Source organism: Phocoena phocoena, chromosome 3, assembly GCF_963924675.1.
Source record: "Phocoena phocoena chromosome 3, mPhoPho1.1, whole genome shotgun sequence".
In the NCBI taxonomy this organism is placed as follows: domain Eukaryota; kingdom Metazoa; phylum Chordata; class Mammalia; order Artiodactyla; family Phocoenidae; genus Phocoena; species Phocoena phocoena.
The window spans coordinates 113,779,036-113,850,175 of record NC_089221.1 but is presented as its reverse complement, the minus strand read 5'-3'; the positions used below and the strand labels follow the sequence as shown (position 1 = coordinate 113,850,175).

The window sequence follows — 71,140 nt, the reverse complement described above, 5'->3', positions numbered from 1 at the left end:
TTCTTGATAAAATAGGTGAGTAATTAATTTCTGAGCTTGGTGTATTTCCTTTGTAAGAGATCATTTGCATACGTACATACATTTTGATACTGAAAGAAATCCTAGAAGCTAAACTTCAAAAGTTGTAGACTTTGCGTAGATAAACATCTGCTGTTTAATGGTGTTTTGAATTGCAGAGCTACCATTTAAGTACTTTTAATTCTTTTCTTTTTTATAAATGAGTGGGTGGGGAGATGGGAAAGAATTGTTAAGAATAGTCACCTCTCTTTCTCTCTATCTGTTTCATCCTTTACAGAGCAGGAGTTCCCACACCTACATGCCTTCCTCATGTAGTTCAATGAGAATTGAAAAGAAGAAGAGATTAAAAAGTACTTCAAATTTCTCAAGGGACTACAGAACAGGAAGGTTTATTTTGTTCATTGCTGAATCACTTTCCTGGCTCAGGTTTTTAAAATGTTATATTTGCTCTTTTTTTGTTACTAGTCCACGGAGAGTATGTATTGGTCATTTTGTAAATAATATAAACTTAATAAGCTTTTACAAGATTAAATGTATTCATCATTCATTCATTTAACCAGTAATTCCTAAATACTTAATATAGACTGCACCCTGAGAATACAAATGAACAAGAGTCAGTCATCGTATTGGCTCTCATGGAACTTACAGCCCACAAGGAGGAATAGACCTTAAGACAGAATCATGCAGATTGCAAAGACTACTATGGTCATGGAGGGCTTCGTGGAGGAGGTGGCTTTTGAGTTGAAACCTGAAGGATGAGAACGGGCCATACATGGAAGAGCTGAGGAAGAATATTCCAGGCAGAGCTCAGCAAGAGCAACGGCCTGGAGGCTGGATATAGAAAGAAACCAACATGACTGGAGGGTGGTAGGTGAGGGGAGAGTAGAGACTGGATCAGACCAGACCAAATTTCCAAACGGAAACGTGGCTCATTCCTGAAGAAGTATTCCAAATGGAACACTCCTATCCCTCCGTGAGGTAGGCCTAGGTGATCTGCCCCAGATTCCTGTGTGGGTGAGTGTTGATGGTACACTGATGCTTGGAAAGGCTAGATAACCTGCCCAAGTAGCACCAATGTCCACTGATCACCTATCCCCAGCACCAGCTCTTAGCAGGTAGGTAGGAGGGTGGGTGACTCAAGGCTAGCTGGTCAGGCCAGGATTTGGCCCAGGAAGAAAAGGATGTTAGTTCACCCACTTTTCTTCTGACTTCAATATGCAAAACTGTTCCCAGTAAACCAGGGCCAACTTTAGATACCACTGATGGTGGGTCATGGCTACACCAAAAGAAGATGTTTTGGTCGTGGGATCATCGAGCTCATTCCACAGACAGCTGCAGGAAATGATGGGCCTCCAGCACTGCAGAGAATCAGGCAGCCGAAGACTCCAGGGCCCCCACTCCCTTCCCCTCTGTATGGAGGGCTGACCTGAATAAGAGAAGGACAGTGGGAGAAGAGACACGTGAGCCACCAGCTCCTAGCTGTGCCCTTCCCAGGAGTGGGAGATAACAGATTGTATCTTCTGAAAATGAGGAATGTGGTATGTGAACTACCCTTTTTGGTAAAGGGTCAGATAGTCAATATTTTAGACGTCACAGGGTATATATGGTCTCTGGAACACATTCTTCTTTGTTTTTAACTGTTAATTAATTTTTAATAACACTTCAAAAGGATTAAAAACCATTCTTAGCTTTCAGGGTTTACACTGAATCTGGCCAAGTAGGTTACAGTTTGTTGAGTCCTAAGCTAGACTACATTGCCCTGTCAAATTTCAAACTGAGGCTACGTAATCTGCATGACATGCTGCATAAACATTTCTTTTAATCTTTACAAGAATTCTCTGAGATAGGCCTTATATGACAACCTTATCCCCATTTTCCACACTCATCGGTGTTTTACGGTCAGGAGATGGAAGCTTGGAGAGGTCAAGACATCCACCCAAGGCCATGTGTCTAACAAACGATAGAAGCAAGGTCTGAACCCAGGCAGTCTGTTCTCAGGCTTCCTGGTCTTAATCACAACACTATACTATCCCCCACCATTAACTAGAGATACGGCTTTGGACAAATCCATTCGTCTTTCTGGGTACAGCCCCCATCTGTGCAGTAAGAGGGGTCTTCCTCAGTGTGAGAGGCACACCTGATGCTGTGTGGAATGATTTCCATGGTTCATACACACGGCATTAAATAATGTTGATTCCCACAGTGAGATGACTGTCCTTTCAAGTCTCTTAAATCTTCCAATGATGTCAGGGAAAAAGGTTCAGTATGACCCTCGCATATCTTTTAACATCTCTCCAGCACATGGTATTTTCCATTTCTATAACAGCTTTCCATTTTTACTGAGTTTCAAGGCTCAGCGTCTTCAGTAGGTGGTGATATCTAGCTAGAATTTAGTATCACTCTTCTATTCTTATTGTTACTTTCTGGTGTTGCTTTCATGGTTTTATTGTTATTGTTTTGTATGATTAATTTCTATTTATGGAAAGTGTTAGTGCTGCTATTGCTGCAATTCTCTTTTCCATTCCTTCATGGCTATAAGATTGCTGCTGAAGCTCCTGCCATCACATCCATGCCCAAACTGGAACAAGGGGTAAGGGCAGGTTTCAGCTACTTTTATCTCCTACTACCAAGAAAGCAAAAGAATTATACAGACATTGCATTGATCAGAACATGTCACATGGTCACCTATAGCAGCAAGAGAGGTTGAAAAAGTGAATGTTTGGCTGGACACATTGCCACCCTGAACTAATCAGGGTTCTACCATCAAGGAAAGGGCATAGATACTGGACTCAGTAATAAAAGTGTTTGCCATAGGCTGGGAAGCCTTTGAACCTTCTTCTTAGTGCCTGCAGAGGACAGGCCTGGAAGTTAGAGATGCGGGAGGATTTGGGGAATTAAGCAGAAAGCCAATTTCTTTTTACCTTGTTTGCCACCAAGATAGTGTGGCCACATAGAGCCGCCAAACACCAATGATCCGTCGTCGCTCGTAAGGAACAACGTGCAACGAGAAAAGCAATAATGTCACACACTCTTACAGTAGTAAGAGTAGTGGTGAGAAATCTTACGGGTTTGTCCCCGTTGGCCACTACGGCACAAAGTGCCAAGTGGCACAAAATTGCCTTTTCAGTCTCTATTATATAGAAGATATATTTTCTTAAGCACACACACCTCCAAATATGTACCCTAGAAACTAGGTCTGAAGTCTTATAAAATCTGTTTATGTGCACATTTCTTACTATTTCAAAAACTTTTCACATTTATGATTTGACCCAACAAGGATTTAGTGATGGCCCACTGTTCCCCAGGCACCTTCCCAAGTGCTAAGGATACAGGGGTGAAGTAGACCCACAAGAGGTATATATCCTGATGAAAGAGGCATACAAAAAACATAGAGAAGCAGGAAAGCCAGAATATTAAGGACTGAACCTGGGAATCAGACTTCTGGGTTTGAATACAAATTTTGTTGCTTTCTGGCTGTGTGGCTTTGGGCAAATTGTTTGCCTCTCTGTGCCTCAGTTTCCACAGCTATAAAATAAAATAATGAGGATAATTATACTACTTCCTTCATAGGGCTACAGTGAGACTGCTTCCTGGCTCATAGGGATTATTAGAACGACTTCTCCAAAGAACCAAGAAGCTAAGGGGCAGACAGCGTTTTAAAAGGTAAAAAAATGGGGATGACAAATTAGTACAGACCTCATTTGATGACTGTACACATTACATGGTTTAATTCCCATAAAGTGCTTAGAATTGTGACTGGTATGTAATAAGTACTCAATAAATGTTAACTATTATCTTATTTTGAGCATGGAGTTTTTACTGGCTGTTGCACAGTGATATGTAAATTCCCTAAAGACACTAAGGAATCCTCCAGGCCAGTTTTAACAGGCACTGTTGCTGCATTCTTGTGCTTAAGTTGAAGACTTCTTCCTTCAGTCACTTGTTCCAGGATGCATTTGTGTGAGGTAGGGAATCTGGCCCCAAGCATGGAAGACAAGTTTAAGATTTGGAAATAAAGTATAGTAAGATTGAAGTAGCAATGACGAGACTGAGCTTGCAAAAACCCTGATGACAGAACCGCTCTCCTGCACTATTTCTCATCCTCCACGCCCGCCTTCGTCAGAACACCAGTGACTGGTTATTATATCAGCATTTATCAGTAAAAAGGGGAAAATACAGACCTGGGCCTTCATGGAAAGTATTTTCACTCTCACAACCAGAATCTCCTGCCTTCAAAAAAATTATTGTTTTAAGATCTTTAACTTTTCCTGCAGCATCTTGATACCCAACTGTTTGAAAAGCATCTTTTCTGAGGAATGGTATTTCGTGGGACAATGTAACATAGTCTTTGCCAAGTGACTCAGTTTGAGATACATACACACACAAATATTTTTTCGATGTCAAGTGGCCCAAATTTACAGAGAAAAAGTGGGCATTGGTATCAGTTTGATGTCAGGGATTTTCCATGTTTGCAGGGCAGCTTTAAATACAGCTTGATTTGAAGGCATTTGAAGGCCAAGCTCCAGCCCCTTGTCAAGATGCTCCTGGCTGTGGTCCTTGCCTCTGCCCTACTCCTCTGCTCTGCGGCCAGCCAGAGGTGTTTGACCTTGACAGGGATCAAGGATGTCGAGTACCTCATCAACAACCTGCAGGTAAGCTGCAGACGGGGGCGCCAGCGGGAAAGGCAATTATTGAACATTTAAGTGAAATATAAGAGGATGAAAAATGCACCACCCACCATGGGTTCTTGTTTCTCCACTTACTTTTTTAGAAACATCCATCTTCAAAATGCAACTGCAGCACCAATGTGAGTAAATGCTCTTCTAAGATCTTTCCAAACTAATTTTAGTTTTCACATCTGGAATCTTCATTCTGAAATTTCTCTTTCGCAGGTGACTGATTGTTTGTGTCTGCCCATTCCTTCTGTAAGTATAGTAAAAGAAAATAATCTTGATCATGTTTTTTTAAAGGCTTTAAGTCAAAATTAATTGTTCTATTTGATATCTGAAATAAGAAACTGTTACTTAGTTACAATTGTTACAGATTAGTAACAATTTTAAAAAGCTTTCAAAACCTTGAAATTCTATGCTATTGATATATACATTTCTTTGCATTTAGTCTCCTTGAGAAGTCTGAACACTTTTCGATATTTAAAAAAGAATCTTGAATGTGTTTTTAGATTAGTGGCCATGTGCACAATTAAATCAAACTGGGACTGAGAATATAACAAATGATATAGTTCATATCACAGTTTTCTAATCCATTTGCTGGTATCTCTAGGGTTGCAAAACAATGTAAATAAAATGACGTCCTTTTGTCCTTCCACTGGCCTAAACTCTCTACATACTTTGCCTTCTCCCTCCCTCCCTCCCTCCCTATCCTTCTGCTTAGCTGATTTAGAGTGGCTATTGCAAGGTTTGAAGCCTGCCTTCCAGGAGGATAGGGTGTCTGAGATTGTTCGTGGAGGGAAAGTGAAAAGGGTTTCCAGGGAGTCATTCCCCACTTTGGCGGAGAGAAAGCGTGGCAGGAATTTCCTGGTTAAGGTGAGGAAGCAGCACCTACCCAAGGAGCTGTTGTGCTTGACTCTCTCACAAGCCAGGCCTGGGAGAACCTGAGCTTTTCACCACAGCTGAGGTCAGGTGTCACTCCCTATCACAGTCCATCTATTATGCCTTCTGAGGAGGAACCACACATTTATGGCCCAGCCCATTCCCTCAGTTTTTAATCCATGGTTTTAGCTACTGCTGAAACAATGGCAGTATTCAACTGGCACACCCCATCAGGCTGGTGTGATAAGGCTTTTCCTTTCTCTGTACTTTCAAACTCACTATGACAAGACTTGGAACAAGGAAGCATCCTCTGAAAAGTAGACTCAGCACTGGCTGTTTCCTGGGGTCCACAGGCCTCATGTTCCCTGGGGCACAACATACTGGAAATCTTCAGGGAGTGTCACTGTGGGAAAAGAGCCTTACCTTGAAATATTGAAGATCATTTCCTAGCCTGGCAAGGGACCTGTCTAAAAAACAATGCAAGTTTAGATTACATTGGTTAAGTTAAAATAGCCTCTAAAAGTGTTCTCTTTGTGATTCCTGCTCAAAGCTGTCCTCTGAGTGTTTCTTTTCCTAAATCCTTGTTATTTACTAGGACACCTGCACCTCAGCATGCTTCCAGGAGGGTCTGTCGCAGATGACCAACACCACAGTGAAAACAAGTTTCCTGCTGATTTTCAATCGGGTGAAGAAAACAGTTGAGGCCCTCCAGAACAACAAGTGTGGAGTGAGTGTGCTTTTATCTGTGAGGTGCTCTGGTTAGTTATTTTTGTGTGAATGTCAATGCCAACTCCATCTGAATGAGAAAGGGTGATAAAGTTGGAACTGGTAGTTCAAGGTTGATTAGGGACATATAAGAAATTTAATCAGAGCAAGAGAATTAAAGTGAGATCTGCCCGGATGGCTCATTGTTCCCTCTCCCTTTAAAAAACACTCACCCCTGTGTTGGCTTTTCCTTCTCTCCATCTCTTGAATAATGAAAGAATCTAGCCTGGTTGTAATTAGAAGCTAAAATCTAGAGAATCAGGGCTGTAGGCCATACAGTTCTACATAATCTTAGAGATTCAGTTTGCCGAGCGGATATTCTGGCCTGTAAGTTAAAGATTTCTTTCCATTGGCCAAGGAGGTGTTTAAGGGAAGACACATCCACATCCACGTGGAAGCTTGTCATCTGCCCTAAATGTCCACCAGCGCATCCTCTTCTTGAGCATACACCCTGGTCGCTGGAGGAGAGGGGAGGGAGTGAACTTTTTTCATTACCGTCACCCTGTGAGGGCCCCTCCTCACTCAGCTACTGAACTGCGGGGGTTTCTGCCATCGACAGCATGCAGTTCTAAATGCTTAATATATACCGTTTCATTGAATACCTACCTTAATGACAATTGTCAGATTTACCACCCTCACATTGTAGAGGCGGAAACTGAGGCTCAGTGAGGTTAACTGATTTGCCCAAGGCTGCATATTTAATAAGTGGCAGTGCTGAGATTTGAACTCTGGTCTATGGGACTCCTAAATCCCGCTCTTAGTCATTGTGCTATAAAATGACCTTGGAAGGACAGCCAAAAAGGACAAAAACAAAATTTTAAGCCTCAAAGCATCCCAAGAAGGTTTCCTCTAATGAGGAGATTTAGAGATTTAGGGCCACTTGATGTGTGTGTGTCTGTGTGTGTGTGTGGCAAGCAGACCCCTGAAATCCTACTTCAAAGTCAACCACCTATGCCGCCTACACAAAATGTTAGCAACTCCCCATCCATTTGCTCCATGCCTCAAGCCCCCCACTGCCAGCACACCCCCACCCCCACTGACCATCCCCCGCCCCCGTCCACTCACCAGGCTCTGGGCAGGGTGGTTCCTGGGGCTGCTGGGTTCCATACTGTTTTAGTCACTCTGCCTTTGTCAACTTTTATCCCAACAGTCTTTTTCCTGTGAACAGCCATGCAACCAAACCACAGCAGGCAATATGCTGACATTTCTGAAGACTCTCCTGGAAAGTTTCCAGAAAGAAGGGATGAGAGGCAGAGTGTGAAGCTGAAATGTTATTTATTCTATTTATTGAATTTAGAAAGCCTCCTCTTTAAGTTGTGGCAATTAAAAAATCAAATAAGCCATGCTTGCTAAGTCAAAATCAGTTTTAATAGTTTGTTTAAAATTTTATATCTTTATTTTGGAATAAACAGATCTTGGAAAAAAACTCAAGTCTGGTCTCCAGGTGCTTATTTGTTCCTTGATGCTCAGAACAAAGAAAGCTATAAGTCTGTCAATGGGCTGATGGGTCAAATACTCCTGTAATAACAGTAAGACTCGTTATCCTCAACACAGGCTTGAAGCCTCGTGAACCGTGTCTGGGCTGTTAGGAACAGGGCCGCTCAGCAGGAAGAGAGTGGCAAGCGAGCAAAGCTTCATCTGTCGCTCCCCATCGCTCCCCATGGCTCACATTACTGCCTGAACCATCCCCCAGCCCCCCCCCACACCCCCATCTGTGGGGAAACTGTCTACCATGAAACTGGTCCCTGGTGCCGAAAAGGCTGGGGGCCGCTGGTTTAGAGGAATCTACTAAGGGCAGTATTTTTCTAGGTACTGGTAAAATTAAAATTGCTTCTCCCTATGGGGCTAGACCATCCTTTGGTACTTTTGGTGTCAATAATACATACAGTTCAGAGCACCCAGAGCCAGGATTCCTCAAAGGGATTTCTGTCGGTTACAATGTCAAGAAATATCCATGTGACCCGCACAGCAAACAGGCCTTGGCCAGAGGTGAGGTTCTCTGATGATATGGGCAGTGTGGTCCCTGTAGCTGTGCAGCTCCATTAGTGACGGGGGTGGCATGAAATTCGCCCTCCACCTGCAGCCACGCCCCTCCCGCATAGGGGAAGTGGAGGAGTTTTAGCAAAGGGGGCCCAGGTCAGGGGAGTGTTTTATTATTTGGTGCAGAAATGGTGGGTCCATGGGTACATCCAATCATAATTATTTTAGTCTTAGTTTTGACAGAAAGAGCCAAGTTTCTCAGTGATTAACTGACGGTGACATGTCTATCAAAGGGCAACAAGCTGGATCTCTAAGTCCAGAGGCTTTCTGCTCACTGGTTTAAACTCTGTCTTCCCTCAGTGCTGAAGGCCATCAGGCATGTTGCAGGGGACACAGACCTCCATACAGACAGACAACAGTCATAGTCTGTTGACCCATCAGCTTCCCGAGAAAAGGGAGAACATCACGTGGCAGGGGGGTGGGAGTGGGGTATAGGTTCTGTCGAGGACGTTTCCTCGGGACCTCTCATAGCATGAGAATTCGTGCTCCAGCTATTACTGTTTTAATGAGTATCTCCCAGCATCTCCTATATTATTTCCTCCCCGAGACTCACAGTCTGACCCCTAAGTGTCCTCAGTGCCCTTCCTCTTGGCACCCAGCTCCCAGCAACGGAGGCCTGCCCTGCAGGGTGAGTCGAATGCGGGGTCCGGCTGTGGCTGCTGTGCCGGCTCCCTAGCTGGCCTGTGGATTCCCATGGACAAAGCGCTGAGAAAATGGTCTATCAAATAACATAGTTACTGTTATTTATTAATATTAATCATGTAATGATTAAGCCCTTACTCTATATGTACTAAGCATGCATTACCTCATTTAATCTCCTAATAAACCGTAGGAGGTAGGTATTATTATTTCTGTCTTACAGATGAGGAAATTAAGGCTCAGAAACGTTAAGTGACCTTCCCGAGGTCCCACGGGTGGTAAGAGTTAGAGTAGAGATCCAACCCCAGCTACCTCTGATTCCAAACTCTTTGCTCTCTCCATTCTGCTCTTTTCTTACTCTATATATCGTGTCTGTGTTGTGTTCCCTCTGACTACAGCCTGACAGTAAAAAAAGATTCATAATAATATGGGTCCACATTCCATTTTCCAAAAACCTGGGGACCAGAGAGCTTTCAGAATTCAAACTGATTACCTGTTTAGAAAGAGAATACACAGTTCACACTTCTTACATTACACAACATCCATAGCAGGGCCTGGGGCAGGATCCTGTAATTAAACACATTAATATTCTGCAAAAAACAGAGGAGCAATCGCATGAGGTAGTCAGCTTTGGCAACCAAATGAATCTCAACAAATCTTGGGCTTTCAGAGCTGCTTGGATTTCAACATTATGATGAGGCATTTGTGGGCATTTCTTTAGCTCTGGCCCCACTTACAGAAAGGGGGGGCCCTCTCTTTGCACTGGGCACCTCCAGGAGGGACGGAGGCCTCTGTGGCTCCCTGGACAGCCTGCTGTGGCATCCAGGTTGTGGCAGCAGGGCCTTCTCCTCTCCTCTCCTCTCCTCTCCTCCATCTGGGTTTTCTGAATGACTGGCCCCAGACGCAGAGCTGTGCCACGTTATACAACATGGTTTACAGCCTGCAGCCTTGGAAGCCGCCCCCTCAGCAATGCTCACCCCACACGGGCATCACAACAAGGACAGACGCTAGTGGTTGGTGATGGTTTCACAACACAACCTGGGGATGCAATCAGCTGCCGGAGAAGATGGGCAGAGAGATAGGCTGCAACCCACTGTCACAGCTTAGTCACCAGCAGAGCTTGGCGGTTTCCCTTGGCTTTTCTGCAAAGGTGGAGTTACCCACCGGATGCACCCCTGCAGCCAGTTCAAAGCAGGATTCTCAGGGCCTGTCTGTGACGAGGTGCCCTGTCATTGCTCTCCTTCCTGTGCCAGAGGAGTTGAGATTTATCTAGAAGTCACCTTGGAGAAAGGAGAAAAAGAAGGACTAACATTTATTGTTTGCTGTGTACCAGGCACTCGGTTAATGATGTTTTGTTCAATATCTAGTTGGATCTTTACAACAAGCCCATGAGGTCGGTGTAGAATTATTGTCTGCAATTATGCCTAGTGCACAGATGAGGAAACCGAGGCCCAGAAAGTTTACCTGGTTACATAACTTGCCAGGGGCAAACTGCTCACAAGTGGAAAAGCCAAGATTCCAGCTCAGGTAACTGACTCTAGAGCTACATTCTTAAATCTGACCCACAGGAGGGTGTCGGCTCTCAACACAGTCAGTCTCAACAACCTGGCTGCCTTGTCCAGGTTGCCAGGCCCCCAGCAGAGCTGTGCCCAGGAGATTCCAGATCAGGGCACATTGTCACTGGCCAAAGCCAAGCCCAGATGCTTCTGGCCTGAAAGCTGACCAGTCCACATCCGTCTGTCTGTCTCTCCCTCTCTGCCCATCCATCCCATTTGAGGCAGGAGGATACCCTGCAGTCTCAGCCCTGCAATTCCTTTCCTACCCTGCTCCCCTCCTCATTCACCCCAGACCAACACCTTTCTTTCTCTGCAAAGGGAGCGCTCAGCAGAAATGCAAAGACCATTCACCCATTGAAAGTGTACAACTCAGTGGATTTGAGTATATTCACAGGGCTGTGCAACCATCACCACAATCTGATTTCAGAACATTTTCGTCACCCGCAAAAGAAACCCTGTACACATTAGCAGCCATTCCCCATCCTCCCTTCCCCCAGCCTAATCAACTAATAATCTACTTTCTGTCTCTACTGTATAAATTTACCTCTTCTGGATTTTTCCTATAATTGGAATATGACGTGTTCTTCTGGGACTGGCATCTTTGACTTACCATGATGCTTTCAAGGTTCATTATGTTGTAGCACGTATCAGTACTTCATTTCTTTTTATTTTTTTAATTTTAATTTTATTATGATTATTATTTTGGCCACGCCGTGCTGCATGTGAGATCTTAGTTCCCCCACCAGGGATAGAACCCACGTCCCATGCAGTGGAAGTATAGAGTCTTAACCACTGACCACCAGGGAAGTTCCACTTCATTTGTTTTTATAGCCAAATAATATTTCTTTGCATGGATATATGGCATTTTATTTATCCATTCATCAGTTGATAGACATTTGTGTTGATTCCACTCTTTGGCTATTATGAATAATGCTGCTATGAACATTCATTTAAAGGTTTTTTGTGTGAACATGTTTTCATTTCTCTTGGGTATATACCTATGAGTAGAATTGCTAGGTCATAAGGTAATGCTATATTTAACTTCTGAGGAACTGCCAAGCTGTTTTCAAAAGTGGCTGCACCATTTTACATTTCTACCCAGCAATGTATGAGGGTTCCAATTTCTCCACTTCTTTGTCATCATTTGTTATTATCTGTCCTTTTGATTATAGCCGTCCTAGTGGGTATAAGGTGGTCTCCCGTGGTAGCTTTGATTTGCTTTTCCCTTATAACTAGTGATGCATCTTTTCATGTGCTCATTGGCCACTTGTACAGAAATATCTATTCAAATCCTTTGCCCATTCTTTTTAAATTTTTTAATTTAATTTTATTTTTTTATACAGCAGCTTATTAGTCATCCATTTTATACGCATCAGTGTATACATGTCAAACCCAATCGCCCAATTCAGCACACCACCATCCCCCACCCCCGCTGCTTTCCCCGCTTGGTGTCCATACATTTGTTCTCTACATCTGTGTCTCAACTTCTGCCCTGCAAACCGGTTCATCTGTATCATTTTTCTAGGTTCCACATATATGCGTTAATATACGATATTTGTTTTTCTCCTTCTGACTTACTTCACTCTGTATGACAGTCTCTAGCTCCATCCACGTCTCAACAAATGACCCAATCTCGTTCCTTTTTATGGCTGAGTAATATTCCATTGTATATATGTACCACAACTTTTTTATCCATTCATCTGTGGATGTGCATTTAGGTTGCTTCCATGACCTGGCTATTGTAAATGGTGCTGCAATGAACATTGGGGTGCAGGTGTCTTTTTGAATTATGCTTTTCTGTGGGTATATGCCCAGTAGTAGGATTGCTGAGTCATATGGTAATTCTATTTTTAGTTTTTTAAGGAACCTCCATACTGTTCTCCATTGTGGCTGTATCAATTTACATTCCCACCAACAATGCAAGAGGGTTCCCTTTTCTCCACACCCTCTCCAGCATTTGTTGTTTGTAGATTTTCTGATAATGCCCATTCTAACTGGTGTGAGGTGGTACCTCACGGTAGTTTTGATTTGCATTTCTCTAATAATTAGTGATGTTGAGCAGCTTTTTATGTGTTTCTTGGCCATCTGTGTGTCTTCTTTGGAGAAATGTCTATTTAGGTCTTCTGCCCATTTTTGGATTGGGTTGTTTGTTTTCGTAATATTGAGCTGCATGAACTGTTTTTATATTTTGGAGATTAATCCTTTGTCCATTGATTCATTTGCAAATATTTTCTCCCATTCTGAGGGTTGTCTTTTCATCTTCTTTATTGTTTCCTTTGCTGTGCAAAGCTTTGAAGTTTCATTAGGTCCCATTTGTTTATTTTTGTTTTTATTTCCATTACTCTAGGGGGTGAATCAAAAAAGATCTTGCTGTGATTTATGTCAAAGAGTGTTCTTCCTATGTTTTCCTCTGAGAGTTTGATAGTGTCCAGTCTTACATTTAGGTCTCGAATCCATTCTGAGTTTATTTTTGTGTATGGTGTTAGGCAGTGTTCTAATTTCATTCTTTTACATGTAGCTGTCCAGTTTTCCCAGCACCACTTATTGAAGAGGCTGTCTTTTCTCCATTGTATAACCTTGCCTATTTTGTCATAGATTAGTTGACCATAGGTGCGTGGGTTTATCTCTGGGTTTTCTATCTTGTTCCATTGAGCTATGTTTCTGTTTTTGTGCCAGTACCATATTGTCTTGATTACTGTACCTTTATAGTATAGTCTGAAGTCAGGGAGTCTGATTCCTCCAGCTCCGTTTTTTCCCCTCAAGACTGCTTTTGCTATTAGGGGTCTTTTTTGTCTCCATACAAATTTTAAGATTTTTTGTTCTAGTTCTGTAAAAAATGCCATTGGTGATTTGATAGGGATTGCATTGAATCTGTAGATTGCTGTGGGTAGTATCATCATTTTCACAATATTGATTTTTCCAATCCAGGAACATGGCATATCTCTCCATCTGTTGGTATCATCTTTAATTTCTCTCATCAGTGTTTTATAGCTTTCTGCATACAGGTCTTTTGTCTCCCTACGTAGGTTTATTCCTAGTTATTTTATTCTTTTTGCTGCAATGGTAAATGGGAGTGTTTCCTTAATTTCTCTTTCAGATTTTTCATCATTAGTGTATAGGAATGCAAGAGATTTCTATGCATTAATTTTGTATCCTGCAACTTTGCCAAATTCATTGATTAGCTCTAGTAGTTTTCTGGTGGCATCTTTAGGATTCTCCCTGTATAGTATCATGTCATCTGCAAACAGTGACAGTTTTATTTCTTCTTTGCCAATTTGTATTCCTTTTATTTCCTTTTCTTCTCTGATTGCCATGGCTAGGACTTCCAAAACTATGTTGAATAATAGTGGTGAGAGTGGACATCCTTATCTTGTTCCTGATCTTAGAGGAAATGCTTTCAGTTTTTTACCATTGAGAATGATGTTTGCTGTGGGATTGTCGTATATGGCCTTTATTATGTTGAGGTAGGTTCCTTCTATGCCCACTTTCTGCAGGGTTTTATCACAAATGGGTGTTGAATTTTGTTGACAGCTTTCTCTGCATCTATTGAGATGATCATATGGTTTTTCTCCTTCAACTTGTTAATATGGTATATCACATTGATTGACTTGCGTTTATTGAAGAGTCCTTGCATCCCTGGGATAAATCCCACTTGATCATGGTGTATGATCCTTTTAATGTGTTGTTGGATTCTGTTTGCTAGTATTTTGCTGAGGATTTTTGCATCTGTATTCATCTGTGATATTGGTCTGTAATTTTCTTTGTTTGTAGTATCTTTGTATGGTTTTGGTATCAGCATGATGGTGGCCTCACAGAATGACTTTGGGAGTGTTCCTTCCTCTGCAATGCTTTGGAAGAGTTTGAGAAGGATAGGTGTTAGCTCTTCTCTAAATTTTGATAGAATTCACCTGTGAAGCCATCTGGTCCTGGACTTTTGTTTGTTGGAAGATCTTTAATCACAGTTTCAATTTCATTACTTGTGACTGGTCTGTTCATATTTTCTATTTCTTCCTGGTTCAGTCTTGGAAGGTTATACCTTTCTAAGAATTTCTCCATTTCTTCCAGGTTGTCCATTTTATTGGCATAGAGTCGCTTGTAGCAGTCTCTTAGGATGCTTTGTATTTCTGCGGTGTCTGTTGTAACTTCTCCTTTTTCATTTCTAATTTTACTGATTTGAATCCTCTCCCTCTTTTTCTTGATGAGTCTGGCTAATTATTTATCAATTTTGTTTATCTTCTCAAAGACCCAGCTTTTAGCTTTATTGATCTTTGCTATTGTTTTCTTTGTTGCTATTTCATTTATTTCTGCTCTGATCTTTATGATTTCTTTCCTTCTGCTAACTTTGAGTTTTCTTTGTTCTTCTTTCTCTAGTTCCTTTAGGTGTAAGGTTAGATTGTTTATTTGAGACTTTTCTTGTTTCTTGAGGTAGGCTTGTATAGCTATAAACTTCCCTCTTAGAACTGCTTTTGCTGCATCCCATAGGTTTTGGATTGTCGTGTTTTCATTGTCATTTGTCTCTAGGTATTTTTTGATTTCCTCTTTGATTTCTTCAGTGATCTCTTGGTTATTTAGTAACGTACTGATTAGCCTCCATATGTTTGTGTTTTTTATGTTTTTTTCCCTGTAATTCACTTCTAATCTCACAGTGTTGTGGTCAGAAAAGATACCTGATATGATTTCAATTTTCTTAAATTTACTGAGGCTTGATTTGTGACCCAAGATATGCTCTATCCTGGAGAATATTCCATGCGCACTTGAGAAGAAAGTGTAATCTGCTGTTTTGGGATGGAATGTCCTATAAATATCAATTAAATCTATCTGGTCTATTGTGTCATTTAAAGCTTCTGTTTCCTTATTTTTTTTCATTTTGGATGATCTGTCCTTTGGTGTAAGTGAGGTGTGAAAGTCCCCCACTATTATTGTGTTACTGTCGATTTCCTCTTTTATAGCTGTTAGCAGTTGCCTTATGTATTGAGGTGTTCCTATATTGGGTGCATATATATTTATAATTGTTATATCTTCTTCTTGGATTGATCCCTTGATCATTATGTAGTGTCCTTCCTTGTCTCTTGTAACATTCTTTATTTTAAAGTCTATTTTATCTGATATGAGTATTGCTACTCCAGCTTTCTTTCAATTTCCATTTTCATGGAATATCTTTTTCTATCCCCTCACTTTCAGTCTGTATGTGTCCCTAGGTCTGAAGTGGGTCTCTTGTAGACACCATATATATGGGTCTTGTTTTTGTATCCATTCAGCAAGCCTGTGTCTTTTGGTTGGAGCATTTAATCCATTCACATTTAAGGTAATTATCTATATGTATGTTCCTATGACCATTTTCTTAATCGTTTTGGGTTTGTTTTTGTAGGACCTTTTCTTCTCTTGTGTTTCCCACTTAGAGAAGTTCCTTTAGCATTTGTTGTAGAGCTGGTTTGGTGGTGCTGAATTCTCTTAGCTTTTGCTTTTCTGTAAAGCTTTTGATTTCTCCATCGAATCTGAATGAGATCCTTGCCAGGTAGAGTAATCTTGGTTGTAGGCTCTTCCCTTTCATCACTTTAAGTATATCATGCCACTCCCTTCTGGCTTGTAGAGTTTCTGTTGAGAAATCAGCTGTTAACCTTATGGGAGTTCCTTTGTATGTTATTTGTCGTTTTTCCCTTGCTACTTTTAATAATTTTTCTTTAATTTTTGCCAATTTGATTACTATGTGTCTCGGTATGTTTCTCCTTGGGGTAATCCTGTATGGGAGTCTCTGTGCTTCCTGGACTTTGGTGGCTATTTCCTTTCCCATGTTAGGGAAGTTTTCGACTATAATCTCTTCAAATATTTTCTTGGGTCCTTTCTCTCTCTGTTCTCCTTCTGGGACCCCTATAATGCGAATGTTGCTGCATTTAATGTTGTCCCAGAGGTCTCTTAGGCTGTCTTCATTTCTTTTCATTCTTTTTTCTTTATTCTGTACTGCAGCAGTGAATTCCACCATTCTGTCTTCCAGGTCACTTATCCGTTCTTCTGCCTCAGTTATTCTGCTATTGATTCCTTCTAGTGCAGTTTTCATTTCAGTTATTGTATTGTTCATCTCCGTTTGTTTGTTCTTTTTATTTTATTTTTCTTGCGGTATGTGGGCCTCTCACTGCTGTGGCCTTTCCCACCGCGGAGCACAGGCTCAGACGTGCAGGCCCAGAGGCCATGGCTCACGGGCCCAGCCACTCCATGGCATGCGGGATCCTCCCGGACCGGGGCATGGACCCACGTCCCCCGTGTCGGCAGGTGGACTCCTAACCACTGTGCCACCAGGGAAGCCCTGTTTGTTTGTTCTTTAATTCTTCTAGGTCTTTGTTAAACATTTCTTGCATCTTCTCGATCTTTGCCTCCATTATTTTTCCAAGGTCCTGGATCATCTTCACTATCATTATTCTGAATTCTTTTTCTGGAAGGTTGCCTATCTCCACTTCATTTAGTTGTTTTTCTGGGGTTTTATCTTGTTCCTTCATCTGGTACATAGCCCTCTGCCTTTTCATCTTGTCTCTCTTTCTGTGAATGTGGTTTTTGTTCAACAGGCTACAGGATTGTAGTTCTTCTTGCTTCTGCTGTCTGTCCTGCCTTTGTCCATTTTTAAATTCAGTTATTTGTCTTTTTATAGTTGAGTTGTAAGAGTTCTTTGTACTTCTGGATAAAAGCCCCTTATTTGCTATAAGATTTGTAAATATTTTCTCCCATTTTGTGGGTTGTCTTTTTCCTTTTCTTCATGATATTGGTAGCACAGAAGTTTTAAGTTATCATCCAATTTGTCTATTTTCTATTTTGTCACTTACACTTTTGGTATTTTAAGAAATCTTTGCCTAACCCAAGGTCACAAGATTTATTTGTTTGTTTTCTTCTATGAGTTTCATAGTTTTACCTCTTACATCTAGGTCTATGATCCATCTTGGGTTAATTTTCATATATGGTGTGAGATAAGGTTCCAACTTCACTCTTCTGGCATGTGGATACTCAGTTGTCCCAACACCATTTGTTGAAAAGGCTATTCTTTCTCCATTGAATTATCTTGGCACCCACATCAAAAACCAATTGACCATGAATATAAGGGTTTATTTCTGGACTCTCAATTTTATCCCGTTGCTGTACGAGTCTATCCTTATGCCAGCACCACACTATCTTGATCACTGCAACCTTGTCATAGGCAAGAGTGAGTCCTCCAACTTGACTCTTCCATATCATAATTGTTTTGGCTACTCTGGGTCCTTTGCATTTCCATATGAGTTTTAAGATTAGCGTTTCAGTTTTGCTTGTTTGTTTTTTTTTTAAAGCTATCTGGGATTTTGAGAGAGATTGCATTAAATCTGTATGTCAATTTGGGAAGTACTGCTATCTTAACAATATTTAGTTTTCTGATCCATGACATAGAGTATCTTTCTATTTATTTAGATCTTTTAAAATTTGTTTCAGTAAGGTTTTGTAGTTTTTAGTGAAAAAACCCTGTACTTTTATTAAAATGTGCCTAAAGATTTCATTATTCAAATACTATTGTAAACAGAATTGTTTTCTTAATTTCATTTCTGGTATGTTCATTGCTAAGATATAGAAATACAATTGATTTTTGTAGGTTGATCTTATATCCTGAAACCTTGCTGAACTTGTTTATTTGTTCTAATAGGTTTTAGTGGATTCCTTAGGATTTTCTATATACCAGATCATATCATCTGTAAATAGAAGTAGCTTAACTCTCCTTTCCAATGTGGATGCCTTATATTTCATTTTCTTGCCTAATTACCTTGGCTACAACATCCAGTGCAATGTTGGATAGAAGTGGTCAGAGTCTTGTTCCTGATCTTAGTAGGAAAGCACCTGTCCTTTCACTATAAGTTTGATGTTGGCTGTGGACTTTTTGTAGATGCCCTGTATCAGGCTGAGGAAGCTCTCTTCTGTTCTCAGTTCATTGAGTGTTTTTATCATGAACAAGTACTGGAGTTTGTCAAATGCTTTTTCTGCATCGACTGAGGTGACTGTCCTTTACTTATTAATATAGATGTTAATTCTTGGCTTTTGAATTTCCAAAGGTAGAGCTCCTAGCTCTAGGGGGAGGAAGTAATATTGTATGGACCGTGGAAGAGAAGTTAGAGAAGATGATAGCAGACACTGGTGAGTGCTTCTCCCCCAGCCGAGCTTGGAGTGGTGGTGGCAGAACTCCAGGGAGGCTTGAGGACCTGAGAAGGGAGGGCTCCTGAGCCACATGTCCTGTGTACCCTGGGAGATGACAATCGGAAAAGAAATTGTCTCCTGCCTCCCATTACATGGTGTGGCATAGGGAGCCCCAGGAAGGTGGGCTTGATGCAGGCCCTTGAGTAGTTCCAGTGTGGAAGGCAAGGCTTTTCCCATAGGACAGAGAGGGGCATGGATGTGTCATGGAGCATGGTAAGGCCAGAGGGGCCTCGGGGTTGGCAGATATGGCAGGCAGGAACCATATGGCCAGGACCAGATGGGAATGAAGATGCTTCCACAGAAGCCACCATGGAGGGAAGGCCATGCCCCAGGACTAGACAGGAAGAATGCTAGCATAGGATGGAGCATCTCTCAAGAGCAAGAAGCCTCTCCCTGTACCCCAAACCCTGAGAATCTAAAGTCACCCCAGGAGAGGGAGAAGAAGGAGAAAATCCTGAACTGGCTGTATTTAACTTGGAATTTCTGAGTTTTACATCTGAAATGGCAAAATTACTTTTTCTGCCACCAGGTAGAATGGAAGCTTGAGAAAAACTAAATTAAAAAAAAAAAAAAGCAAGCTTCTTTTATTTTTTGTACACCTGAGGATGTGGCCAAGTCAATCAACAAACACCAGTAAAGCACGCAAGGAGTGCCAGGTGCTGGGCTTGCCACAGCGGTGAGTAAGACACAGTGGTGTCTTCATAATCTACAGGTGTGGAGGGGAGCGACACCTGGCACAAGGCAGTTAGGGGTGGGTGCTGTGACTGGTGAGGGTGACTGGGCCCAGAGCACGCTGGCTTCTCCCCACTCTCCACCAGCAGCCGGAAAAAGCAGACATTCTCTGGATGGTTTTTCTGGCTCCCAGGTGCTCACGGGTTGGACTTCTCTGCTTGACCAAATGTTTCCTGGAAACTTCATTGATATCAGCCTGTCAGAGAGAGGCACTGGGAGTCAGAACCCTGGAGGACTTGAATCAATGGCTCGACAGATATCCTGGGCATCAGAAAGGTCACATCAGCATCTGTATCCACCCGCCCCCAAGCATGCATATCGGAGGTCTACTTGGGGGTCCAGAGGCCCAGGAGCCAAGCATCTGTAGAAGTCAGAGTTTTAGAGGCAGAGACAAGGCTCAGGGACCACTGATGCAGCCACTTTGTGTCACCCCATGAAAAATGCCAACAACCCAGACTCAGAGAGAGGAAGACAGCCTGAAACTGAAACAGGAAAAATCACAGAGTACCCAACCTCCACCACGTTCCTCTGACCCCTATGTTTAGCACTTCACAGTTTAGAAAACCACTTTAGCAATAGAGTCTTACTGAATCCCTGGAAGATAGGTAAGGGAGGTCCACCCAGTGTGGCCACTTTACAGATGAGGAAACTGAGGTCCAGGAGGGCCAAATCTTGCCAAGTTCATGCAGGTAGCTGATTACAGACCCGGAGCTGGAATCCAAGGCAAGATCTCCCTGGTCTGAAGTTAGTTCCACCACAGAGAAGTAAAAGAACAATGACAACAACGAAGATGATGAGACCCAAAAAAACAGGAAGAGAAGTGTCATGGGGCCCAGATGCTCTAACCACTGAAACCAATGTCACTAGGTAACAGAAGCCCCGACCTGCGGTGCATTTAGTTGACCTCTGCTGCCACCTAGTGGCTATTCTACAGTTCATCAGCCGAGAGCGCTTTTGGGTGACTGGTTTTGTTTTGTAGAGCAGGAGTTCTCAAAGGGAGACCCGTGCTCAAAACTATTTTCATATGACACCAAGACATTATCTGCCTTTTTTACCCTCACATTATTACAAGCTAACAATGGAGTTTTCAGAAAACTACATGGCAAGGGATATCGCAGCCGACCGAAAGCAGAAGCAAATATGGGAATCCAACTGTCCTCTGCTTAAGCCAGACATTAGGAGATTTGCAAAACTGTAAAACAGTGCAACTTTTCTCATTATTTATTTTTGTTTGGAAAGAATAACTGTTTTCATTAAAATATGTGTGCTAAAATGTAATGGGCTTATTATACTTTAAAAATTCTCAGTTTTTACAGATGGCTAAAAGAGGCTCAACATCACTAATTATCAGAGAAATGCAAATCAAAACTACAATGAGGTATCACCTCACACCAGTCAGAGTGGCCATCATCAAAAAGTCTACAAACAATAAATGCTGGAGAGGGTGTGGAGAAAAGGGGACCCTCCTGCATCGTTGGTGGGAATGTAAATTGGTACAACCACTATGGAGAACAGCATGGAGGTTCCTTAAAAAACTAAAAATAGAGCTACCATATGATCCAGTAATCCCATTTCTGGGAATATATCTGGAAAAAAAACATGGTTTAAAAGGATACATGCATCCCAACTGCAGTGCTGTTTACAGTAGCCAAGACATGGAAGCAATCTAAATGTCCATTGACAGAGGAGTGCATAAAGAAGATGTGGTACATACATACACTGGAATATTACTCAGCCACAAAAAAGAACGAAATAATGCCATCTGCAGCAACATGGATGGACTTAGAGATTGTCATACTGAGTGAAGTACTGATAAGTCAGACAGAGAAAGACAAATATCATAAGATATCACTTATATGTGGAATCTAAAAAAATAGTACAAATGAACTTATTTACAAAAGAGAAATAGAGTTACAGATGTAGAAAACAAACTTATGGTTACCGGGGGGAAGGGGGGGGAGGAATAAATTGGGAGATAGGGATTGACATCTACACACTACTATATATAAAATTGATAACTAATAAGGACCTACTGTATAGCACAGGGACCTCAATACTCTGTAATGATCTATATGGAAAAAGAATCGAAAAGAGTAGATATATGTGTTCGTATAACTGATTCACTTTGCTGTACACCTGAAACTAACACAACATTGTAAAAATTCTGTTTTAATTTCTGTAAATGTTATAATCTACATAAACAAAAATTCCTTGCAGCCCTCCGTAATTTTACAGAGTGAAAGGACTGCTGTGGAGAGCCTCTGCTATAGAATAATGGTTATTGGTATTCTTTTTGCCATCCCCAGAAAGGCAAAAGGGCAAGTCTGAAGTTCTTCAAGACCAGGATACAGGCACCAAACCTGGTGCTTAGCGTGAAATTCTGTTCTGTCTTCAGCCTCTCTGAAAAATGGAATTCTGGGACTTCCCTGGCTGTCCAGTGGTTAAGACTCTGCAGTCCCAACGCAGGGGGCACAGGTTCGATTCCTGGTCGGGGAACTAAGATCCCACATGCCGCAGGACTCAGCCAAAAAAAAAAGGAAAAAAATGGAATTCCATTTGTAAACATATTCCTGAAGATGACACAGATCAGCCTGTACTAAGGTTCCCGAGGGCAGGATCCCTGCCATGGTCACCCAGCATGCCTAGCACAAGGTACAGAGTCAGATGCAACACACATCTTCTGGGTTGAGTGTATGACGTGTGGACTAAGGAAAACCCCCAAACTGTTGGTCCCAATGATTCCACAAGATTACCTCCTCCAGGAGAATCTAACAGGAAGTGGGGCCATTGCTGGTTGACCCCTCCCAGTACTGGCTACACATGAGGTTTGTCTGGGTTGGGGTCGAGTGCCTTCATTAAGGTTGAGGCCCATCCTTTTGCTGTACAGGTGGTGTTGTGTGTGTGTGTGTGTGTGTGTGTGTGTGTGTGTGCAGAAAGTATGCTGCAGGCTGTGTATAACTGGCACGGGGGTGGGCAGGGCAGGCAGAGGAAGGGCTGTTACTTAGAGCCTGAAGTTGGCCTGTGCAGATGAGCCAGCGGGAACCCGAGAAATAAGCGCCCAGCATGGAACCCAGCTCTGCAAATAGATGTGGCTTTATTTTTAAAAATTATAAAATCAATATATGCTCACTATAAAAGATTGAAACACTATAGTGGTGCACAGAGAAATCACCATCATCATCAAAGTAGAAATTCAAAGCCTTCCCCCAATTCCATATCCCCAAAATAGCCACTATTAAGTTTGGTGTGTATCCTTCCAGATTCTTTTCAATATCTATATAATTATGCATAATTAGAATATATTTATATAACATATATATATTTTAAAAATTAATTTATTTTTATTTTTGGCTGTGTTGTGTTGCTGTGCGCGGGCTTTCTTTAGTTGTGGCAAGAGGGGGCTACACTTCGTTGCAGTGTGTGGGCTTCACGGTGCCTTCTCTTGTTGCAGAGCATGGGCTCTAGGCATGCGGGCTTCAGTAGTTGTGGCTCACGGGCTCAGTAGTTGTGGCACGCAGGCTCAGTAGTTGTGGCGCACAGGTTTAGTTGCTCCGCAGCATGTGGGGTCTTCCCGGGCCAGGGCTCGAACCCGTGTCCCCTGCATTGGCAGGCAGATTCTTAACCACTGTGCCACCAGGGAAGCCCCAACATGTATATTTTTAAAGGAGTAACATCACACATTTTACCCTTCCACTTCATTTTTGCACTTAATATACGGCCAGCATCATATTTCCATGTTAACTTACCTCCTTAAATCACGCAGAGGAGCCAAGATGATCAAAAGAAACTGGGACAGGTTCTGACACCTGCAGAAGGTTGTTGTGGATCTCAGCTCATCAGGAGCACCCAGCAGAAGACCCCACCTGGCCTCGTGAACACAACACTCTTCTGAACAAACTGGCCACCAGCAGCAGCGCCAGGAAATGGTCTAGCTGAGGAGGACTTAAGAAACATGTTCTGGGTTGTGCTATACAAAACATCTCAGGTTCCCCCGGGAATGAACCAGATGCTAGTCAGCCTCTCTTCACCAGCATCCATAGTGCCCGCCGGGCCCAGCGATGCATGCAGACCCATCTCTCATGTAAACAGAACCGTCTCTAATACGCCAGAATGGAAGTACCACAGGGGCCCTTCACGGCTGTCCCCAACATCAAGGACAGCGTCTGCATGTAGTAAATGCTCAAAAATGTTTGATGACCGAAGGAATGAGCAAACATCCTGCTGCTAGCGGGGTGAAGAGTTTAAACCACAGCCTACAGAGCTGCCCGGGGACCACGCAGTGCCAGGGATAGTAAAGGAGAAAAATCAAGGAGACCATATTGAGGGTTTTATTTCAAGCAGGGAACCCTTTGCTACAGTAACAGCATAAGCTGAGGAGACTGAACACTTTCAACTCGGTGCCAGAGCCATGCTTTGTGTTGGTGCTGGGTCCGCTGGGAGAGGGGATTTTCAGAGACATTCTCCAAATCACTCAAGGGGGATGGGAGACAGTGGAAAAATCAAGGAAGACCCTTTCAAGGGGGAAAAAAGAGGTAGTGGTGGGGGAATCTAAGGATATTTTCCCCACCAGGATTTAAGCCAGGAATAGATGCATCATGCTGGCTGGTGGCGGCTTCCCAGGACGCTGTGTTGAGAAGGATTCGGGAGCTGCATTCAGCTCACGAGGAAGGGGCTGTATGACTGATTAGGGACGCTCTTGGGGGCGTGGAAGTGGCAGTGACATCATGGACACATAACAGCAAAAGAGCAGCGGCCTCCCCACGTGGTCCCAGGGAGAAGTAAAATTTAGATTAATGACATCATAATGGAAATCAGACTGTAGACAAAGAGTTCATTTTGTTCTGTTTTGTCCTCCATGTGAAAATAAGGCCCAGAGAACGCCCACCCGACCTGCGCTCAATGCCACCATCCCGGAGATGTTGCAGCCGCGCATGTCACTGTCCGGGGAAGAGAAACCTGCTACAAGGCTTCCCTGCCGCCCTGCCCACCTGAGGCAGCTGGGGAAAAAGAAGCGAGCTCGCCATCTGAGTTCCTCTCCTCACCTGTGTCGAGCGGGCTCCTCTCTGGGCCGGTGACATCCACAGGGGTCTAAGCAGAGGGAAGAATGAGGGTGGTCAGTCTCCTGGAAGCCAGGCGGAAGCATCTGATACAGAAATGTTTTTATTTGGGAGCTTCGAGACAACTCCAGCTCCTCTGTGAATTCCCAGTGAGTTTACAGCAGTCTTGGGGGCAGGGTCTATTTGATCCTGCTTGATATCAGGTGCCAGTGAGGATCTGCAATAGATGGTCATGAATCAAAGGTCCTTCCAAGCCAGCAGCTCAGCGGCCCCAGCCCAGAGGTGAGGAAGAGTGCTTGCAACTGGGAAAGCAGGGATTCCGGAGGTGAGATCGGTGGTTGGCTGAGGGTCGGCGGGGAGGCGTTCTTTCTCTTCAGTAAATTCGCTGCCGCAGGTTCTAGAGATGCCGCCATCAGTATCAGCTGTAGCAGAATGAGGCCCTGGTCAGGTGATGCTGGCTCTGGGAAGAAAGTGGAAAGGTAAGACTTTCATCTAACTGGGGTTATCAGTCAGCGAGATCCAGGAGTCAATCCATCTGAAAACTGTTTTAGCGAAGCAACACTGGGCAAAGTATCGCCATGAGAACAGACTGGGGAAAGGCTATGAGGTTGTCCGGGGTTATCTGTAAAAGTTCGATAAAAGATATTGTAGGGAAACATGTATCTTCCTGCCTTGAAAAATGAATTTTCCTGAAGTTGAAAGTGGGCCAATAAAGTTTGAATATCACAGCAGAGGGCGGACCAGCATCATTCCAGGAAAGTTCTGGGGGCAGGGGATGCTGGCGGGCCGGTAGGGATGGTGCAGTTGGATTCACAGGCCTCGGACCTGAGAATTCAGGTCAGTGCTTGGATTCACAAGCGCTGACCACTGAGCAGTGGTTGGGACCCCACTTCTACCACCAAAGGTCATCTTCCTCGTACAGTCTGATACTGATTTCTCCATGTGAACAGACAAAACTAACCACATCACAAAACCACCACCTTGTGCGGTATTTACTGGGTTTCAAATGATCCTTGGGTCACTCATATGTGTGATCTGGGAGCGAGATAACTGAGTGGATGAGTAAGAGGGAAGTGCTCTTCCTTCCCAGGACTTCGTGGGAGCCGGGGGCGGGGGGGGGGCGGGGGGAGGGCTCTGTATACGGTAGTTGGAAGGGGGCTGGAGCTGTTTGGGGCTTGACTCTATTCCCTGTAGGCACCTGGAAACAATTCCACGTCGTTCCCACCACCTGTGCCCAGGAATCGAGATAGACAGCGTCCCACCACTTTTTAGGCTCCCTAATTCTCTAACTACCTCATCCCACTCTGTCCTCAGTCTAGGTTACGAGGCGGACACTGGCTGCCTTGTCTTCAAAGAGTGGGTTTTACTGCTGCCTGGGGCATGACCTGCCCGAGACCTCAGCGTGACTTGATAAATTCAGATCCAGGACTCATTAAAGGGCTTTGGTGTTCTTGGATTAGAGGAGGAAGTTGAACTCCTTGGGTGAGGCTCGTTCAAGACAAGGCTCCGGAAGAGTCACTGGGAACGCCCTCCTCCACCTGAGTGGCACCAGCCCCCTTGCCACCCCAGCAAAGAAAAGGCACACAGACAACTGTGCCCCTTGTCCTATCAGAGCGCTTTCGGAAGGAACAGCTTCCAGTTGGGGCACTGCTCTGAAAGGTCAAATCCAGGACAGTCAGGATGGGGCTTGCTAGCAACGCCTTCTTCCCTCCTGAAGCAGCCAATCACCAGGGTGGCCACAAGTGGCAGGGTGCCATGGCTCAGGCAAGCGTCCAGTGACTCTGGGATCTGTGAAGCCTTGGCATTAAACCCGCTTTGCGGCTGAAGATTTAATGACATGGAAAAATGGTCCTGAACTAGCAAATGGGAGGAGTGAGTTATAAAATACTGAGTAAAGTTGGATCCCACTTGGGGGATAAAAAATGTTGGAAGAATATTAACAAGGTCATGAGATTACAGGTATTTTTATTTTGTTCTTTCTGTTTATTTGTATTTTCTATTTTTTCCTACAGTAAAAATGCATTGATTTTATGATAGGATTGTTTTAAAGTCACTTTCATCTGTTAAAAGGGGGATGTGGCCAGTATCTGAGCACAGCTTTAAGAACCAGACTTCTCTTCCCTGTCTTGGACATAACCCAAGTTCAGTGACTCTTTACCCAGGATATTTAATTATGCAAAATGTGTTGCTGCCCTTTTCCTTTAGTAAGAGAAGGCAAAACGCCAGAAAGCTGTGGCTATAGGTGCTTTAGTGAAAAGCTCAAGCATGTGATTTAAAGCCAGCGTCCAGGGCTGGGCCTGGGCTCATTCTCATGAGCCTGATCCATCCTGCCCTTCCCTTGGCTCTAGGGTCTGGTCCCATCCATGCATCCTAGCCAGACTCTGATGCCCCAGGGTAGTCAACAGGGAGGTTGGCTAGACCTTCCTAATGAAGACAATCCTTTCTGAGAGAATTTGCAGTCACCACGACTGAAGCAAAATGGTCTCTTGTCTTCTAGAAAATTCAGTGACTCATCCCACTTTGTCTTCTGAGCTCCGCACACAACTAGTTTGGGGCTAGAGAAGGAGAAACAGGGGAGGAAAAGAAGGGGAGGAATTGAGGGGATATTGGAAGTTGATCATCCGTCTACTCAACGGTGTTTCTGAGTGGCCATTTGTGTGCCAGGCTTCGTGAGAAGCACTAGTGATACAGAGGTGAAAACACAGTTACAGCTCTCCTGGGACCTTCGTGCTGGCTGGGGAGTGAGGAAAGTTGGCAGGCAGTTATAATGCAAGGGCATGTGGTAGGGACACAGCAGAGCCTACAGCAGGCACACATCCTCCTGGCTGAGACATCAGGGCAGGCTTCCTGGAGGAGGAGACCTCTACACCAAGGCTTGGACAACGAAGAGGAGTTGGTGAGGCCAAAAACAAGAGGAAGGCCTGAGAAGAGGGTGTCAGGCAAGGGCGGCATGCACAAAGACCCGGAGGCGAGAGTGGGGATGGTATGTTTAAGATGCTGGTGAGAACAAGGCTGTTGAGGACCGAAACATAACCTAGAGGGCAATGGGAAGCCACTGAGGACACTGGAGCAAGGGAGTCACTTGTTCAGATTTCTGTTTTTAGATCCCTTTGGCTGCAGTGACCTTTCTACAATGAGAACAGGAAAAGGAGAGGGTGAGGGAGGCAGGGATGGTATAGCAGAGGCTGTCCTCTAGAGCTCTGGGAGCCTGTCCTCAGACCTAGACTGAGTTCAGTAGGGAGGTGGGGAGATGCTGCCTGTGTAACAGGCTGTGGGTACCCTGGTTCCAGTCCTCAGTCTTGAGCCTGGGTTATTTAAATTGTGCAGTGAAGCTAAACACGCGTCTCTTCAAGGGCTGTTGAAGCTACTGAATGGGAAACAAGAGAGGTGAGCTCACTATAAACAGGTAAGTTCTGTGTCGACCTCAGTTACTGAGCGTCCAGCTCACCATCAGCCACAGGTGGGCATTTCAGAAGGGCTTTTTGATGACAAGAAGGGTGGCAATTCTAGCCCAGAATTAACACAGATTAAACAGGAAACAAATGACAGAGGGATATTTCAGAAGGCCACACCATTTTCACCTCAAAGAACAAAGTTTTAAGCTCCAGGAGGGCACAAGTGGCTGGGAAGGAGGTGCACTGACCTTGCGCTCAGGGGCTGGTCGCCACGTGGTCCCCGCGGATCGCCTGCAGCGAGAGCTCGTACCCAAGGAACATGGCCGCGCTCATGGGGAAGCCCCGCACGGCATTGACCGTGATGCCCCTGAAAAACACCTTTGGCAGGAGGCGGCGTTATCACAGGGCACTGACCTGCACCTTCCGCAGGGCTGCCACCGAGGGCAGAGCCAGGGCCGGCGCTGCTGCCCACCCACGCAGCCCCCTGTCCCAGGCTGGACCCTACAGAGCCCAAAGGACGGGAAAGGCGGAGACCCTCCCCGCTCAGCACACACACACCCCAGCCCCGCCTCCGCCCTCAGCCACGTGACTTCTGAAGGCGCGTTCCTTCGCAGGCCCGGTACGCATGCGCTACATACTGTGCGCCAACAGGTGAGCCCCGCGAACACCACATACACTCTGCTTAATTGTTGCGCTCTCTCGTGAGCATGCGCACACACGCTCGGTTCTTGGGACTCTGCAAGTCAGAGCTCCACACGCTTTGCAGTGGTAGAGCACCCGGCCATGACCAACAACTGTGACAGGGGCTTCACGGGACGTCCCCAAAGGGGCCGGGTAGGGGGAACTCAGGCCCTGCTCAAGGTGACACACCTGGAGTCCAGGTACAGTTTGCCAGTTAGTAGCTGTGTTACTTGGGAAAATAGCAAAGTCTCTAGAAGTCAATTTTCCCAACTGTCAAATGGGGGTAATAATACCATTGACCTCCTACAGTTTTTGAGGGAATAGATGAGACGTTGCTTTTAAAGGCATTTTCACAGTGCCTGTCCAGCAGTAAAGCACTCCTTAACTGTTGACAATCACACCACCATCCTTATTATCAGTAGTCACCACTTCATACAGAGTAAGCACTCCACTTTGCTCATTATATGAGCGCTGAGGAGTATTAGTACCAGTGGCCTAAACCCGGCCTTTAATACAAGAAGACTGTATTTGTCTTCACCCCTAGGGAATATGGTAAGATGCTTTCCTTCCACCCTGAATCTTCCTGCCTGGTGCTGGGTAGACACTGATCTCTGTGATGTGGCTCCAGCCCTTGGGAAGTTGATAACCTACTAGGGAAGATAAGCCCCATTCAGGAGTAACTACAGCATAACCTAGAACATGATGAGAATAAATAAAGGCCTTGGTGAGGGGTGGAATGGGGAGGAGCTGTCATTAAATGTCTTCTCTGGGAAGAGAGCACGTGTCTGAAGGCAAATCACTACCCACGTGTGAATGACCTGAGAACTGTCAGGTGCACGATGTAAACTTGTTTATTGATGCCCGTATAATTTACTGTTTACGGACTAGACCTGGTACTATAATTTTCAGAAGGTAGAAATCCCTTACATGTCCCCAATTTTCTTAGTTGTTGGACACTGTGATGTCAGGGTAGGTGCAGGCCACTGTCATGGGCCAGGACATCAGGTGACAGACATCCCTTCAGGAGAGGTGCCTGCACCATGGCACTCGTGGCAGCCTGGGACATGCAGCTTTGTCAGGAAGGAGAGAGAAGGGCCTCAGTGTACCTTGGGGGGTGAGAGAGCCTTGGCCCCAGGGAAGGGAGCTTAAGATCCCCAGAGGTGAGCAAGTCGCCCAGCCTAACCCTGGAGCAATTCAGGTAGGGGGCAGGAAGCCTCCTTGTGACATTAGGACTCCTCTCTAATGTCTAACCTTTATGGAATTCCACAGGCTCAGCCAGGGTGACTGAATAGCAGCAAGGAACTGGGTCAGCCTCTGAGAGGAAAATTCCATGCCGGGTGCACAGAGAGGCTCCCGTGTGCACCGGGGTTTGGCCCTGCAAGGCGAGGCAAGCCAGGCAGGACGCAGCTTGGAATGTGACCCTCCTCTCCCATAGCACTGGGCCGTGCAGGAGCCGTGGGCCACTTCAGGCAGCCAGAGTTCATGAACGCATGAACGAACGAACTCCTCGATGTGAAAAAAGAATGGTCTCTGGGGCTGAAAGCATCCTGGTGGTGGTTGTGGTAGTGGGGGATTCCTGGAGTGGAGGGAGGCCTTCAGATCCCCCGAGTGGCAGAACCAAAGAGTAACCAACACTGGTGCCTACTTACCCCTAGCTATGGCCTGCTCTGCTGTGAGGCCCAAAGATGGCAAAAATAGTGCAGAGCTACTGGCTATCACCTTGGCTTTTGGAACACAAAAACAGTAGACAGAGTCTTTCCTCATGAATCCTCAATGGCTCCCCACTTCCCAAGGTCAAGTCCATACCCTTCCCTGGCCTGCCAGGACCCACATGCTCTCTCCTTGCACTGCTCTGAGCTGCCTCTTACAGTTGACACTGTGGGCAGTATATTGGCCTGCCATTCATTCCTCCTAACAGGCCAGCTCTCTCTCACCACTGAGCCTCTTCTAGTCCCCTCTGCTGGAATCCTCCCCAGACTCGGCTATACCCTCTGGTAGCCCTGCCATGACCACCCTAAGTAGGATTATGGCCCGCTGTCTTCTGTGCCCTCAGTACCTCTGCCATCACAGCACTTCTCACACCATCCTCCAATCACCTATGACTTGTCTATCCCTTCATTAATAGTCCCAGTCAGAACTTCCCTGGTGGCGCAGTGGTCGAGAGCCCGCCTGCCAAGGCAGGGGATGCGGGTTCGCGGAGCGGCTGGGCCCGTGAGCCATGGCCGATGAGCCTGCGCGTCCAGAGCCTGTGCTCCACAACGGGAGAGGCCACAACAGTGAGAGGCCCGCGTACCGGAAAAAAAAAAAAAAAAAAGTCCCAGTCAGAGTAGTGACAACAGGGCTGTGTGTGTGGCTCACATCTGAATCCCCAGCATCTGCACGGTGCTTGGCCTAGAGGATCCTCTATAAATCTTATTAAATGAATCAGTGGATGGATGGACAGGCAGATGAATGAAGGAGTGAATGAATGAATGAATGCATGAACGAACAAACTCCTTGATGTGAAAAAAAAATGGTCTCTGGGCTGAAAGCATCCTGGTGGTAGTGGGGGATTCCTGGAGTAGAGGGAGGCCTTCAGATCCCCCAAGTGGCAGAACCAAAGAGTAACCAACACTGGTGCCTACTTACAAATGGTCCCCTCCATCTCTCCTTAGAGTCATCCAGTCTCATCCCACTGTCACAAATCCCCTCACAACAGTCACCTCTGTGGAGCTAGAGGACATCAAGTCACTCCTCCAGCCTCCTTATTGCAGATGACAGCTCTCCAAGTGTGAGCCATGGCTCATGTGGTTTAGGACGATCCTCGCAGCAGGCAGAGAATGGATCCAAAACTACCCCACCTTTCTTCCGTTCTGACTTGGGAATGCCCCAGAAGTCCATGGACTTACTAGTTCCCCTACCATAAAGACTGCTTTACTGGTAATCACTGAGTTACAAGGGGCTACTAAACTTGGGTACCATTGCCATTATTTCACTCCTTTCCAGTTCTTTACTATCACTGAGTTCTTCTTCCATAGGGAAGTGAGAATAGGTTGCAGCCTCAGTGAGCTGCAGTAAAACTGTTTGAGAATGCGTACTCCACAAAGCCAGCACTCAAGCTCACTAGGATTGGAGCCATCCCTCGGCCTTGGGAAAAGATGCTCCACCTGCCGCAGCTGGGGATCTGACTGTGAGACCACCCAACTTTCCAGGGCTGTATAAGATTATTTTTTTAATCATGTTACTATGTATGTTTATATGCAAGCACATATACAAACATACATAAATATACATACACACATATATGCTTGCGCTGTGAATATTTTGAAAATATATCACAAGAAACTTATAACAGTGATTGCCTTTGAGAGAAGACTGGCAGGGGGTCACAGGAGGGACATGTCGACAGTATATCCTCTTATACATTTTGAAGCTTCCTATGTTCACATACTACAATTTTTTTTTTTTTTTTTTTTTGCGGTACGCGGGCCTCTCACTGTGTGGCCTCTCCCGTTGCAAAGCACAGGCTCCGGACACGCAGGCTCAGCGGCCATGGCTCACGGGCCCAGCTGCTCCACGGCATGTGGGATCTTCCCGGACCGGGGCACGAACCCACGTCCCCTGCATTGGCAGGCAGACTCTCAACCACTGCGCCACCAGGGAAGCCCTACATACTACACATTTTTTAAGCAACTAATAAAAAATAATTTCAGTCAATGATGTGGTTAATCAAGTTGAATATTGCTATCTCTGCTTAAAACCTGTCTCTGACTATAAACTTTGGGTCAGACACTTTTGAGGTTAAGAAATCAATCATCTGACCTCAGTTGTTTTCTAGGACTTTGCTTTTAACAGAAGACAGTAAATTTTTGGAGGAAATAATATCAGCAATATATTTTGCTTCTACAGGACTTTTTGGAAAAATGATACATTAATATTTGGGGAAATAGAAAAAAAATCTCAAATAAAACCTGAGCATCTCTTTTGAATCTCTCTTATGTGTCACTCTGTATTTGTTGGTTGAATCACAAACTGTGCTTCTGCTAAAAAAATACAAAAAACAATTGATTCAACATCTATTTATGATAAAAGTAATAAAGGCCATATATGACAAGCCCTCAGCTAACTTCTTAATCAATGGTGAAAAGCTGAAAGCATTTCCTCTAAGATCAGAAAGCATTTCCTCTAAGAAGATCCACTCTTGCCACTTTTATTTAGCATAGTATTGGGAGCCCTAGGCACAGCAATCAGAGAAGAAAAAGAAATAAAAGGAATCTGAATTAGAAAAGAAGAAGAAAAACTGTCACTGTTTGCAGATGACATGATACTATACATAGAAAATCCTAAAGATGCCCCCAAAAAACTACCAGAACTCTTCAATGAATTTAGTAAAGTTTCAGGATACAAAATTAATATACAGAAATTTGTTGCTAACGATGAACTATCAGAAAGAGAAATTAAGAAAACAGTCCAAGAGTCATGGACATATACACACTAACAAACGTAGTAAGGTAGATAGCTAGGGGGAAGCAGCCGCAAGGCACAGGGATATTAGCTCGGGGCTTTGTGACAGCATGGAGGGGTGGGATGGGGAGAGTGGGAGGGAGGGAGACGCAAGAGGGAAGACATATGGGAACATATGTATATGTATAGCTGATTCACTTTGTTATAAAGCAGAAACTAAAACACCATTGTAAAGCAATTATACCCCAATAAAGATGTTTAAAAAAAAAAAAAGAAAAGAAAACAGTCCCATTTACAACTGCATAAAAAATACCTAGGAATAAATCTAACTAAGGAGGTAAAAGGTACTTGGTAAACTATAAGACACTGAAGATGACACAAACAGTTGGAAAGATATACCATGCTCATGGATTGGAAGAATTAATATTATTAAAAAGACCATACTCCCCAAGGCAATCAACAGATGAAATGCAACCTCTATCAAAGTATCAATGGCATTTTTCATGGAACTAGAACAAATAATTCTAAAATTTGGATGGAAAAACAAAAGACCTTGAATAGCCAAAACAATCTTAAGAACAAAGAACAAAGCTAGAGGTACCATGCTCCCTGATTCCAAACTATACTACAAAGCTACAGTAATCAAAACAGTATGATACTGGCACAAAAACAGACACATAGATCAATGGAACAGAATAGACGACCCAGAGATGAACCCATGCTTATATGGGCAATTGATCTATGACAAAGGAGGCAAGAATATACAATGGGGAAAATAAAGCCTCTTCAATAATGGTGTTGGAAAAACTGGACTACTTTCTCACACCCTATATAAATGCCAAGTGGATTAAAGACTTAAACTAAGACCTGAAACCATAAAACTTCTAGAAGAAAACATAGGCTATACATTCTTTGACATCAATCTTAGCAATATTTTTTGAGATCGGTCTCCTCAGGTAAGGGAAACAAAAACAAAAATAAACAAGTGGGACTATATCAAACTAAAAAGGTTTTTCACAGTGAAGGAAACTACCAGCAAAATGAAAACGCTGCCTACTGAATGACAGAAGATATTTGCAAATGATATATCTGATAAGGGGTTAATATCCAAAATATACAAAGAACTCATATAACTCAACATGAAACAACCAAACAACCCAATTAAAAACTGGGCAGAGGACCTGCAAAGACATTTTTCCAAAGAAGACACACAGATGGCCAACATAAACATGAAAAGATGCTGAAAGTCACTAATCATCAGGGAAATGCAAATCAAAACCACAATGAGATAGCACCTCACCCCAGTCAGAATGGCTATTATCAAAAAGACAAGAAATAACATGTGTTGGTGAGGATGTGGAGAAAAGGGAACACTCGCACACTGTTGGTGGGAATGTAAATTGGTGCAGCACTATGGAAAATAGTACGGAGGTTCCTCAAAAAAAATTAAAAATAGAACTACCATACAATCCAGCAATTCCACTCCTGGGTATTTACCTAAAGAAAATAAAAACACTAATTAGAAAAGATACATGCACTCCTATGTTCATTGCAGCATTATTTACAATAGCCGAGACTGAATTAAATATTGACATTTGTGAAAACATGGATGGACCTAGAAGGTATTATGCTAAGTGAAATAAGTCAGAGAAAGACAAATACTGTATGATTTCACTTATATGTGGAGTCTAAAAAACAAAACAAATGAACAAACATAACTAACCAGAAACAGAGTCATAGATACAGAGAACAAACAGGTTGTTGCCAAAGGGGAAGGATGTTGAAGAGGAGAGAAATAGGTGAGGGAAATTAACAGGTACAAACTTGCAGTTACAAACTAAATGAGTAATGGGTATGAAATGTACTGTGTGAGGAATATAGTCAATAATTATGTAATATCTTTGTATGGTGACAGACGGTAATTAGACTTATCATGGTGATCATTTTGAAATTCATAGGAACATCAAATCACTATGTTGTGTACCAGGAACTAACAAAGTGTTGTAGGTCAATTATACTTCTAAAACAAACAAATAGAGAAAAAGAGATCAGATTTGTGGTTACCAGAAGTGAGGGGTGGTGGGAGGGCATGTACAACATGTAATGTACAACATGATAAATATAATGAACACTGCTGTACATTATGTATGAAAGTGGTTAAGAGAGTAGATCCTGAGTTCTCATCACAAGGAAAAAAGTATTTTTCTATTTCTTTAAGTTGTATCTATATGAGGTGATAGATGTTCACTAAATTTATTGTGGTCATCATTTCATGATATATGTAAGTCAAATCATTATGCTGTACACCTTAAACATCTACAGTGCTGTATGTCCATTATATCTCAATAAAACTGGAAAAGAAAAAAAAACAACTGAGGTGAGAATTCTAGGAACATGGCAGAGTAGAAAATACCAGGACTCTGTCTCCTCACCTAGATAACTATTACACAGACAGAATTTGTCTGATGTAACTACTTTAGAACTCTGGAGTTTACTGAAGGCTTCCAACTTCCAGGAGAGGGTTTGGGCAGTGGTTAATTTCAGTCAATGTCAGCATTTAGCACAGTAGCAGCTACCCATCCCCCATCCCAAGCCCTTTGGCAGGCATCTATGCACATGTTCCTGGAGTAACCTGCACACAGCTTGTGGGAACCAGGGTGGGCAATGAGAACCTTGTCCTCCAAATACTGGACATCTGTGTTCTGGTCACTGATTGCTCTTTCTGATCATGAGGTGCAAAGAGGAGGGCAGTCATTCTTGTTTAACCTCCCCCTCCATCTTGCAAGCCCCTTGTTCACTGGCTGAAATTCACTTCCAGGGAATTTAAAGGGATGGTGCCCCTTTCCCTTCCCTTCATTTCTCTCTTTTTCCTCTTTTGGGAGTCAGACATTAAAGACTAGGACATTCAAAAGTGACTGCATGTATGAGGAAAATTAGAAAGTGACTGCGCATGCCCAGGGAAAGGCACAGGCTCAGAAAAACACTGAGAAAACCTTAAGTTTACACCTCAGATTGATCATTGGCACAGAGATAGTCTACAGCAATCAAAAATAATAACAAAACCCACCATACCCTGGGGAAGAGGGAGAATTGGATTTCTAGAGTTACCACATTATTAGATTCAAGTGTCTAGTTTTCAATAAAAAATCACAAGGCATATAAGAAACAGGAAAGTGTGGTCCACTCAAAGAAAAAAAATCAAAATAAAATGTCCCTGAAAAAGACCTGATAGCATATCTACTTGACAAAGACTTTAAAATATCCTTCTTGAAGATGCTTGAAGAACTAAAGAAAGATGTGAAGAGAGTCAAGAAAATGATATGTGAACAAAATAGAAATATCAATAAAGAAATAGAAAACCCAGAGAGAAAGCAAACAAATTCTGGAGCTGAAAAGCACTGAATGAATGAATGAATAACTGAAATGAAAAATTTACTAGAATGATTCAAAGGTTTATTTGAACAGACAGAGGAAAGAATCAGCAAACTTAAAGATAGGACAAGAAAAATTATTGGGTCTGAGAGACAGAAAGAAATAACATTGAAGAAAAGTAAACAGAGTCTAAGGGACTTGTGGGAAACTATCAAACAGAGCAACATATTCATTGTGGGAGTCCAAGGAGAAGAGAGAGAGAGAGAGAGAGACAGAGACAGAGAAACAGAGAGAGAGAGACAGAGAGAGAGACAGAGAGAATATATGAAGTAATAGGGCCAAAAACTTCCCAAATATGATGAAAGACATGAATATAAACATCAAAGAAGCTCAATGAACTCCAAGCAAGATGAATTCAAAGAGACCTACAAGAAGACACATTATAATAAACTTTTGAAAGACAGAGAATCTTGAAAGCAGATAAAAAGTATCCTCTATAAGACTTTTAGCAGATTACTCATCAGAAACTTTAGCAGCCAGAAGGCAATGGGCGAATATATCCAAAGTGCTGAAAGAAAAAGAACAAAACTGTCTTCTTGACAGTTTCTATATCCAGAAAAACTATCCTTCAAGAGTGAGAGAGAAATCAAGACATTCCCAGATAGACAAAAGCTGAAGGAGTTCGTTACCACTAGATCTACCCATAAGAAATTCTCAAGAGAGCCCTGCAGGCTGAAATAAAATCACTAGACAGTAACTTGTAGCTGTATGAAGAGATACTGTAAAAATCTCACAAAAGGTAAATACATGGGGAGAGTGACACTAGCATCATGGCAGCCCCAAATGTCCCTTATTTTGTCCTCAGTTCAACAACAAAAATTCAGCATCCATCCATGAACAAAAGTGCCTCTGTGGGAGTTGTGGGATCCAGCACCATATACCAAGGGACCCAAGAGGAGTCCTTCCCACCTGTGCATCAGCTAATAGGCAGACAGACCTCAGTACTGGCAGTGAAACCTGCAGTAGCCTGTGAATTGGCTCCAGCCACTCTTGGCTGTAGTCCAGGAGCAGCTGGAGAACACTGACTTGGGAGGTCACACACAGATGAGAGAGCCTTTGTGGAAGTCCAGGTTTCCAGAGGACAAGCTCTGGCACTCCATTGGAGCAAAAAAACAGAAGTTTGGACACACTGGAGTGGCAGTTAGTAAGGATTGGAGGCCTTGGGATGAGGCAGTCACGTGAGATAAGGCCCATAGGTCAGTAGTAACATTAACCCTAATAAAACTACTAATGCAAATGCTAAACAGATGACTCTTTCTAAATGTTCTCTATGTGTTATACATTAAACTGAGCACTTTTTATATGCCTAATTTAATTTAACCTACAAATATCTCTGCTGCTCATGGTAGGGGTGATTATCATTGGAGAAATTGAGGCCCAGAGAGGGGAAGCTTGCCTGGATTCCCCCAGTTCACAAGTAGCCAGGCCTGGCTTTGCACTTAAGTCTGCTGACTAAGAGGCATGCCAAGAAAGCCAGGGGCCCATTCAAGGAAGAGCAAGCATGAGGGTACTAGGGGGTATAGTGGGAGGCAAGAAAGATGGGGATGTTTATAACTTTGGACACTAGATGTGGAAACCTGATCTTCATTCTGAGATAGTTTAGAGGCAAGTAGAGGCTTGGGTTTAGGATAAGCCCTTTAGGTTCAGGAGAAGGAAGACAAGGCTTCCTGGAGGCTGCCTCAGTAGCCGAGACCAGAGGTGATGGGGTCTGGACTTGTGTGGGGTGGAAAGCAGAAGACAGATCAGGGAATTGGAACCTGCAAGATGTGATCACTGAGGTGGTTCTGGGAATTCCCACTTAAAGGAGGGGTGAGGCTGAGGTGCTAAGCAGGGAGTGAGGAAGGAGCTCCTAGCCTTTCTGGATGAGGAGGCCAGCTTTGGTAACACAGATGTGGGTCCAGACCCCGGCTCTGCCACATACCAGCTGTGTGACCTCAGGTAGGTTACCGGTCCTCTCTGAACCCATCAGCTGGGTGCACACCCACTTCTTCCTCCAGGCCGGGGCAAGGACTGGATGAAACAAGTGCTTCATAATTTAACAGCCAGCACCTCGGTTTCCTGATTCCCTTCTCTTTAGTCTCACATCTTCCAAAATCTCTGACCCTACCTTCCAGGGACTGACACTGACCCTTGCATGACTGCTGTGGGGCTTACTTTAAGACCTTCCTTCTGGTAACTCTGGGAGATACAGTCCAGGACACCTTTGTATTTGTTTATATAAACCCCGTCAGCTTGCAGTCGACTCTTCACGACATCCATAGGAGTTGCTGTCCCCCAAGAAATTGCTCCTGTTAAGAGAGAGACAAATAGGTATCAGGGGCTGGCTGGTTGGGGTCTGGAGGGGACCCGGCTCCCTGCAGATTTCCACCATTCAGAGGCTTAATATGCTGCTGGGGGACGTGGAAAGAGCTCAAGGTCAGGACCTATGAAGGGGGTTCTTGATCCTCCCTCGCCACTTGCTGTGGGACTTTGCAGAAGTCTCCTGCCACCTCTAGGCCTTGAGTTTGTCTTCTGTAAAATGGGCCAGCAGCACCTATCTTCATGGGGTTGCTATGAGGACAAATAACCTGATGTATGTGAAGCATTTAGCACGGTGCCAGGTCCATCGCTAGTGCTTCCTAAGCAGAAGGATTTATTAGCAGCTTTTATTGGAGGAACAGGAACAGGCCCCATAGTACCTTCCGGGCACAGGGGAGAGAGACCAGGGTGAGGCCTGAGGCTGAAGGCTGGCAGCTCCCCAGAGGCAGGATTTACTCTGAACATGAAGAAGACGCTAAACAAGCACTTTCACATAGCCTGCTTGCCAAGGAAGGGTCAGCTTAGGGATTGCAGAGAAGAGCAGGGTCAGGTCTTTAAAAAGCTCTTATCTTTTCCAGTGATGTGGAATAGAAGCCTTAGGACCATGTGCCACTGGGTCATCTTCATTGGATAAGTTCAGGTGTCCTGGTTTGAGTACTTTGTGACTTTAATGGACTCTAAGAAAACAACGCCAGGTTATTGTATAAACAGAGAAATTGGCACATTCTTTGATGGGGAGAGAAAAACAAACCGATGTCAAAGTCCAAGGCAGCTGGTTTGCAAGGTTTTGTAACTGCTGCCCAGCGGCTCCCAAAAGAGGCCTTAGCCTGTCCCCAGCCCCCTGCCCATCCCAGCCTCCTGCCCTTGGTCCTCTGGGAGCCCTCTGGACCTCTCGTCCCTCCTGCCTTCTTCCAGGATAAATGGGGCCGCTTTCCCTGGAGTCAGCCCAGGTGCTGCCCTGGCACACTCCCCTGTTCTCAGCCCATGGGCGAGGGTATTACAAAACCAGGTTTGACTGCCAGGCCACACGCATCTGCTCTCACCAGAAATGAGAGCAGCCGGGGCCTGTTTGCCTTCTCAGTCAAGAAGTACTTATTGAGCACTTACTGGGAGCTGGCACAGGCCAGGCCTCAGGCACAAGGTGGGGAATGGGAACACTGGGGTCTGGTGGCTAAGATGTGGGCTCTGTTATGTGTTTCCTAAGTTTCAAGCACAGCTGATTAGATAATGAAGAGGAGGGATGACAATTTTCTTCTGTCCAGTGGATCTTTCCCATCAGCATCAAACATACCATGTTATCTGCCTTTTTTTTTTTTAATTTTTATTGGAGTTTGGTTGCTTTACAATGTTGTGTTAGCCTCCACTGCAGAACAAAATGAATCAGCCATACACATACAGACATCCCCTCCCTTCTGGACTTCCCTCCCATTTAGGTTACCACCGTGCATCAGATAGAGTTCCCTGTGCTATACAGTATGTTCCCATCAGTTATCCGCCTTCTTGAGAAGCAATCGACTCTTGACTTCCGTACCCCTCTCTGACTATAGCTGTGTTTCTCTCTTTCCCGATACAGCACATTCAAATCTCTCAGAAGTGTTTTTTGTCCTTGGGTTCTCCAATTTCTTTCATCCCATTCTCTCTTGATCCCACTTCCATCAGGTTTTCACACCCTTCTCTTTATCAAAATGGGTCTTGTCAAAGTCCCTGGTGACCTATGCATTGCTAAATCCAAGCAGTGGGAATAGCAAGTGCAAAGGCCCTGTGGTGGGGAGAGAGCCAGGCACAGTCAAGTTGCAGGAAAGAGACCAGCATGGCTGGAGCAGAGCAAAGTAAGGGGACGGTAGCAAAAAAATGAGTGCAGAAGGGTAACAGGCAGCTGGAATGCTGATGGTCTTGAAACCATTGCAAGGTCATTGACTTTTACCCAAGGTGAAATGGGGATGCAGCCTGGGTTCTGAGTAAGGAGGTTAAGTCCAGTCCATGGTCACAAAATGACTAAGTGTGGATTTGAACTTGGATCTTTCTGACTGCAGAGTCCCTACTATACTGTCTACATTAGCTGTGTGACCTTGAGTTGGTCACGCTGAACCTGTTTTCTCACCTGAAAAATGGGGAGACTGATTCCTACCTTCTGGGGCTAATGAAAATTTCACATTGGAAAGGTTTGCAGGGTGCCAGTATTCAAAAAAGGTGAGCCATGATAACAGATTTTCTTTTCAAAGCTCAGTGATACCTGACACAGAGTAAGTGCTCAAAATATACCTTCCAGCTGAAAGCTGTAAGAGTCCAAATAGGGACTCAGAGAAAAGGGAATGGGAGAAAGAGGGGGGACCATTCCCCATTCCTAGCCCTTCATCTGCCTGGCTAGGTCTGGCCATAGCAGGTACTTAACAGAGAATTGTTGGATGAGTGGCTGGATGAACCCTGCCCTTCCCCAGGGCCGAGAAGGGTATGGTAGGCTCCCCAGCTGTCTTGCTGTCATGGTCAGCATGGGGGCAGGGATCAGCCACGCCGCCCTTACCTGCCATGCCTCCCGCCAGCCACACAGCACAGGGGCTGGGGCCTGTGTGGGCCTCGGGCGTAATCCAGTCACTCAGGAACACATAAGGGATGAAGTAGAGGCAGTAGCCCGGGACGTCCCGCAGCAGCATGGCACTGGCGCCCCGGTACAGCCCTGCCAGGCCTTCAGTCCGCACGATGGTTATGATGCAATGCACAGGCCCCTGGTAGGCTGGCTGTTCCCCAAGAGCTGCCACCCTGGGCTTCAAAGCGAGGTTGGCTGCAAAGACAGGGCAAAAAGATAGCAAGTGACCTGGGGGCAAGAGAATGACCGCTGTCTGGCACTGGAGTCAGCCCAGCCCATTGACAGTTCCTGCTCACGTCACCAATTGATTTTTACCGAAACTTCTGACCGTCTTGGCAACTCAAACAGGGATTCTGAAGTCCCAGCAAGGAGCTCCTGCCAGCATGTGCAGCCAGACTGGACAAAATCCCAGCCAGGTGATAAAGCGCCTGTTGCCTTGGGATGCCCAGAGGTTCTCGGTCAACCATCACTATGTCTTTTTGAGTAGATGTGACTGCACGATGCCTTGGATCAAATCTGCTGAGGCATACCAAGCTCCTTCCTGAAGCAGAGGCTGGAAAATCCAACACACTCTGTGTGTGTGTGTGTGTGTGTGTGTGTGTGTGTGTGCGCGCACGCTCGTGCCTAGTGTGGTAAAAAGTGTATGAGATTGACTGTCCTGGTTCCAAATCCTGGCCCTGCTTACCAACTTTCTGACCTTGGTAGGCACCTTTTTAGCCTCTGTTTCCTTACCTTTGAAAAGGGGACAGGCCAATACTGTATTGTATACTTGAAAGTTGCTAACAGAGCAGATCTTAAACATTCTCACCACATACACACACAAAATGGTAACTCTGTGAGGTGATGGATGTGTAAACTGACCTTATCTCGGTAATCATTTCACTATACATACGTGTACCAAATGATCACATTGTGCGCCCTAAACTTACACGAGGCTGTATGTCAGCTGTGTCTCAATAAAGTTGGAAAATTGTATCTTTTAAATAAAAAAGAGAACAGGCTGTTGTGAGTATAAACAAGGTAATACCTGTAAAGAGCTCAGCATGGTGCTAGGAACACTGTAGGGGCGCAATGTTATCACCAGATTATTACTGAGACCAAGTTGACTGGTGTGAGCTGGGTGCAGGATGCACTGGCTGGAGGGCTGGACATGTTCTCACTGACTCTCTCCAGCCCTGGCCAGGCTGTGACCTGAAACAGCTGTAGGGCAGTACTGGTGCCATTGGCCCCTCAAAGTCCAGGGGCACAGGGTGCTGTCTCCTTAGCTGACCTCTGGGGTCTCTGCTGGCAGATCATCAGTTGTTATATCAGTAGCTCCTTTACAGGATGTGTGTAGACAGCAAGTAGTGACTCTGTCTGTCTCTCTAATTCTTCCATTGGGCTTCTTCCATCTCCCTGCCTCATGCCTGTCTACTCTGCTACGGACCTTTTATTTATTTTTATTTTTATTTTTTTTTTGCGGTACGCAGGCCTCTCACTGCTGCGGCCTCTCCCGTTGCGGAGCACAGGCTCCGGACGCACAGGCTCAGCGGCCATGGCTCACGGGCCCAGCCGCTCCGCGGCATGTGGGATCCTCCCGGACCGGGGCACGAACCCATGTCCCCTGCATCGGCAGGCGGAATCTCAACCATTGCGCCACCAGGGAGGCCCCTGCTACGGACCTTTTAGCACAGCTTTGACTCACGGCCAGAGAGACCTCCTAGTCCCAGTGCAGATAAAGCGGACTCATGTTCTCAACTTTCCCTTCTTGAAGAACTAACATGACATGGCCAGGACAGAAACAGAATGAAGCTTGCCTGTGACCACATGCGTATTTTGCCACCTGGGTTTAATTCCCTGTAAGCACCCTCTCAATGGGGTTTTACACATGCTGGCTAAGAGACAGATCACTTTTGTTATATAGGTGAACATCCAAGCCCCCTACATAGCCCCATCTTTATCAAATGAAGATTAGGAAAAACTACTCAGCTTCATGATGCCACAGTCCAAACCGGAGATTTAGGAGTAAAGTACAACCTGTCCTTTTCACTCAACCCAGAAGTAGACGAGGTCCAGGGGAAGGTTCTTATTTGCCTGGAAAGTATGCTTGAACAAACTAACCCCGTATTTTCTTTCTACGTTGGGGGAACAGAGGCATCCTGGCCACGTACATTAGGCCAACTACAGCGTGGGCAGGAGGCTGAGTCTCATTCTATAGTCTATAGCAGGGAGTGAGCAGGAGTGGTGGCCAATTTTAGGGGCACAGGGCCCTCTGAGCTCAGAGCAAGATCAGACACTGTGGTCTTTGAGAATCCACTGAGAGGTCACTGAACACCCCTTTCTCTCCCAAATCCACTATGATACCACCAGGGTCATCCTGGGAAATTTTGACATTAGCCCACATAGATGTTAATTGTCCCAACATATAAACTTTGCCTGGGCCATGCTCATGTCGAAGTAACAGTGATCTGTCCCAGGAGTCAAGGTTTTCATGAATCAACTGTGGGTATGATGTAGCTTTCAGAAGTTACTGATTGAAAGAGAATGTCCTGATAACATTCTGCTTGTGTGAGGGACAGATGTTGAAAAAAAACTTGTCCAACCTCCAACTGACTTTGTCAACAAAAAACCTGTACTTTTTTCCTTTTCTTTTCAGGATAATCAATAAGGAAATTCTCTCACATTCTCCCAGGGTTGTAACATAAGTGATCTAGCTTTTATTGCTTGAAAATGATCCATTTACAATTATTACAGCAATAGAATTGTCATGGTGACCTGGAATACTGACCCGAGTCTGAACTGGTGGCCAAGGCCTTCTGGACACAAGTTGATACTGTGAAGCCCTTGGAACTCCTTCCAGCTCCCTCAAACCCAATATTTTTTTTTTTTTTTTTTTTTTTTTTTATGCGTTACGCGGGCCTCTCACTGTTGTGGCCTCTCCCGTTGCGGAGGACAGGCTCCGGACGCGCAGGCTCAGCGGCCATGGCTCACAGGCCCAGCCGCTCCGCGGCATGTGGGATCCTCCCAGACCGGGGCACGAACCCGCGTCCCCTGCATCGGCAGGCAGACTCTCAACCACTGCGCCACCAGGGAAGCCCAAACCCAATATTTTTAAAGAAACTTCTTATTTGGAAATAATTTCAAATTTGCAAAAAAAAAAAAAAAAAAGTACAAAAAAGGAAAACTGTACACAGAACACCTTTACCCAGATTCACCTATTGTTAACATTTTACCTTATTTGTTTTATGGTTTGTACGCTCCCTCCCTCCCTCCTCCTCTTCTCCCACTCCGCCCCCCTACTTTTCACTCAAGCACGTGTGTACAATTAAACTGAACAGATGCCTTTGTCCCCGTGCCTAGACTTTGCCTGGGCCATGCTCATCTCCAGGTAACAGTGACCTGACTTGGAGTCAGGGTTTCCACGAATCAGCTGCGGGTACAATGTGGCTTTCAGGAGTTACTGATAGAAGGAGAGAATCTGATAAAATTGGAAAAATACTTGGCCAAACGAGAACCGGCCTTGACGTCAAGACCCAAACCAGAACCAAATCTGTACTTTCATTTTTTTCTCCCAAAATAAGCAATAAGGAAATTCTTTTGCACACACATGCATACATAATTTTATTCTCTGACCCATTTCAGGGTGAGTTACATACAAAATGGTCCTTTACGCCTAAATACTTCAGTCTGTGTTTCCTAAGACTCGGGATACCATTCTACATACTGTGGGACAACAGCCGGGTTCATCATCTACATGGACAATACTTGTATCTAATGTACTGTCTATGCTCATACCTTCCTGTGATCTCATGCTGACCTTTAGAGTGTTCCTCCCCAACCCCCAGGACAGGATCCAGTCTATCATGTATTATATTTAGTTGTCAGGTCTCTTTAGCTTCCTTTCATTTGGAGCATTTCCACAGCCTTTCTTGGGTTTTTTTTTTATGACACTGCCATTTTTCAAGACTACACCACCCCCTTTCTTGTTAACAGAACTTTCCTTATCTGAGGTTTGTTTGATGTGTCCTTGTTATTACATTGAGATGATGCATTCTTGGCTGGACTTCTTCCCTGTTCTTAAGTCTCACCTTTTTTCCCATGAAGACCAATCACACTTAATAGCCCTTGTCTTCTCCTCTGGCCTCCTCTGCCTGTTGTTATTAGTTTGTTTTTTAACTGAGGTATAATTTACATTCCATAAAAGGTGTAGCTTGTAAGTGCACAGTTGGTGAGTTTTGACCATGGCATGCACCAGACACCATATCCTACTGAGAAAATGACATCTTAGACTTGAAATAAACTGTGTTGGTTACTCAGGCAGAGCAAAGAAGCCTACCCAGCCTCTCCTGCTTTTCAAGGCAAAAGGATTCTGTGACATCAATGACGTGTCACTCAATGAGAAGCAAATCTCTTTCGGGTGACAGTTGTTATGGGCCCACCTACTTTAGCAATAGTGGTATGGACAATTCATAAGGGACCACAAGGCAGAAGACCGCTGGGATTCTGATCAGTTGCTCAGACCACAAGATGCTCTGTGGCTCAGCTGGAGAAGGAGTTGCCCAGGAGCCTTGGCAGCTAGACTTTGAAAAGCGCCGAATCAGAGCTTCCAGTAACTCTAGCAGTGGACCAAATTTAGTTTGTGTAAAACAAATTTTGGTGACCCTTAAGAACTGACTTGGGAGGTTGCTGGCAAGCAGCTCTTGGAAGTATGCACAACTGATGCATATGGATTTGTCTTTGTGCAAGGAACCCAAGGAAGGAAGTAGGCACCCTGCTCACACTGAACCATTGCCCCTCAGCCTGTTGTTCTAGAACCTTCAGGGCTTTGGCTTGGGGTGCACACGTGCAAGTGAAGGGTTCACATTAGGTATATTTCCTTCTAGAATGAAATGTATTTAGTTTCTCTAATGAGAATTTTTTGTTCGAAAATGAGGATAAGATGATGAATCAAATTTTGATTATTTCTTACCATGAGCACTTTGTCATTAAGGCCATTTTCTGCTGTACTCTCTAAATCAAGAGTCTTTTACTATGATAGGTGGAGTTACACTCAGGATGCCTGTGGTGTTCTTTGTTTTCCCAAATTCATTTAGGGTCAACACAAGCACCCTACACCGAGACGAGCAGGATGTTCAAAGTTGATAAAGTTGCCCCCCACCCTGCTCCTAACCTTCACCTAGGAGCTTAGGAAGGCCTACACAGTTCTAAAAAGACCCCTCCTCTGGGCTCCCCTGCCTTGTCCAGCTCAGTCCCCGCCATCGCTCCTCGGAGCGCACACTGTGGCTGTCTGGCTCAGCAGCAGTGCCTGGTGCCTTGCTTGCTGGCTCCTGCCTGGGCCAGGAGGTCCCTCTGTAGGCAGGTGCCTCTGCAGGGAGCTCTGCAGAGAGTACGGCTGTCCAGGTTTGGCCAGTTCTAACAGGTACACATGCAACCACTCCTTGGGGGGTCCTCCCACCTCAGAGAGGCTGCACTGGCCCAGATGCAGGCTGAGGTCCCCACAGATCTGCCACTAGTGCCCCTCTTCTCAGAACTCAGGGTCCTGTCACTGCATCCCGCTGTACCCTTCCCGGACACAAACACGAACAAGTTTCACTTCTTTCCTTTTTCAGGCAATGCTGTTCAATTTCTTCAGTGGGTCATGACCTTGGAAACAGGAAAGTCAGCTGAAACACAGTGACTGGTCACTGATCCACTGAGGTAAGGAGGGCCCAGGCCTCAGGAGCCTCTCTGGAAGGGAGAGCACCACCAGTCCTCCTCTGTGTGCCTATGTTAGGGTGGGGTGGAAATACAACATCATTTCTCAACAGGTCACTTTCTCCAGAAAATCCTTAACAAGTCCGCCATCCACTGATGAGGCCCTGCTGGTCCCCAGTTAGCGACGTGCAGGCTCACCAAGTGTTCTGTGCTCGAATGCCTCTGGGCCAGCAGGCTCTCAAATGGAAGGGGGCAGCATGGGGTTATTTCAAGGGACCCACCAATCCACAAGCATTATAGATTGACAGAATTCCTAAAATATCTCACATACATGTCTGGCCATTTTTCTCACATGTGTAGGTGCTATTGTGGGAACACAATAACAATTACTTAAGTACACTGATGATCCATGGTAGCTTCTTGTCATATGTGTTTTCTTAATCTGTGGACACAAAGTGAACAGCTGTTCTGTGGGTTGGTCTCCATTGTATATATGTAAAAGGTACTCGTAGAAAGAGCTGGGACCCCTAGTCCATGCCAAGGCTGTGCCCCCTGTCGTGGTCTGTCCTGGCTGCTGCTGTTTCCTGAGCATGTTGTTTTGCCGTAACCGTGAGCTCAGTGGGTCTCCTGATGATAGGAATCACACACTGTGGCCTGTCCCAGGCACTGTGGCCCTGTGCCTGACACTGTGGGCCGTATGTGCCTCAACATCCATTCAGTGAACACGTGAGCATCTGATCGGCAGCTCTAGCACCGGGGCCTCCCAAAGCTTCACCTGTGTTCGGCATTCCTCCAAGCCCAGCCCTGTCTGGTCCTTGTGCCAGGGACTAGAGATGCTAAAAGAAACTTCCAAATCATAAGCTGCCACGCTTGTCGAAGATGCTATGGAAGCATCCAGTAATGTGGATGGACATCCTCCAACAAACAGATTGGGTGTAACCTCTGTGGTTTGGGTTTCAACAAGCTGAGGGACCCCTCAGTTCACTTCCCCAGGGTATTGCCAACTGGGAAGCTCTGGCCCAGTTCCTGTTTCTAAAGAGTCCAGCAGTTTTCTCATGATCTAAAGAGTCCACGATAGGCAGATGGTTTAGTAGAAAGAGCCCTGGATTAGGAGCAGCTGGGATCTGCTCTGTTTCTCAGTTGCTATTTACTGTACAACCTGGTGCAAAGGACTCAACCACAGTGGGCTGCAGTTTCCTCATCGTACACAAGAGGGGAAGAATCGGTGGCCTGTGTCCACATCATTTGGCTTTTGTGAAAATTAACTGAGAACGTTGGCAAATGCACTTTACTTGAGGCAAATAGTTATCATTCCTGTCTTTATTACCTTGCCTTGATGTGACCTCAGATTCCGGAAGTGCTGGACTTGCTAATCTCAGGCAGCCACGCCCTGCTGTCACCTGCCGTGACCTGCCAAGACTACTGTGGAAAGATTGTAGATACTGACCCAGCTCTGAGAACTACCAACACTAGTGTCAAGTCTAGAAGCCAGGACAATATTTGCCCTTGTCAATCGATTGAAAGAACAAATGAATGTGTCCCCACTGTATGTAACTTACACAACGGTGTGTTATGTTGTGTACACCTTCATTAATCTTGGCAAGCTATGTGGGACCACAGTTTGAAAAATATTCAGTCACACTGCCCAGAACTCAAGGGCACCTCTTGAACTGCATGGCTATATGCCTGGCCTCTTCACAAACCTCCTCCCTCCACTTTTGGGCTGCCATTGCTCCAGCCCTCACTTCCTACTGGCACACAGCCTACTTGAGAAGAAGGCCCCGACTGTACGGTCCTGGCTAGTCTCCAGGTTTTTGTGCCCCTTATCACATTCCAAGGGCTCCTGCCTTCCCAGAGGCTTCCTTCTTTAGGAACTGAATGGAGCAATGTGTATCTCTTTACGGAGCTTAGCATCAATAATTCCTGCCCTGAACTGGGAAATTCTTAGAAAGTCCACTGTATCAAAAGGCTAACCTGCCTGGAGATAAGTATGCTTCTTGGCAGCCACACATCCTTATGGGAGCAATAAAACTGTGTTGCCAAAGAGACAAACTGATGTAGTCAGGACCTCTGAGGCACAGCTGTTGACCTTCTCAGCCAGACATTTCAGAAGATCCAGGGAGAAATGGTTTTGCCCCATTTTGTCATCATGCATATTCTTGAGCTCAAACGGGATTTGTGTTAGCACAGAGCACATGGCTGGGGCGCAATACTTGTTAACTACAGCTATTAGCATCAGTATAGCTCCCTCCCAAACTCCTTTACAGCGTTTTCTCATTGATGTCTACCCAGGTCTTATTGCAGCTCACCTTGGCATTTGCATCTAACACCGTGACTTCAGCTGTCACTTCTATGTCTGTCACACCCCTGTCTAGACCTCCAGCCCTGACATTCCATTTGCAGTCCCTCCCTCGACGGGAAGCAAGGTCAAGTCCCCACAGTTCTCACTCCAGCCTACCCCTCCAGCCAGGGTCCAAACCAGCAGCAGCAACGATGAGTATGTGTGCTCACCCACTCCACGCCAAGCTCTGTCTTGCATGCTTCATCTGCTGGTTAATTCCCTGCGTGGGAGGTACCACCTCCCTCATCGCCACCCAATTTTGAAATCCTGGGTCATTTTCGACACTTTCCTCTCTCCTGCTTGGCCTGTTGGTTCTACATCATCAATGCCTTTTCCATCTGCCGCTCCCCTCTCCTCCCAAAGCCCACGGCCCTGGGTCTGGCGTTCCCAGCCTCTCGCCTGGTCTGTGGAGCAGCCTCCAAATCAGACCCCTCACCTCTACTATTCCCACCCCCTTCCATCCCTTCTGAAGGCCAGGTTCACTTCCTACCACACAGCTGTGCTCAGGTCATGCTGCTGTCCAAGACGCTCCACTGCCTGCAGAATAGAAAGGAAGCCCATACTCGGCTAAAAATCCAAGCTCTTCACAACTGACCCTGCATCTTCCACCCCTCCCCCCTCATCCTGCCACATGCTTGCTTCCCTGCCACTGACTCTTCTTTTTTTAAGATTTTTTTTTAATGTGGACCATTTTTCTTTTAGCATCTTTATTGCAGTATAATTGCTTTACAATGGTGTGTTAGTTTCTGCTTTATAACAAAGTGAATCAGCTATGCATATACATATATCCCCATCTCTCCTTCCTCTTGCATCTCCCTCCCACCCTCCCTATCCTGCCTCTCTAGGTGGTCACAAAGCGCTGAGCTGATCTCCCTGTGCTATGCGGCTGCTTCCCACTAGCTGTCTATTTTACATTTGGTAGTATATATAAGTCCATGCCACTCTCTCACTTCAAATGTGGACCAGTTTTAAAGCCTTTATTGAATTTGTTACAATATTGCTTCTGTTTTATGTTTTGGCTTTTCGGTTGCAAGACATGTGGGATCTTAGCTCCCCGACCAGGGATCGAACCCGCACCCCCTGCACTGGAAGGTGAGGTCTTCACCACTGGACCACCAGGGAAGTCCCTTGCCACTGACTCTTTCCTTACATCGTTTCTCAGTCTGAAACAGCTCTCCCTCCCTACATCCCCACCCCCAAATCCTAGCCAGTATTCAAACACCCAATCAATAGCCACTTCCTCTCTGGAGCCTTCCCGGTCTGCAGAGCCAGATTCTGAGGTTCCAGAGCCTTCCTGGGGCCCTTCTCATTCTGGTGCACAGCTGATTCCCCACCAGACTGAGTGCTCTTTGAAGGCAGGGGCTGTGCGTGTCTGATACCTGGTTTACCTACTCTGCTTGGCTCAGAGCAGGGCCTCGGGAAATGCTAGTGAACGAATGAAGCAAAGAGTGACTTCAGTCAAGTGTAACCCTCAGCCCTTTGCCTCCAGCTGGGCCTGGTGAAATTCCTATGATGGTCAGCACAGAGTTAAAGCTGAGTCCTCCTCTGATTCCACAAACTCTGGCCTCCTGTGGTGTTGAGGGCTTTGTGATCTGCACATTAATTAGGCTCTTAATGAAAACACAGACCTGAAAGCTCCCAGATGGGGGAGGAGTGAGTGTCATTGGCCACCGGGCTCCAGGATGTGACTTGGCCCAGGCAGCAGAGGGACCTCACCCCTGAATTCCAGCTCGGGCCCAGCAGGGTGCCTAGTGAGGCTCATGCCTGGGCGAAGGGTAATGATAACTTGAAAACGGCACCTTCACAGGCACCTTACTGTCAAGGCCAGACCTGAATTAATTCAGGCCAAGCGACAGAGGCCCCAGGAGAAAACCTCCGTGAAGTTGGAAGAGTTTTCACGAGGATAGCTGCCGTCTAGCATGTACTGGTAGGCAGCGCCCAACGGACACTCCCTTTAAACTTTAGCAACTGCCTATGTAATTTGGTAAAACCCCTCTGTATAACAAATTTCACAATATGTACCAAGAATCTTAAAAATGACTGTACTCTTTGACCCAGTCACGAATCAAAGAGCCCACACATTTGGGGAAATGACTGTAAATGAAGGCAACTCTTTATGGACAAATTTGCTGATCACATCACTATTTTTAGAAGAGGAAAAACTGTAAACAACCTAAATGTTCACTAGTAGGAAGACTTCTAAATAATAAGTTTAATTGCATAGCTAACATTTATTTCGTGTTTTCAATGTACCAGACATTGTGCTAAGATCTTCCTGTGTTACGTTATCCCATCCCATCCCAGTTCTGAAGGAGCTACTCCTGTTACGCCTTTTATGCATATGAGAAAACTGAGGCTTGGCCACAACAGGTGGGGGTAAGATTAGAAGCAGGTGGCCTAACTCCAGAAACTGAATTCTTACTACACTGTATCATCCCTCTCAAAGTGTGTGTGTGTGTGTGTGTGTGTGTGTGTGTGTGTGTGCGTGTGTGCGTGTGTTTATTTGATGGAATATTGTACATCTATTTTAAATATTATCCATCTATTTTAATTTTATAATTCTATTTTAGTAACATGGAAGCTGCTTCTGTTTTACGTTGAATTAAGAACAGGATGTGAAACTGTCTATATAACATTAGTACAACCTTTTAAAACATTTAATCCATGCATGTAGAACAGGAAAAGGAAACATATTAATGTGTTAACGGTGACTGTATTTGGGTGGGTGGGCGCTTTCTCCCTCCACATTCAGACAGTCAGGATGAACTCAGTGGCTTTATATTTGCACGTCTCCAACGTGGCGTAGTCTCTCATAGCCCGTTGTCACCACCTGGGGAAGTGGACTGGCAATTCTGGGGTAAAGCCACAAGCCATGAGCTATCCCACAAGCCTTGCACAGGGTAGCCTGCAATTACCCATCTCAGCCCAGTTATCAGGGAGAGTGGGCCTGACTCAGAGCAGAGACCACAAGCTCGCAGCCAACCACAGCCCCACACTGTCCAGCCCACACAATGCTTTGGGCTGCATGGTGTTACATTGGTTGGTGTTTGGTTTTGTCTTTACTTGAATTATCTGACAATTTCCAGTTGGAAGACCCTGGGAAAATCTAGCTTTCTGCCTTCTCTTAAAAAGCAGAAGATCCAGGCCACGTGGCAACAGTCAGCCAGAACAGGGTTGCAGCCACCCCTCCCACAGGATCTGGGCAGCTTGCAACTGTGCGCACCACTCCCGACTGCCTTCCCAGCACCAAGGCTGACACATGTGCTTGAACTGCTGTGTTTCTAACAGCAGAGTGATATGGAAAGTGAAGTATGTTCTGTGTTTCAATAAAAAGAGGAAAAACGAAACACAGGTTAGGAGGGCTGTAGGTGTCCAAAAAATGGAAAAGGGTACATTTTCCAGGTACCTGTGCTTACTTATGTTACCTCCCTGGTCCCAGTGGGTCTTTGAGTTTTCTATCTCTGGCCAAGAGGGTTCCCGAGGAACAAGTGAAAGATAACTACACCCTTCCTCATCTTCTGGAGAGATCCCTGGCGGAAAGTCCTGCCTGGTGACCCACTGCCTGCCTCCCATGCTTTATCCCCAATAGGTGATCCTGACCAGCACTTGTAGTCGCCAAAGCCCTTTCCCCATGCATCTGGGGGGACAGGGGAAGGTAAGGAAGAGTGGGCCACGCAGAGCGGAGCTGCCCAAAGCCACAGAATTCAGACCCATCCCTCGAAGCCCACAAGCTATGCCCACTACTTGAACAATGTCATTTTGGAGACATCCTCCAAGTCCCCTTTTCTCCCTCAAAGTTTGCAACTGGTTTTGTACATGATGATTTTGTGCAAAGGCCCAGATATTACCAAAGTTGTTGTAGCCTCAGCTTCTACAAAACCCTGGGGCAGAAGCAGAAACAGCATCAGTGGGCTCTGAGTCAGTTGCCTGGGTCTGTATCCCAGCTCCACCTTCCACTAGGTCAGTGACCTCAGGCGGGTGATGGAATCTCTCTGTGCCTCAGTCTCCCCTTTGTAAATGTCTAGGAATTGGGTTGTCGTGAAGATTAAACACACACCAAGTTCTTCGCACAGTGCCTGGCACATGGTGAGGGCTAAGTAAATACTGGCTGCTCGGCCCCCATGGCTGTGACTATTCTGGATTAGTCCAGATCAGAGGCTCTAGGGGCACAGCTGAGGCAGACCCTCCAGTCTTGGTTTCTACCTTCCCTCCGCCCACTCAGGTCAACCGTTTTGTGTCCGCACTGCCAGCTAAGCCCCTGGGATCAGGTGCTAATGACTTGGAGCTTTGCAGGGCTGAGAAAAATCTGTGTGCAGGACCGCCCTTGGTATCTTATTAAGAGACTTCCCTGAGCTCCCCAAAGATCAGCTTCCTGGCACACACTGGGGAAGACAGAACAAACACATTTTCATTTTCTGTTGCTGCCTCAAGCGGTTTACTTAAGAACTGGTTTCCTTCTGGCGCCATGCGGATGAACTTACAGCCTGAGGCCATGGTCCCGTCTGTACAGGAGTAGGGTCACGGAACCGCCTCCCGCCCAGATGCTGGAGGAGAGCGGGGGCACACCATCCCCATGTTCTCCCTGCTCAGCGGGCTTCTTCAGGAAACAAGGCTCCAGAAGGGTCCCGACTTCCTGGACGGGCAGTTCTAGAGAGTCCCAGCCCAGGTGGGCTGTGCCTCAGGCTCCCATGGCCCAGGAGAGCAGGCATGGGTGGCCCTCGGTGCTGCCCTAACCAGGTATACAGTCCTGACCTCTACGCTCTCCTTCCACCCCTCCCACCACCTGCCCCGGAGCCCTTCCTGACCCCCAGCCTGGCTGAGAGCCCAACCCACTCCCTGCCACCCACCCTATTTGGAGTGGCCCAATTCCTGTCTGCCTGTCTGCTGGACAGAGCACTACAAGAGGGATGGAGCCTTCTGTTCATCGCTGTGTCCCCAGCACCTAGCCCTGAGCCTGGCACGCAGCAGGTACATAACTATTGTGTGTTGGGTAGATGGACAGGGCTAACAGTCATGCTGACCTCCCACTGTCGGGTGGACATTAAATGACCTCCCACTGTCGGGTGGACATTAAATGACCTCCCACTGTCGGGTGGACATTCAGCTTAACAGCTTAACACAGTGTCAGGACACGATGAACGCTTAGCCACTTTGGCAGCTGCTAATGGAGGCTGCTCAGCTCCCTAAGTGAGGCTCCTGCACTGGCTGTTCTGCTCCTATCCTTCCTCCAGTCTCCGGAGGCTTCTAGCCTGGCCTCAGGACCCCTGTAGCTCAGGCCTTAGCCTGCCAAGTCAGCCACCATTCTAGAACCCTCTGCAGGGAAAGTGTAGGTGGGCGAGGACAGAACAGAGAATGGAAGCAAACACTGTGAAGAAAGTTTACCAATTAACTTGCCTCCAAATGCCCCGGCATTTATTGAGAAACACCTTCCTTGGTGTCTAGGCTGGCTGAGGGCCCCCTCACACATACACAAGCATGCCTACTCCTCTCTCTTCCCCTTCCATGGACAAGGTGCCCTAGTTGTGAAGGAGGTGGGGCTGCCCCCAGGAGCCTCATCACCGAGACTCTTGCAACATCTGGACCCCAAAGAGCTCTAAGGCTTATGGAGAGATTTCCTCTGCACCCTAGACTAACACAGCTTTTTGGAAGTAGACAGGATAGCGCAAAAAACCAGCCTGGGGGCCAGGAATCCTGGGTTCTAGGCCTGTCCACGACGCCCTTCATTTCTCTACATCTTTGCTTTTGCCTCTGGGATAGGACCAGATCAGTGAGCTTCAAACTCTTCTCAGAGGTGTGACCTCTTTGGTCAAACTGAGCTGTACCAAGACACGATTCAGTGTCAGGTGGATGGAGGTAAGGACCTGCCTGCCCCGTGTCTCCCTGGGCGGCCCCCATGGGAGTATGCTCTGTGACCCTCTGGGTGAGCCAACCCGCTTGTTGCCCTGCATCTGCCCGCATGCTGACAGGGGCCCTGAGCACCCAGCAGGTGCGACTCATGTTCTTGGGGTAGCAGGGACCCCCGTGAGGAGTATTAGCATTGTGTTCAGAGTGTGTGCAGACCTGCCCTGGACACCTCCCCGGCTGAGCAGGGAGTGCAGGCTGAATCGAGGAACCTGGGTTGGGGGCAGGAGAGGCACTGGCCTGGGATGCTCCTGAGCGAGGTTTTGGGGCTTCAGCCATGGGGCAGAGCCGACCCCCCCCCACCTCTGTGGGCAGAGGGTTCACATGGAGGCCGTTCAGGAGGCTGCCGAGGAGAGGGGTCTTACCCATGAGATCTGTCAGGTATATATCTGAGGTGACAGGAGGGACCTGGGATGCAATCCTTCCATTATACAGAAAAGAGACTGAGGCTCAGGAAGGGATAATATCTTCCCTGAGGAGACAGAGTAAAATGAGAGCCAAGGACCAAACCCCAAGGTACTGAAATTTGTCTAAGACCCCCAGCTCATCCTTCCTCCGGAGCTGGCACTACCTACTCTGCACAGCAAATGCCTTCCCACTCTTTCCATCCTCCTTTATCAAAACTGCTCCAGGAGGAGTCAGAAACCTCTTTCCCAGCAGGGAGGAGATGACAGCTCCAGCTCGCGGTGCAGGAGTAGCTACGTAGCACATAAGAAATGAAGCTCTGGGCTTCCCTGGTGGCGCAGTGGTTGAGAGTCCACCTGCCGATGCAGGGGACACGGGTTCGTGCCCCAGTCTGGGAAGATCCCACGTGCCACGGAGCGGCTGGGCCCGTGAGCCATGGCCGCTGAGCCTGCGCATCTGGAGCCTATGCTCCGCAACGGGAGAGGCCACAACAATGAGAGCCCCGCGTACCGCAAAAAAAAAAAAAAAAAAGAAAAAAAGAAATGAAGCTCTAATGGAACATCAAGGGTGAGGGAGGGGCGGCCCGCTTCATAGCCCTGCAGCCAGTCCAGCTTGAGGCCTCCCTGGCTGCACTCCCTGGTGTGTGTGTGGGGGGGGGGGGCAGGTGTGGGTCTGAGACCTGGGCAGTCACACAGGGCCCCCCACTTGACAATGCTCTGCTGTCGCCCTTTTAAAATTCTTACTAATTTGTGATCAAAAGATCACATTTTCACTTCACCCTGGGGGGCTGCAAGTTATATAGCTGGTCCTGACTGCCCAGTCATTAACTGTGTGTCCTTGAATAAGCATCTTAACCTCTGGGAACTTCAGTTTTCTCATCTGTAAAATGGAAAAAATCACAGCACCTGCCTCAGAGAATTGGGCTGAAGACGAATTAAGAGAACCCACGCGGGGCTCTTTGCAGGCACCGGGCACGTAGAAAATCCTTAACCACTGAGAGTTACCACTATAGATAAAATGATTCAACATAGATGCCCTGCTCCATAAAAAGATTATTAACCAAATTCCAGGCCTGGGAAACCAGGAAAGGGTCACAGGTCCCCAGACACAAGGCCACCTCCCCTGGCCGCTTACCTTCCCGAAATGGCTGTGTTTGCATCTGCAGCCGGATCTTGATGAGGTCCACGGGCGCACCCAGCCCTACAGAGACCACGCCAGCCACCATGCTGGCTAGGAGCAGGTCAGACAGCACGCGGGGTGAGCCGGCCTCGGGCTCCTGGCACCGGTGGTGGCTGAGGAACCTCTGTGTGTTGCTGAAGACCCCAAACACCACTGAGTTGTAGACAGCGATGCTGGTGAGGGGGAAGGCCATGCCCTTGAAGAAGCCAAACACCTGTGGGGAGACCCAGGGGGAGGAAGCATGAGGGCCTATGCTGCCCTTGGCAGAGACCTTGCCCTCCTGGAGCCTGCAGGCTGGCAGGGGAGACACCATAGGAGAAGCAAACCAGTACGTTGGTGGAAAGAATAAAAGAGGATGCTGATGTGAGGGGAGAGACAGGAGAGGGTGAGAGCATCCTTAACCCAAGGAGGAACCGGCTTCTGCATGAAGCTTTGGCTCCTGAGCCGTGATGTGCTGGGCCTGGAACCTGCATCTGTCACTGGAGTGGCAGTGTTCTTGGGCTGTGGCTGAGGGCAGCCCATGGAGCCCCAGTGGGTAGTGGGCTTACCAAGCACCACACACTCTTTCCTCATGTGTCACTCCAACAAAAGCATTCTCTGGGCACGTGCCAGGCCCTGGAGGACAACAAGAAAGTCACACTCTCTGCCCTCACTGAGCTCACAGTCTGGGGGCAGGGGAGGGGGGACCCAGGCAAACTGACAGGCAATTAAAATATAATGTGCTAAGCCTGTAGTGATGGGGTAAGAAGGGTCCCACAGCATCCCAGGGGCACCTGGGCCAGCATGTAGCTGGGTGCCCCGAGCATGGGAGTCTATTGGAAAAAAGCCAGAGGGGGAGTCCCCGGATGAACAGCATGAAGTGGCTTCTGTCCATACACACTGCGTTCTCAGCAAACACCACAGATGCTCCACTGAACCTGGAAAATTCCACAGGCTCTTCGAGGAGTCAGTGCAGCACACATGGCACCAAAGATGAAAAAGCACCGGGAAGCCATTGTAAAATCTCCAGGCTGTACTCAAACCCACTAATCCTGACCTGAATGCATGCCCCCTATTTGCAAGGGGCAGGACACCTCCTCACACAGGCGTCCACACACACACGTGCACGCAAACACATATGCACGCACGCACCGTGCTTCAGCCTCTTCCTCTACAACAAGGTCCCTCAGATAACTTGAGACATCACTTAGCTCTGAGCTGCTGTGTGTCAGAGGAACGCCCACAGTCCCCACAGAAACCCCAGAGCGGAGATGCAGGCTGGCAGACACTGCGGAGAACACGTGCCAAAAAGGAGGCTCAACAGCTGCCGTTCAGGGGACGCAGGAATCGGACAACATTACCCCGGAACAACAAGTGCTGGGTTTACAGCGCTCACCCTGATTTTAAAGCAGACGATCAAGAGAGTCAGAACAATACCAGGACACAAGACATGTTTTGACTGAAGAGAAGAACCTCCAGGTGCAGGCAGGAGGCTCCCGAGCTCCAGGGCACTTCCTAGGATGGAGCCTGGGGGGGGCGGGGACAGCAGTCAATAACGGGGCCACATTTCCAGTGACTCAAGGAAAAGCCCAGGGCTGCCACAGGGCTTACACCTGACTATTTCTTTAAACCAACAGGTCACTTCATTCTAAATTTTAAAATTTATTTTAAATTCCCGAAGGAGGAGCCTTGGAAAGTCTTCCAAAGCACATACTCATTCTCAAGAAGGTCACCTGATGCTGCTTCTACAAAATGTAATTCAGAATTTCCCCTTTGCAGAGAAAACCCCTGGGTCCATGGTCTGGAGCGACCTGGGGTACAAGCCCGTTCGGGGCGTCTGGGATCAGAAGAGCCTGCTCCCCTCACCCTCCGCCCCATGCTGGGATAAAGGGAGCCTGTGAACACATGGTTTACCGCCACACATTAGGTTTTGAGAACCTGGCAGGTCCTCCTGTTTTTGTAGGAATTTTCCACATTGTGGTTCTAAATGCCTCCGAATTTCTCCAGAGAGGTGACGCCAAACCAGTTCTTTTCCTCAATAACATCCCACTTAGGGGCAGGGTTATGTTTAGGTAACACATAATATTTGAGGAGTGGTGTGAGACGAAGAGAGAAAATTGAGCCGGAGGTGATGAGCGGAGTAAACAGGCCTCCTGCTGGGCGTGCCCTCGGTCCCCAGGAGGAGGCCCCACCCCGGGAGCACTTACGCTCTCCCTCCTGTACACCGTGCGGATGCAGCTAAGGGTGCTCCCGTAGCCAGTGCCGGCCTGCAGGCGAGCCTGCGGAGAAAGGCAAGGGCGTGAGGGCCAGCCGGAGATGGGTTACATCCCAGCCTCCCTCACGGCTCTGGGCTCCCAGCACTGAAGCCCAGAGAAGGGAAGCCCCTGCCCCAGTGACCCCGTCAGGAAGGAGGCCTGGACTTCAGTCCCGGCCTGGCTGGCCTTGCATCCTCTACCTGCACCAAGTCCCGTTCCCACCTTGCTAAATGCAGCAGGAGTCCCCTTGGTCTGAGAGAAGAACAAAGGCCAGTGTGGTGTGCAAGAACAGTGCTTGTGTGGGGACATACGATGCTGCTGCAACCTGAGTACAAAAAGCTAACCCGTGGCTCTGGCCCCCCTGCTGTCCGTCAGTCTGCCCTCCTGAATACTGCCAGGAGCGACCTGCTCTTCCCATCTCCAGAACCCCTGCATCTCTCACCCTGATGATGGGCTGGGCCCCTCGCTGGCCTCCTGCTTCCCCCACCCCAACTCCTCTGCCTGTGTCTACACAACAGTCAGACTAATCTTTTCCAAACAACGATGAATGTTTGTCACTGCTGTCTCAAGCTCTCCAGTGGCCTCCCACCAAACTCAGAAGAAATTCCACCCTTAACCAGCACCCAGAAGCGTGGCTTTCACCACCTGCATGTCATTTCCTCCGCACCCGTTGGGCCTGCCACACGGCACGTTCCTGGACCCTGGAGCATCCGTTGCTTCTCACTTCCAGAACGTTCCACCTGCTTTCCTCCCCTGGAAGGCTCTTTCTCCAGCTTCTGCTCATCTCTTGGGTCTGAGCTTACATGCTGCAATGATGTGATCTGTTTGTCTGTTTACTTAGGGTTTATTTGGGCTCCCCCTCTGGGGCAGGGCCGTCTTGTATTTCCCTCTCGTCCCCGGAGCCGAGCGTGGCTGTGGCACTCGGCCCTTTGCACTGGCTACCCGAGGGGCCGGAAGGTGAAACTGTGGCATCCTCTAATGGAGGCTGGCTCTGGTGACTGGGGGCATCCGCAGACAGGCAGAGGGTCTGAGAAAAGCCACAGAAGAGCCCAGGGCACACCTCCCTCTGGGTCTAGACCAGAGCAAAAGTCTGTCAGCTCTTGAGGAAGCTGCCACCGAGGCCAGCAGCACAGCTCAAGCCTCTAAGGACTCCAATTGCAACAGGAGCTAGCATTTAGTATGCACCAACTGCATACTTGGGAAAACACTGGAAATCTTATGGAACTTTTCTCACAGAATCCCACAAATGCTCTGAGGCATGGATATTATCCCCACTTCACAGATGAAGAAAGCTGATTCCCTGTATATGTTTCTGATTGCTGCTGTAACAAATTATGATAAATTCAGTGGCTTAAAACAATGCAAATTTATTCTCTTACAGTGTTCTAGCTGGGCTATAGAGAGCTGAGCCCTGAGTAGAAAACCCTGGTCACATTGCATCAGACATAAACTTTAAATGCACCAGCTGTGCCAGGAGCCAGCAGTGAATCCTGACCCCAGCTCTACTGCCACCAAGTAGCCAGTGCTGGCTCTCCCACCTGTGGTGAGGCAGCTGTGGGCAGGGAATGAGTCTTTGACCCAGGTCAGCAGCCCAGATTCTTCTAGCTTGGCTCTCCCAGGGGCGAGCCTGGGAACCAGGAACAAGTCACTCATCTGCCTCCCCACACTCCAATGTGTGTATTCTTCAGGACAGGAGGGGATCGCTCACTGCTCTGTCCTCACTGCCCTTGACAATCCTCGTGGCAGCCCCACCGGGGAGGTGCTCTTTGCCCATTTTACAGACAAGGAAACCGAGGCTTGGGGAGGTTAAGTGCTGTGCCCTAGGCACAGGAGAGTATGTGGGAGGCTGGAGCTGGACTCCAGGTTATTCTGACTCTGAGGCTCTTGCCCAGACCTTTCTCAGTGAACAGGAACTCTAGAGAAAATGCCAGCCAGAATGAAGGAGGATGTTCTGGAGAGAAACAAGGGCCCCAGGCCACAGCCCTGGGCTGGACTCAGAGGCCAGCCATGTAAGCCAGCATCTTTAGGCTGAGACCCTCAGCAGAGAGGTTCTCAGGCTGAACAGAGACAAGATTTTATGTATCAGGAAAGGTTCCCTGCAGAGGCTCAGGGGGCAGAGTGGAGAAAAGAAGGAGAGTCCTGGTCTTTACAGGTGACATGTGGCCAGGCAAAGAGTGGCCAGGCTTGCCTGTGCCAGGGGCAGGGGATGAGGATGGGGGTTCCAACGAGCTCTACCCTCCCCTAACCAAGCTGCAGGTGAGGAAAGGATGCTCTACCAGGGAGAGACACTGGTTGCCTGGGTCAGAAATGTGGCTGTGAGGCCTGCTGGGGCCAAGGACTAGACTTGCTTTGTCCACCACTGCTGCCCTGCCAGCCCCACAGTGCCTGCACAGAGAAAGCATCCAAGATGCATTTGATGTATGAGCAAAAGGCTGGGCCTGTGTGAGGGGCCAGGAAGTACCTTTAACTATTTAGACACATAGGCTGACCTCCCCATCAAGAAGAGAGCAGGCCTGGGCTCTGACTGAGGAGGGGCCCACGGCCACGCAGGGAGGAAGATGGGGAGAAAGGGGACCACAGTGACCACTGGAGAAGGGCCTGGCAGGTCCTCGTTGTGCACGATCCTGGCACAGCGTTAGATACAAATGTGGAAGTCAGGGTGAGGAGGCGCTATTTGTGGCCACGCTCTCAGGGTACAGCTGTTAGTGCTGGTCACCATGGGGACAGGTGGCAGTGGTAGGGGTGGACCCAAAGAATGTCCCTTTGTAACATCTCGCTCCTCAATGCTTCGATTTGTTGTATGACCTGAGGTGACACCCTTCCCCTTTCTGGGCCAGTTTCCACACGTGTAGAACAAGAAGCGTGGATGACCCCAATGCCAGGTGGCTTTGCTGGCTCCGTCAAGTTATAACGGCTTCCCATTCCCAACCTAAGTCTAGAGTCCTAACCTGAAGGTCAAGGCCTCCAAGGATTGAGTGCCGACCTACTGGTCCTGGATTCTGATCCGTAGCTGCTTTCAGAAACCTGATGCGTCAGCAGAAGTGGCCATGTTGGCCCTTCCGAAGCATGGTCCCCCCGGGCGGTGTCCCCACCTCACTGTCTTTGCCCGTGCCGTTCTCTGTGCCTGAAGTATCTTTTCCAATGGCCCAACCTTAGATTATGGGCCCAGATTCTGGTTCCTTCGCTCCATAGAGGCTTGCAGGAGAGCACTCACAGTGCCCCATCCCTCCCCTGCAGCTCATGAGAGCCTGGAGGCAGAAATGGAGCTTCACAAAAACAAAATCACTGCCCAGCAAGGACGGGGGAGCATTCCAACTGGGCCTCCTAGCGCTCCGCCCCCGCGGACTGGCACAGAGAGCCTGCCCTGCGCTGGTGGCTTTCTGGGGGTCAGAAACAGCAGGCACATTCCCGGGGTCAGACTCACTCCAGGCCCCTTTCCAAAAGGTAATGGCAACGTGGCTATCGTACCTTGACTGTGTCCAGAGGGTGGCCAACGATGACGCTCGCTGCACCTGTGGATCAAAGAGGACGCCCTGGTTACTCAGTCCCTGGACTCCTCGCTTGTACTGGCTGGTTCTTAGGACAGAACAGAGGACTCAGACACTTACATTCACTTATTCAGTCAATGCCCAGTCACCAGAGGGGACAACCCCCACCCAGTGTGTTAGGCACAGGCTCACGCATGGAGGAAGGCAAGAAAATGGAGTAAAACCTGGGCCCTGCCTCAAGAAACAAGTACCCTAAAAAAAGGGAGGTAAAGGTGCTGGGATAACTGGGTACCCACATGCAAAAGAATAAACAGACCTCTACCTCATACTATATACAAAAGTTAAAAGAAACCAAAGACCTGAATGGAAGCACTGCAACTATAGAAATCATATGCTAAAATATAGGGGGGAAATCTCCACGAATGGAGATTTGCAACAGATTCTTACATATGACAACAAAAGTACAAGCAACATAAGAAAAATTGAATAAATTGGATGTCATAACAATTAAAAACGTTTGTGTATAAAAGAACACTCTCAGGAAGGTAAAGAAACCTACAAAAGGGGGGGGGGGAATATTTGCAAATCGAACATTTGATAAGGGTCAAATATCCAGAATATGTAAAGAACTCTAACAACTAAAAAGAAAAAAAACACTTTTTTTAAGGGCAAAGGACTTGAATAGACATTTTTCCAAAGAAGATATACAAACAGCCAAGTAGATGGAAAGATGCTCAACATCATTGGTCATTAGGGAAATGCAAGTCAAAAGCACAGTAAGATTCTGCTTTACACCCACTAGGATGGCTATAATAAAAAAAAAGAAAAGGAAAATAACAAGTATTCGTGATGATATAGAGAAATTGGAACTCGTATATATTGCTGGTGGAAATGTAAAATGGTCCAGCTGCCGTAGAAAACAGTTTGGCTTATTACAAAGTTAAACATAGGATTACCCTATAACCCAAGGATTCCACTGTTAGAAATATACCTAAAAGAACTGAAAACAAGCACTCAAACAAGTACATATTCACACATGTTTATAGCAGCACTATGCAAAAAAGCCAAAAGGTAAAAACAGCCCAATGTCCACTGCTGGATGAATGGCTAAATAAAATGTGGTGTATCCATACAATGGAATATTACTAGACATAAATAGGAATGAAGTACTGATACGTGCTGCAGTGTGGATGAACATGGAAAACATTATGCAAAGTGAAAGAGGCCAGACAAAAAAGGTCACATCCTGTATGATTCCATGTATATGAATTATCCAGAATAGGTAAATCCATAGAGACAGAGAGCAGATTAGTGATCGCAAGGGTTTGGAGGAGGGGAAATGGGGGTACCTGCTTAATGGGTCCAGAAACTTCCTTGGGCATGAGAAAAATGTTTTGGAACTAGATAGATGGTTGCACAACACCGTGAATGTACTAAATGTCACTGAATTGTATACTTTCAAATGATTAATTTTATGTTATGTGAATTTCACCTCAAATAAAAGAGGGAGGGTATGAAGAGAAAACCCAGAAACTTTTCAGGTACCTGCAGGTTATTTAGCTTTTCTACGCCTCCCTTTTAGCATGTATAGTGGGAATAACATTAGCACCTACCTCACGGTTCCATTTTAAGAATGAACTGAAGTAAAAAATGTAAAGGACCAACAGAGCTTGGCACTTACAGGACGCTCAAAAGGGGCTGCCATCCCTATTGATTTTTTTTTTTTTTTAAGAAGGCCTCTTTGAAAAGGTGATGGATACTCTGGATCTTTTCAATGAAAAATGCCCATCCACACACACATTCACAAGGTCAGAACGATTCTGGAGGCAAGCAAGACCACCCTGAGGCCATACCACAGAAGGCAATGATTGTGAGATTGAAACAGGAGCCATCCTTCTGAGACCAATTCCCCGTCGTGCTGATGAGGAAGAAGTGTCTCTGCTAGCAGGAGTGACTGCACCAGGTAGGGCAGATCAGGGGTCCTGGAATATTAGATATCTACAGGGCAGAGAAACCAGCTATTCCAGAACAAATGTTCCCTTGGTCTAGAACCTCCAGGCCCCTCTCAACCCCTCCTTCCCACAGAACGGGGCAGAGGCAGAAGGATGGTGGGCAGCGGAAAGCCGGGCCATTCACTCTACAGGAACCCCTCCCTTCAGGGGAAGGAAGGAGCTCTGGTCCTCGGGCTCTGGCTGTATCCCTCAGCCCAGGGCAGCAGCCCCAGACCCAGCCTTAGGCCATTATCTCCCTGCACACTCATTAGTCCACCCATCTGAAAGCAGGGATACAAGATAAGAAACAGAATTATCAGGTCAGTGGTTTCTAAAATGTGAAGGATGTAATGGTGAAAGTTTATCATGACAGGTCACTGAGAGAGAAAACAGCTATAGATGAGTACAGGGCTTAAAATGGCCCTGGTACCAGACTGTCTGGGTTGGAATCCTCGTGTTCATCCTAGATGTACGGTTTGGGGAAAGTCATTGAATTTCTCTGAGTATCCATTTCCTCATCTGTCAAATGGGGATGTAATGATAGTAGCTACCTCATTAGAGCTATAAAGAAATATACGTAGACAGGAGACCACATATTGTATGATTCCGTTTATATAAAGTGTCCAGAAAACCCTAATTTATAGAGCCTGAAAGTGGTTGCCCAGAGAGAGAGGGAGGGGATGGGGTTTAATTGTAAATGGGCATGAGGGATCTTACTGGGGGATGAAATGTTCTACAACTAGTTTATGGTCATGGTTGCACCACTTGGTAAAATTACTAAAAGTCCCTAAATTGTACACTTGAAATGAGTGGATTTTATGATATGTAAAATAACCTCAATAAAGTTGCTTTAAAAGTATCCATGCAGCATTTAAACAGCACCTGACACTTAGGAAGTATTCACTGCTACTACATTCATGTTCATTTCATGGAAGCGAAAACAAAAACATACAAAACCATGTTGACATCAACAAAGTAAGGGCAATCTCAGAATAAAGGACAACCCACTACTTGCTGTGTGAGTTGGGGAGGGTCTCTGTGTCATCAGAGATTTTGAGCTACTCTGACAGTCTTACCCTCCAGGACATTTCTCAAACCAAGCCCCTGGCAGCCCTACTGAAGTTGGTCTGACTATTTAAAGGGCAGCCGAGGAAAGCCTCTCCCTCCGAACGGCTGAAAGGTTGTCCGAAGAGGGTCTGGATGTGCCTGGTAGGTCCCTGGGCACAGTCCCCTGACTGGCAAAGTTAGGAGAGGTAGGTCTCAGCCCTACCCAAGGGAGCCTGTGCAACGGAACTGCCCCCAGGGAGAGGAATCACCTTTGCTTGGGAGGGTGAGAAGCAGGGGCCCTGCAGCCACCTGTCACCTGTGGGGGACAGACATGGACTCCTGCTAGGAGATGGGAGGGTGCCACCAGAAGAGGAACCACCCGGGATCCTAGCTGGTTAGTTGCTTTTTTTGTTTTTTGTTTTCCTTTCCTACAAATCTCCTGGTCTCCATACCTAGAACACTTAGTGGGGCACAAACACGCTAGCCATAGCCTCTACCTGAGCGTCTCAGGATTTTACATTGGGGAGGGACTGCATTCGCCAACAGCTCTTTTCTGATGGTCCTCTTAGATGGAGCCAAAAGAAAGGCTATATCTGACAATAAGCAAAGTCCCTCACCCCCGCCCCCCCGAATAGCTGAGCAAAGAGGAGGGATAGACCTATTGGAAAGAGAAGAATGGAGAAGCAAGGCAATGGATACGACTATTGCCCAAGCAAACCCCAGGCTCAGCAGAGAGCGTCTCCAGGAGTGGTAGGAAGGGACCGGCGGGCCCAACAGTGCCCGAGGAGAGGCATGACAGTTGGCTGTGGCTGAAAACGTGAAGGGTTCCTTCTATCTGGCAGCGGACACCTGCAGCCGGTGCTGGGCTCCCAGCTCTGCGCTCTGCTCCCCGCAGCCGGACGCCACAAGGGCCGGCCTGACCGCCAGGCCGGGCTCCGCATCCCGCGCGCGGGGGCGGGCGGCGGTCGAACGCCACCCTCACACACGAGTTCCTGTGAGCCCAGAGTCCCCAGACTCAGGTGCGCACCAGGGCGCCAAAGGGTGTGTACGCGCCGGGATGTTCCATTGGCTGTCCGCTTTGACCATTGGTTTAATCATTACAGGATCAAGTTCCGCGGACCCAAACTTTGAGGCAAATCGCAGGCTCGGGATGAATCTCCCCCGGGGTCACGGCAGCAGGCGAGGAGCGGCAAGACCAGCCGGGCGGCGGGCAGCGAGCACCCAGGGCGCGTGTGGGCAGCGCCCGGGCGCGGCACGGCGTGGAAACTCCGCCTGCGCAACTCCCGGCTGACTCGCTCTCTTCCTCTCGGGCCGGGCTGTCCCGTCAGCGCACTCACCTCTGGGGGTCCCTCCCATCCGGGGATGCGCTCACCTCCGATCCAGCCCGCCACAAAGTCTTCCAGCTGGAAGTTGCCCATGGCCGGTGCCGCGGAGCCTCGCGTTCCCGGAGCCGGGTCGGTGCCCGTTCAGGGTCTGCTGGTCATGGCCCACGGGCGAGCGCGCCGGACGGACGAAGTCAGGGACGCGGAGCTACCGGCAGGCACTTCCTTCTCCACAACGGGTTCGGAATGGCTCGGAATCGCCGAAGCGCGCGGGCCGCCGGGCTCGCGCTCCAAGTGCCCGCGGGCAGCTGACATCACGCCCCCAGTAGACCTTAAAGGCGCAGCGCGCGGGCCGGGCGAGGGAGTGTCCACCGGTAGCTATGGTAGTTCTTCACATCTCCTCTGAGACACTGGAAATGATTTCAGGGACATTTCTCAAAGTTCATGACAAGAGGTACAGAGGAAGGCTTTATCCGAGGTCCAGAAGTATTTGATTACAAACACCAAGGTCTCTCTGTGATAGGATTATTTAGCTGGGTGGACACATCCTCTTTTTAGCGAAAACAGAGCTGAAATAACTATAATTGAATGTCCAACTATCAACTAAACCAGAAGTTCTCAATTCTTTGAGCTGATTGAAAGCCATGGACAGTTTCTCTATAAAATACAAAGGACACACAATCTTCCATAACAACTTTAGTGGTCAGGGGCTCTTCTCTCGCCTGTACTCCACACCTTTCTCTAGCCCCCAGGTTTCAAAACCCTATCTATTCCTGAATTACTGAAATAATGTGTGGAAAGCACCTAGCCCAGGGGCAGGCTCCAAATCAGCGCTAAGTAAGTACTCGCTCTTAATAACGTTCAACATTTCCTGGGCACTGACATCGGGCCCCCTTCACTGTGCCTGGGCTTACCCCTCACAGCAGCCCTGTGAGATGGGTGTTATTATTATCCCCATTCCTAGGGAAATGATTGTTTGACACATAGATTTTAATCTTTTAGAAAACTGGTCCAGATTAGGAGACGAAAGTTGTTGCACCTGAGTTATAGGTTTAGCTGTGTGAGGACAGATTTGAGCTTTTTCCCAGGAGATTCGGCTGCCACGGTGGAGAGCCCAGGGGAGACCCCACCCAGACTTGAAAGTCCTGCAGCAGCCCCGGCTGAGGGCACACAGCCCCCTGCTGAGAGCACCCCGGGCCAGGTGGGAATTTCCAGAGCCCTGAAAACTCTCAGCCTGCCCCTGGCCAGGCTTTCAGGAGGGATGGGGCTAGCCTGGAAATTTCCTCTGAGAGCTGCCTGGGCGTGAGGTCTGGGTGGCCAGGCAGCTCACTGTGCCTCTGGAAGTGCCTGCCTTGAAGCTCCCCGAAGCCTCTGATGCCCCACCCACAAAGCCCCCAGGGCTCTCTGAGCCAGTCCTCACCCCCTGCGGACAAGCAGACCCAAACCCAGCTCAGCCTCCTCGGCTCAAACACTTCTGACCAGCCTGCAAACGCACTCCCCGCACGCCCCAGACAAGCACAGGGAGCCAGAGCTGCCTTGCCCTGAGGATGTTTTCAAGCCACAGTCTTGTGCAAAGTCTTACTTCCTCACTCCCCCTCACAGCAGCTGTGAGCAGGCACTGGGGGTCATCCCTGCGATGGTGACTTTTATGTGTCAACTTGGCTGCGTGACACTACCCAGTGATTTGATCAAACGCTCATCCAGGTGTTGGCTCATCCAGGTGTTGCCAGGAAGGGATTCTGTGGAGGTGACAACCAACTGATTTTAAGTCTGGGAGCTCATCCTTGATAATCTGGGTCAGCTTCGTCCAGTCAGCCGAAAGCCTTTAGAGCAAAATGGACGTTTCCCTGAGAAAGAAATGCCACCTGTGGGATGAGCATTTCCAGCCGGCCAGCCTGCCCTCCAGATGTCACACTTGCCCAGCCGGACCCTACAATTATGTAACATAGAATCTCCCTCTGTTTCTGTTTCTCTGGTAGAACCCTAACTGTGTACACCTGTAAAATAGAGACGAGGCGGCTCGTAGGAGACTCAGGGAGGTTTCATGAAAGCCTAACCAGTCAGGGGGTCTCATGCCCCCCCGCTGTGAGCTGGTGGAGAAATTCTAGGGACAGCCTTGCTCTGGACCTCTCTCCACACACTTCTCACCCCGCCCTCCACTTTCCTATCCCGCCCCTTGTCCTGAAATGGTGCTTCGCGGTGTGCCCATGTCTCCCCGAGCCTGTGCTGACCCCCATCAGCCACGGGCTCTCTCTTCCCTGTCTCACCCCCAGGCAGTGATGCTTATTGACATTCCAGCCACATCCTAGGCCCTGGCCCCAGAGCAGGCAAGACCTGGAAGGCCAGGGTCTGACTCTGCAGGGGCCCAGCTCCCTCCAGGCCCAGGCTCAGCCTGAGCCAGCCCGGAAGGAAGGCAGAGGGGTGGTCACCTCTCTCTCAGACTTCCTCTCTGTAGGCAGCCCTGCACCCAGCCAGGTCCCAGCTGGAGGTCCATGCTTGCTGGGAAATGTGACCTGGCTACATGGAGGTGCTTTTGGTCCAGTGAGAGCTCCCTGGCCTCCCTCCAAGAAGGAGGAGGACTGGTGTACCTCAGTGTCCTGCTAGTTTCCAGCAGGGACCCAGCCGTAGCACCTGGGATTGCAAAAAATGGTGAGGGGTAGTGTCTGAAGGAAGGGGCCTCTGCTGGGCCTCTCCCACTGGCACATTCATGTCACATCATCAAGACCATCATGGTGTGGAAGCTGCCCAGGGCTCCTTCTTCCAAAGCAAGACAAAGTTTGCCACCGAGGCTTGATCTGAAAAGGGCTGAGAGGAGTGGGGCTACCAGTAGCACCTCTCCCCCCTCACCGTGCTCTGCCCTGCCATGCCTGGGACGTGTGCCAGGACAGTTATGAGAAACGAAAGGTCTCCAAAGAGTGGTCACTGTGTGAACTCACCTGGAAGCCAGTCCACAGGTGGAGAGCCTGCCAGTTCACCAAGGTCTGCCTGCTCTTTTGGAGGACCACCTAGAGGGTGCCAGGTGGATTGTCGTTCCCTCAGTCCTGTGTTGGCACCAAGTAAGAAAGCCTTGAGTTGGCAGGCAGAGGCTCCGGAGCCCCGGGACAGCCTCCCGGGCCCAGAAAGCAGCTGCTTGAACTGCTAATGAGCTGCAGCAGAGCGGAGGGTGTGGGCTCCTTTCCAGAAGGCACCTCTGTGCTCCATTCCCAAATGTGGGCCACAGATCTGCCCAGCAGGCACACCTACGAGGGAGGTAGGGGGAGGACCCAGGTCTGGTCTCGTGGCAGCCAACGGCCTGGCCAGAGAATCCTAGACCCAGCAGAACGCTGCCTCTGGGGAGGGCTCTGAGCCGCTACTTGTTCCTGGCTTCCCTGCTTTGGAGCAGCATTTGTAGTGCTGCCATGCACACTTGTATTCCGCCCTTGGGAGAGAGCAGGTAAAGCAACTGAGGCACAGAGAGATCAACTCCCTCGGTTGCTAGGGTCAGAAAGAAACCCAATTTCCTTTCTTCTTCAGCTCCTTCCCCAAAGATAACCCCCAGAGCATCTTCCACCGCAGTGGGCATCGGCAGATGGGCCATGCTGACAGTCTGATAGAGTGGCGCATTTCCCATTCCTCATTTGCCCTTTCAGGTAAACAGTTTCCCAAGCACCTAGTCTGTGTCAGTGTCTGCTCTTGGGAAGGGCTCTGGCAGAGAGGGGACCATTTGCTTGAGATGCCACATGGGGGCGGCTGTGAGAGCACTGAGGGGAGTCAAGTGTCAGTCAGCAGTCAGGGAAGGCCCCCCACTCCCCCCCGCCCCCGGCTCCCAGCCTGCAGCCTCCTGGCTGCACCCTGAGTCTCTCCAGCCCCATGGCTCCACCTCCTTGGCCAAGCCCAGGTCCCCCACCTGCTACACCTGGGCCAGGTGCTCCCACCTGACACCCCGTGGCAGAGACCCGGCCCTGCTCCCTGCTCTCCTCTGTCTTCTGGAAGCTTGCCCTCACCCGGTGGGGCGGCCTTTCTCCCTGACTACTGCGCTCTCCCTCCTCTCTGTCCGCAGTATTCACTTCCTGCCCCTCGTTCTGTTTGGGGACTCTCAGGGCCCTCACCTGGACCCTCTCCCAGCCATCCCCATCACCTCTCAGATCACAACCTCGACACCTCATCTCCTACCTGTCTCTCCTCTCCTCAA

At 47.2% G+C, this 71,140-nt stretch overlaps 2 protein-coding genes across 2 annotated transcripts; one reads left to right on the top strand and one right to left on the bottom strand.

Annotated features, from left to right (window-relative positions):
* The first annotated feature begins 4,527 nt into the window (after positions 1-4,527).
* IL9 (interleukin 9) lies at positions 4,528-7,679 on the top strand. Its single transcript, XM_065875275.1, has 5 exons — positions 4,528-4,670; positions 4,790-4,825; positions 4,911-4,943; positions 6,163-6,294; positions 7,483-7,679. Exons 1-5 carry the CDS (start codon positions 4,557-4,559, stop codon positions 7,591-7,593), a joined length of 426 nt encoding a protein of 141 aa, XP_065731347.1. The 5' UTR covers positions 4,528-4,556; the 3' UTR covers positions 7,594-7,679.
* Positions 7,680-24,645: 16,966 nt separating this feature from the next.
* On the bottom strand, positions 24,646-67,065 carry SLC25A48 (solute carrier family 25 member 48). The gene is made up of 8 exons (XM_065875066.1): positions 67,020-67,065; positions 62,590-62,633; positions 59,074-59,145; positions 56,843-57,101; positions 41,326-41,583; positions 38,661-38,794; positions 28,199-28,328; positions 24,646-25,015 (listed from the first exon to the last, which is right to left on the bottom strand). The coding sequence occupies exons 1-7, from the start codon at positions 67,063-67,065 to the stop codon at positions 28,206-28,208; spliced, it is 936 nt and encodes a 311-aa protein (XP_065731138.1). The 3' UTR covers positions 24,646-25,015; positions 28,199-28,205.
* Positions 67,066-71,140: the final 4,075 nt, after the last annotated feature.

Excerpts from the sequence above, each read along its gene's own strand:
- SLC25A48 (XM_065875066.1), bottom strand. The coding sequence starts at position 67,065 with ATGGGCAACTTCCAGCTGGAAGACTTTGTGGCGGGCTGGATCGGAG. Across the intron at positions 59,146-62,589 it reads ACCCTCTGGACACAGTCAAG|GCTCGCCTGCAGGCCGGCAC; the intron begins GTACGATAGCCA and ends CTTTCTCCGCAG. Across the intron at positions 38,795-41,325 it reads GCTGGCGGGAGGCATGGCAG|GAGCAATTTCTTGGGGGACA; the intron begins GTAAGGGCGGCG and ends CTCTCTTAACAG.
- IL9 (XM_065875275.1), top strand. The coding sequence starts at position 4,557 with ATGCTCCTGGCTGTGGTCCTTGCCTCTGCCCTACTCCTCTGCTCTGCG. Across the intron at positions 4,944-6,162 it reads TGTGTCTGCCCATTCCTTCT|GACACCTGCACCTCAGCATG; the intron begins GTAAGTATAGTA and ends GTTATTTACTAG. Across the intron at positions 6,295-7,482 it reads TCCAGAACAACAAGTGTGGA|TCTTTTTCCTGTGAACAGCC; the intron begins GTGAGTGTGCTT and ends TTATCCCAACAG.